Source organism: Vicia villosa, linkage group LG6, assembly GCF_029867415.1.
Source record: "Vicia villosa cultivar HV-30 ecotype Madison, WI linkage group LG6, Vvil1.0, whole genome shotgun sequence".
In the NCBI taxonomy this organism is placed as follows: Eukaryota; Viridiplantae; Streptophyta; class Magnoliopsida; order Fabales; family Fabaceae; genus Vicia; species Vicia villosa.
Window position 1 is genome coordinate 130,332,313 of NC_081185.1, and position 72,089 is coordinate 130,404,401.

The 72,089-nt window shown below is 34.0% G+C and overlaps 3 protein-coding genes across 3 annotated transcripts; all 3 read right to left on the bottom strand.

Moving 5' to 3' along the window:
- Positions 1–609: 609 nt before the first annotated feature.
- Positions 610–3,066, bottom strand: LOC131612381 (uncharacterized). The gene is made up of 2 exons (XM_058884178.1): positions 2,159–3,066; positions 610–2,074 (listed from the first exon to the last, which is right to left on the bottom strand). Exons 1-2 carry the CDS (start codon positions 3,064–3,066, stop codon positions 610–612), a joined length of 2,373 nt encoding a protein of 790 aa, XP_058740161.1.
- Positions 3,067–16,365: 13,299 nt separating this feature from the next.
- Positions 16,366–17,930, bottom strand: LOC131610005 (10 kDa chaperonin, mitochondrial-like). The gene is made up of 3 exons (XM_058881855.1): positions 17,747–17,930; positions 17,220–17,359; positions 16,366–16,766 (listed from the first exon to the last, which is right to left on the bottom strand). The coding sequence occupies exons 1-3, from the start codon at positions 17,849–17,851 to the stop codon at positions 16,718–16,720; spliced, it is 294 nt and encodes a 97-aa protein (XP_058737838.1). The 5' UTR covers positions 17,852–17,930; the 3' UTR covers positions 16,366–16,717.
- Positions 17,931–50,664: 32,734 nt separating this feature from the next.
- Positions 50,665–57,414, bottom strand: LOC131610006 (hydroxymethylglutaryl-CoA lyase, mitochondrial-like). Its single transcript, XM_058881856.1, has 8 exons — positions 57,080–57,414; positions 54,399–54,579; positions 53,894–54,073; positions 53,353–53,433; positions 53,106–53,269; positions 52,111–52,247; positions 51,668–51,783; positions 50,665–51,093 (listed from the first exon to the last, which is right to left on the bottom strand). The coding sequence occupies exons 1-8, from the start codon at positions 57,265–57,267 to the stop codon at positions 50,845–50,847; spliced, it is 1,296 nt and encodes a 431-aa protein (XP_058737839.1). The 5' UTR covers positions 57,268–57,414; the 3' UTR covers positions 50,665–50,844.
- Between the last annotated feature and the right edge of the window lie 14,675 nt (positions 57,415–72,089).

Below are 72,089 nucleotides of genomic sequence, written 5' to 3' on the forward strand. Positions count from 1 at the left end.
AGAAAAGATAATACTTAACCTTTTTTTTTGTAGTCAGATCCCAAAAATATTTTATTCACCCAAATTTAAATTTAATCAGGATAAATTACACTCACTTTCAATTAAATTTGATACTCTCTATAATGTAAAATTATACACTAAATTATATATTAATTTAGAGGTAACAAAACAGATATGATTTGTTGGATATATTCGTTAATCGTTTTGCTCACACTTTAATGTGGGGCGAGTCAAGAGTTTAGATTTGTATTTCCTAATGTGTCTGTCATGCTCCACCGCATTTTTTAGGTCTTTTGCGGGCAAAGACATTAACATAAATTTTATATTTTTAAACTTAAAAGTTGTAGTGCATGAGGATCCGCTCTATCCCGCCTTCACTTTTAATGCGGGGAAGGATAAAGTTTTATGTCCGCACCCTCAACTATGTTGCCCTGTCCCCAGTGGCGGAGCCAGAAAAATTATAAAGCCTGGGCAACAATTTAAATACCGCAAATTTATATTATATATAATATATAAATAGTCATCAATCAAAATAAAAGAGACTCATCAATTGGCCAACAAGAATATAGTTTAAAATAAAAGAGATAAACATAATCTTACAATAGCGGGTTAAATAAAATTCCGAGGCAAATGTCCTTTCCGAGACTTCTTTGCGGTGAATGTTCGAATAATATCAATATCATCAAGTGACTTGAATATCTCTCGCTCGGTGTAACATACCATCAAGTCATTGAACCACACATCGTTGATCTTATTGCGCAATTTAGACTTGATAATCTTCATTGCTGAAAAAGCTCTTTCAACGGATGCTGTCGACACCGGCAATATCAAAGCTATCTCAATAAGTTTATAAACCAATGGGAATACCAAATGTTTCTCAGTTTGAACCATCTTCATAGCCAAACTTTGAACATCTTCACAAGTGGAAAATGAAGCATTTCTTCTCACTTGAAGCACATAAGTTTCAAGTTGATCCCTAATCGTTCCTCGGTCATCATCAGAAAAGTCGGCATGATAAATATCAGCAAGACGAACAAGCTTATCAACATCAAACTTGGAGAAAGAGTTCTTGGGGTCAAGACATGAGAAGCAATCAAGTATAATGTTATTTCCTTCACTAAAGCGGTGATCCATCTCCACACATATTTTATCAATAGCAACATAAAAAATCTCTGCACGATAATGATGAAGATTAGTGATAGTCCTCCCTTCTGCTCTTGAACGACCCCGAACCGGTATTTCGTCATCCATATTTGGTACCGGAATACTTTTAGCAACACAAAATCCTTGGACATCGGCAAAAAAATTACTCCAACCACTCTCTCTCATTATGCCCAACCGAGCTTTGACAACATCAACTAATTTCATGGCATTCACAATATTAAGATCTTTTCTTTGCAATACATTTGAAAGCTCGTTAGTGATACCAAACAACTTTAACATTAACCTCAAAATAAAAGCAAATTTAAAGCTCTCCATTTTTTCTATCAAACCTGCTGCTTGAGATGGTCCACGTCCATCTTCATCAACCATACTAAGCACCTTTAACACGGAGGACCACATTTGATCCAAACGAAGCAATGTAGTATGATGTGAACCCCATCTAGTATCCCCGGGTCTAGTGAGACTAGATGATTGGTGCAAGCCCCTTCCTCTAGATATCTCACAACTCTCAAGTTTATTTAAAATATCTTGGTGTTGTGCCTCTGTCAAAGCATCCCTCCTCTTACAAGATGCACTTGTTGTATTCACAATCAAGGCAATGTACTCAAAGAAATCATGAATAGATGAGCAACTACTAGTAACAGACACAATAACCAATTGTAAACGGTGAGCATAACAATGGACATAGAAAGCATAAGGGTTTTCATCTAGAATTTTTCTTTGCAAACCATTAAATTCACCTCTCATATTTGAAGCTCCATCATATCCTTGCCCTCGTATCCTTGAAATTGATAACGTGTACTTATCAAGAATACCATAAAGAGCATCCTTTAATGACTTAGATGAAGTATCTGTGACATGATGTAGAGCAATAAATCGTTCAACAACATTCCCTTTGTCATTCACAAACCTAAAACAAATTCAACCAGTTTACTAGGCGGCATGGAGAATAATAGGTAAGGAAAATTAGAAATTGGAAAATTCAACTACTAACCTCAACATCACTGCCATTTGCTCTTTGACAGATATATCACGTGACTCGTCAATAAACACGGAGAATTGTCTATCACCAAGCTCTTCCATAATCACCTTGGTAACTTCATGTGCACAACACATTGCAAGCTCCTTTTGAATGTCTCCGCAAGTCATTGTACAATTTTTTCCACCACGGTCAAAAGCATCCCTCACTTGTTCATTCTGAGATTTTACCCAATCTACCATCTCTCTAAAATTTCCCTTATTTAGTGAAGTAGAGGATTCATCATGGCCACGGAAAGCCATTCCTTGTGTTATGAGATATCTTGAGCAATCTAAAGAACAAGTCAAACGAATCTTATACATTTCTTCTGATTCCTTGGTTGCTTTAGCAAACTTACTTGTCACACTTTGTCTTTGATTATTATAATCATCGTAGTGCTTGACACATGAGTTGTGCAAACTATTATGACTACCAACATGACCTTTTAAGCCTTGAGATGCATGCTTCCAATCTTTATATCCGCTTTTAGTGAAGACTTCAAAACCAAAGTGCTCGGCCCTCCCGGGTTGCTTAAATAGAAAACAATAAAAACAATAAGCTGCATCCTTTATCTCACTGTATTCTATCCATGTATAATTCTTATACCATGATTTACTAAAGGCTCTTTTAACACTTCCAAATTGAGTACGAGGAAAGCTTGACAAATCTGGTTGCATTGGACCCTTCAATATATATGCCCTCCTCACTTGGTCTTGAATATCTGGAGCATACTCACTAATTTGTTTCCTACAACCTGGATCACGCACAATCTCATTTGGATTAAACTCATTAACCACATTATTAAGCGGTGGTTCTAATTCGACTTCCGGTTGCACAACATTCACATTCTCCATATTTTCTCTATCAACCAAAAATCTCCTCATCTCTGAACAAAAGATAAAATAGTTAATAAATTTATTAATAACCTAAAAAATCTATAATAAAAAGGCATCAACAAATAAAACTAATTTAAACAATACACTAGGACTAATTTATGAAACTTAATGTACAAAAAAAACCCTTTTATGAAACTTAATTTACCAAAAACAATATTCCCATAAACTTACTTTAAGGAGATACACAATTCATCATTGTTTTATTTCCAACCATTAATATTGATACAAGTGAGAAGAAATCCAACCAAGAACTTGCTAGTAGTACAACAAAAACATATTTTTGTTTTGTTTTATTAAAGGCAATAAAATACAAACAAATCAATCAACTAGACTAGCCACTTGTTAAAGTAAATTACAGACTACAACCCATATCCACATGCATATTCATTATGTGGCAAAATAAAGATTCATATAGAATTGTACATTTCAAAGATGGGACCCATATATAGAATTTCACTACATCTCCATTGAAGAATATACTGCTACTTGAGGCAAGATCAAACAAGGAAAATTCTTGAGAGAAACAAAAAAAAAATGACAGAATACAAGACAACAAGAGTAAGTTTGTACTACTTTCTACAGCAATTTTTTTTTGTTACCACTGTTTTGTTTACAACTTACAAGACAGCAAGAGTAAGTTTGTAATTGCAAATTTGCAATCAAATTGAATACCTAAAATTTTCTTTCTGCAATTTCATAAACATTGTTATACCAGAAGATTTGATTTGCGATTACGACGGCGTCGGCAACGAAGTCGAAGAGACAGAGGGAGAGACAGGGCAGCGACGGAGGGAGGCGGCAGAAGGAGGAAGAAAGGCGGATGAGGGAGGGAGACGAGACGACGGAGGAAGGCGTTGTTATGGGGTTTCAAATTCTTTCTCTTCCCTTTTTGCGTTTCAGCAGTTTTCCTCTATGTGTTGTTTCATTTTCTTTCCCCTTTTTTCTTTTTTTTTCTAAATTTTTTAACTTTATTTTAATAATATAACTTTAAAAAAAAAATTGGGCCAGGTGGAGCCCGGGAAATGGCCCACCCTGGCCGTACGGTAAATCCGCCCATGCCTGTCCCGCTCTGTTTTTTGCAGGCTTTTGTTGGGCGGACCTAAACGGGACAGGCATGTTCGTTTGCCACCCTTACACTAACATCCTTTAAATAGGGATGTAAATGGATATCCATGAAGACGAATAGTATGATATTTGTGTCGTCCCGTTGGATAAATATGATATTCATATTCGTTCCATATTCGTGCGGATATCCACTAAATGGGCAATTTACGGGTTTTAAAGTATCCGCGGATATTTACAAATATTCATGGACATCACTATTTTTCTAAAATTATGTTTTGAAAAAAATATGTTCAGCTTCTTTTTAAGACACAAGACGTTATTTTCATATAACATGATCCAAAGCTCTCTTATTTTAACAACAAAATTTCGTCACATTAATTTCCTTCATTTTCACCAAAGCATATTATCCATACATTTAAATTTTTTAAAAAAAAATAATGATATTATGATTGTGAGTTATGTTGGAAGAGTGGACAGAGGAGTAGAAAGAATGACAATGGTTGGACGGGGAAAAAGCGGTATTGGTTAGTTGGACGGTGAAATTGTTGAAGTGACGTATGGAGTATAGAAGAAGCTTAAATATGAAATGACCAATATATGCGATGAGACTAGTTGTTTAGCTTTTTAGAAGATGAAAAGATAGAGTATAATAAACTAATAATATTTAAGTAATTTTTGTAATTTATTAACGGATACAGATATCTGCGGGCACGAATAACATTAAACTCGTATCCATATTAATAAACGGGTATTTAAATATCCATTTATTTTTTAGAGGATATCTATTAAACTATTCACCTCGTACGCGTGACAAATTTTATTCGCAGATATCCGCGGGTAAGGATATTTTTGCCATCCCCACCTCTAAACACACATGGGCTAAAGTTTCAATTCTTGAACTTGAGATAAAGGCTACAATGCAAGATCTTAATTTTGAGAGACAGGGATTAAAAGGTGTCAGGGAAAGGCTCTTGCTTCACTAAGGCTTGATTTGTTGTAAATTATAATTATGGGATGGGGTGTCTCTAATTGAAAGATATATATAGGTGAATCAACATGATTACATTATTTTCCAATATAAGACTGCACATACATGTTGACATAGAATATCAAAGAACATTGGCCCTGCTATTTTAGTGTAGTTACTTGATTTTTGGCATTATGGTATAAATAATTTAAATCTTCAATGGATACTACGGTTTTGTTAACATTACTTTCATGTATCACGGTGAAGTTTTTAACTGCTCTAAAAAATTGGGGCATAGAAACATTTATAAGAACAATATAGATGAAATTTTTATAGTATTTGTTGCTAGTAAACCCTTGTTTTACATATAACATCTTGCCTCGTGTACTAATTATTGAGTGTAATGTTGTATGGTGCTTTTTCTATGGGGTGTGTTCAAAACTAACTAATTGGAGGGCATTTTATCGGTTTCCAACTCATTGTTGGGACATTTTGGTTCGAATAGGATCAGTGGCGTCGTCTTTGGAAATCACAGTATACAAATTTCTATTTTCTTTCACGATAAGATGATGTTTCTAGTGGCACAGATGATCAAGGCAGTCAAAAAGAAAAAAAACCTTTTGTGAGGTAAGACAATATTGTTTTAGGTCCAAGTGCTTTCCTCCTATTGAGGTGGACATTGGATCGCTTCGAATATGCATCCTCTGTGGGAGAAAACGACAAATAACCTCCCCTTAGCTAGGAAAATCTATTGTTAAACAAAGTAAATGACCCCCTTTGATAATTTACATGCACCTTCCTAAGAGACTTGTTATATCCTCTCACAGGGAAGTGGACCCCTCAAAAAAACTTACACTAGTGAAAGACTCTGTTTTCTTTCTATGACTAAGAGCTAGTTAAGGGTTTCCCAAATAAATTGATACACATTATTATTATGGTGGAAATGGTTATTTGTGATGTTTAACCCATATTGGTGGATTAGGGAAGTTCATGTGATACTATATACACTAAGACAAATCGAAATCTGAGTTTACATCCCATCCTACAATTATACTATCGAGGAAATCTATAGTGCTTTGAATGGAAGATATCGATACCCCTAGAATACATAGAGATCCCAATTGCATTTAGAACCAGTTATAAGATGAGAATAATCAGGATAAAATTATTTATTATAGAATGTGATCCATCGACAATTATATCCTTGGGAGCCCTTCACTAGCAACCATAGGAGCGGTTTCCTCAATTTTTTACCTAAGAAACAAATACCACACTCTGGAGGACTAAATTATGATATTGGAAACCGACTTAGTTTTATCTCAGTCTTTCTTTCTAGCCTTTCCCACAAAGTTGATGAACCTTTAAGAGCTATATAACCCGAATGAAAAGGTTAAATTCATATTTGAGGCGAGATACAAAACATAGTTCTCTAACATAATATTGATGAGGAAAGCTTAAAAGAGGTGGTGTGTGTGTGTGTGTCGATTACTCGTGTTTAAATAAGGCATGCCCTAAATACTCGTATTCACTTCCCAAAATCGATAAGCTTGTTGACATCTCATTTCGATTCAAGCCATTATCCTTTATGGGTGCATACTCCGGGTATAATCAGATGCTAATAGACCCTTTCAACTGTAGCAAGATGACCTTCATAACAAATGAAGGGAATTTTAGCTACAATGTCATTTCATTTGGTTTAAAAAATGTTAGGGCAACATACAAGAGAATGATGGACAAAGTCTTTATAATTCATATAGGGGATATGATGGAGATTTACATGGATCGCATGATCGTCAAATCTAAAGAATAAAAGGACCACGCAGCCATGTGGAATATATATTTGGCAAATTTACAGAATAAAGGATGTATTTAAATCTTGAGAAATGATCCTTCAGATTAAGGTCTATGAAGTTCTTACTCTATTATATCACATAAATAGGGATAGAGGTAAGTCTGGTCAAATGTGGGACGGTGGTTAACATGGAACCCCTTAGTATCAAGAAAGGGATCCAAAAGTTAAATGGCATGTAAATCTCCTTATCTCGATTTATTTCTAGATCACCACATCACGTGCTACCATTTTACAAACTCTTAAAGAATGAAGTGATGTTTGAATGGACCGTTGAATGCGACATGGTATTCACAAAAATTAAAGAGGTATTGTCACTATCGTTTGTCCTTGTCGGCCTAAGGTAAAGCCAACCTCTTTTCGTCTACCTCTCTGTTTCCTCCGAAGTAATGGGAGCCATATTTGTAAGCGAAAATGACTCCTCACAAGACCTAGTTTATTCCATTTTGAAGGTTTTGTAAGGGCCTCAAGTATGTTACCAGAAGGTAGAAAAAATTTCCTTGACGCTCGTAATGATAACTAGAAAACAAAGACGTTGTTTCCTCCCCCATACTATAGTGGTGAGAACCGACTATCCCATCACACATATACTTTATAAGTGGATATATCAAGAAAATGATGACATGAGCGGTGGAACTATCAAAGTTTGATTTCTCTTATAAACCAAGAATAGCGCTCAATGCTCAAGTGTTCGCACACTTTGTGGCAAAGACCACCACTAAGAAATCAAATGTTTCAACCAGATGGGTTATGCTTGTAGGCGAATCATCTAATACAAAAGGGAAATGGTGCATGCCTCCTTATCAAAAATGGACACGGTCTCTGGCTTAAGGTTTCCATAAGGTTTGAATTCTCCACCTCAAACAAATTGGTTGAATATGAAACATGCTTGGCCGACTTACGATTAATGTGTGAGATGAGGGGTTGAAGAAGTAATAATCATATTAGATTCGCAATTAGTCACATTGTAGGTTTGAGGCGAGTACCATGCCAAAGACAACATCATACAACAATATTTAGGAATTGTAGAGTCCATCATGGAAAAATTCAAAGAGGCATGGATTCATCACATCCCAAGAGAAGAAAATGGTCAAGCGGACCTCGTGTCAAAGTTAGTAAGCTTCAAAGCACGAGCCAACAATAAAACGATCATAGATGAAATGTTAACAAATCCAACTATAAATGACGAAACCAACATTGTGGAAAAAGAATAGTCGACCTCAATCTGGATGATATGAATAATAAAGTACATAACAACCAGAAAACTCCTGGAGGATCAAAAAGAAGTTTAAAAGATCAAAATAAAGGTATGCTCATATTCATTGGTGATAGGATAACTTTATACGAGAGGCTTCACTAATACTTTGCTAAAATGTCTAATAAAAGATAGGGAAAAAGGCATTAGAAAAATTCACGAAGGATTGATAGTCTAACACCTATGAGGACTCGCCTTAGCAAAAGTGGCCTTCAAGGCTGGATATGTTTTTCTAACCATGAGGGAAGATTCCCGATTACACGTATATAAATACGATAAGTACCAAAGACATGGTGACATACATCTTTTCCCTCCGGCAGAGATGAGCAACTTATCTTCTTTTTTTTGCCTTATCTATGGTGTGTAATGAGCATATTAGGCATTTTCCATTAGCACTAGGACAACTTGAGTTTTTGGTCATGGTCGTCGACTATTTTACAAAATAGATCTAAGCGGATCCATTAGAAAAAATCAAGGGCTGCAACATATCACTCTTTTTCAAAAGAAGTACACTTATTTGGTTCAGCATCCCGTAGGCGGTGGTGACCGACAACAACACACAATTCATATATAAAAACGCCCATAAACTAACGATTAGGCTAAATCAGCAAACATGTCTTACTAAGGGGATTGCATAGGAGATCGAATAATTTCAAATGAAATTAGGCAGAGGAACTCCCATGCATTTTATGGGCTTACTGTACCACATCACATTATTCGATGAAGGAAACACAATTTTGGATCACGTACGGATCTGAAGTAATAATTCTTACAGAAATAAGAGAACTTAGTTAGAGAACTTCTCACTGACCCCCTGATAGGTCAACAAAGAAAACTCCAGAGAATACCTAGACCTCTTAGAAGAGCAAAGAGATTATGTCATCCTAAATGAGGGTGTGGTGAAGCAAAAAAAAACGACACCCAAGTATAACAGGGAAGACTTACCCAAATTTTTTACCCCGGGAGATGTTGTCCCAAGAAAATCAGACGTCAACTGCATAAATGCTTTGGAAGGAAAACTAACATCCAATTGGGAGGGACCTTACCAAGTCATTTCTAGTACGGGGAAATATGCCTACATTCTAAAAACCTTATTCAAAGATGTGACACCCCATGCATGGAATGCGGAAAAACTCAAATGATTTTATAATTAGTCAAAGATCATACATTATAATACTCGCAATCAAATATACAAGGTTCATTAGTCAAAATGTCTTTTTCCTTCATTTCCATTTTCCTTACTATATCAAAGAAAAAAAGAAAAAGACAATGTTTCACAAAGAAATAATGATGAAGGTTGAAAGCCACCACAATGGCAAATTATAGAGTCTCGCACAAATGGTTAGCCGCCACTAGAAAGAAAGGCTTATTCACAAACAATTTACCCTTCCAAGATTTTTTTAACCAGGAAGGGGTATAACAGAGGAATCCTCAGTTAGGAACAAAGAAAGGCTTATTCACATACAATTTACCCTTCCAAGATTTTTTTAACCAGGAAGGGGTATAACAAAGGAATCCTCGGTCAAGAACGCCCATGCGGGTAGATAAGTGAATTTTAGACAAATAATGGATGTAGTCAATTTATTTCAGTGACCACCTACATCAATTATCCATGTTATAACAAAAGGTCAGGACTAAATTTCCACATTGACAAAGAGAAATAAAAAAATCAATCATCGAGGGTGTCCGACCCGATGTCCATTAATGATCCACTTATCTAAACATATCCCTTCAAGGTTGACATTAACAACAAGGTTAAGAAAAATAATTTTTTTGATTGCTTTGTCATATCCTTGCTTGACCGAAGCATCAACTCATTAATTCAGTGAAAGCAACTTCAGTGAAAGCCTCAAACAATTTGGAAGAATGTTTGAAGTGAATTAAACCAAATGAAAGAAGAAAGTAAAATTGAAGGAAGCAACCTTACACGCTTTCCACTCTCTCTAAAGCTATTGTCACTTTACAAATTAAAAATAAAAACTTCAAAGGCGGTTGTAGAGAGTGTCGAAAGCAGTTTCAAAGGGTGAAAAAAGCGGTAACAGAGAGCGATGAAAATAGTTGAAGAGAACAATGAAGCAACAACAGAAGAAAGGAAAGAAGATGGATAAGACTCCAACAAAACTGCTTTTAAACCTTTAGCTACAGGAAGTGTCGCAAATTCAGACTCAGTTCCACCAAATTAGGCTTGGAGGGCAACTATTCCTACTTGGGTTAAGGTAGGAATAAAGCTGACCCATTAGCGTAACGAGTTATATGCTAAAATCATATATGGTCCTACTCAGTCTCGGCATCCAAGTTGGATCCAATGAGAAGGAGCCCGTTCAACCATTAAGCTCAAAAGGTATAAATATTACGACAAGAATAATGTCATGATAATGATGACTTAAGGAAAAATATCTATTTCGATATTAGTTGCTAAGCATAAGGTTCTTAGACCTATGGAGTATGCATGGATCTTTCCTAGAAAGCACTTGATCCAGACAGGGAATCAAGGCAGAACCATCAAATAGCAAAACGAATTATATATTGACATGTTGGTCTGGACAGTGTGATTGTAGCTGAGGGCAAAAGTCTTCTGAAACTCTAATAAGACCCCTATATAAGTGGTCACATATGTAAGATCAAAGTACACATTCTTAAAAACATAAAAACATTACTCCTTAATAGAGTACTAATAGAGTAGCAGTTTATATTCTGTCAATATTTTTCTATTATTTTAAGTTTCCCTTAAGATAGTATTGCTGAGCTGTCAGTTTGTTACTATTCTCTCTCCTTATATATAGAGAGCACTCCCTTGTATTATGATTTATGAAATACAATGAGAGTTTACATCATTCTTTCAATTCTCTCACTTCTAACCGACTCTATCATGGTATCTTGAGCTCTTTTTTTTTTCTCTCTCCTTTTTTTTCTCGATCCATGGAGCCTCTATTTCCGTCTTCTCAGGTGAAGCTTTCTCACCTTATCTCTGTGAAACTCGACGACAAAAATTTCAAACAATGGAAGCAACAGATCGACGGCGTTGTTCGCGGTCACCGTCTTCAACGTTTTGTTACTGTTCCGGTCATTCCGCCGCCGTCTCCTTCAGATCCTGCATCTCACAGTGCGTTTCTTGAATGGGAGCAACAAGATGCTCTGATTTGCACCTGGCTTCTCTCCACCATCTCCGATCCTCTGCTCCCAAAGCTTGTTGAGTGTAAACACGCGTGGCAAGTTTGGACGGAGGTTCACCGTTATTTCAACACTCTTCTCTCCACGAAAGCGCGTCAACTACGCTCGGAGCTTCGTCGTCTTCAGAAAGGCACGATGACAATTGAGGAGCTCATGGTTCGCACACGTGAGATCAGTGAATCTCTCGTTTCGATTGGGGATCCTGTTCCTCTTCGTAACCTAATTGAAATTGTACTTGATTCGCTTCCTGAGGAGTATGACTCCATTGTCGCCGCCGTTAACAGTAAGGAGGAATTGAATTCACTAGATGAATTGGAGTCGTCTCTTCTAGCTCATGAGTCGCGTCTGGAGAAACATCGGAAAGCAGTGGTTACGGAGCCGGCGACGGTAAATCTTACTCAAGCAGCACCACCGTCTGCGCCGGTCGCCACTGATCAGTCTGTTTCTGACGTGACCTTTCCTCGAGGAACGAGTCACGTGACGGCTAATGCTGAGAATCATTCCTATGGTTCAAGAGGTGGTCGTTCTGGCCGTGGAGGCGGTCGTTTTGGTCGCGGTGGAGGACGTTTTGGCAAAACGTCGTGTCAGATTTGTCACAAGGCTGGACATGATGCTTCAGTCTGCTACTATCGTTATTCCAATTCAAGTGGTGCTGGTTATCCACAACAGAGAGCTTCCTTCAATCCTTTTCTTGTAGCTCCTTGTGCTGTGTATCCTGTGCAGTTTGCTTATCCCTCTCCTAGAGCTGCTACTCCCAGATCCACTGCACCACAAGCTTTCTTTGCAGGTACTGAAGCTAGCTTCAACAATCAGTGGTGGTATCCTGATTCAGGAGCTTCTCATCATGTTACTCCTGATGCCTCTAATGTGTCTGATTCTGCTTCTTTGCCTGGTACTGAACAAGTGTTCATGGGGAATGGCCAAGGTTTGTCCATAAATTCTGTTGGTTCTATGTCTTTTTCTTCACCACACAAACCTAACATATCCCTTACACTTAGCAATCTCTTACTTGTCCCTCACATTACCAAAAATCTAATGAGTGTGAGCAAGTTTGCTCAGGATAATAATGTGTTTTTCGAATTTCACCCTAAGTTCTGTGTTGTCAAATCCCAGGCTTCTTCTGAAGTGTTACTTCATGGTCTTGTTGGAGCTGATGGCCTCTACAAGTTTTCCAATCCAGCTGCTTCTCAACTGTCCAAGTTCAAGCCCAGTCTTCATACTTGTAGTACTAGCTATAGTTCACCTAGTTCCTTTGCTATAAGCAAGTGTAATAGCTCTATTAATTCACACTGTAATACAGCTACAAGCAATTGTAACAATTCAAATTGTGTATCACACTGTCTGTCCAATCTTATGCCACATTGTAATGACTTTTTCAATATTAATAATACTAGTATTTCATCCAATTCTTCTCTAAATTCTGCTACTGCTAGTACTGCATTGTCTTCTTCACACTCTAATAGCCCAAATTCTATAGCCAATAATAAGTATGTTCTTTGGCATACTAGATTAGGCCATCCCAATCACCATGCTCTTGTTGAGGTTTTCAAACTGTGTCATCTTTCCATTCCTGCCAAGCCTCCTACAGATATGTGTCAAGCTTGTTGTGTTGGCAAATCTCAAAGGTTACCTTCCTCATTATCCACCACAGTTTATACTCATCCTTTTGAGTTGGTTGTCTGTGATCTTTGGGGGCCTGCTCCCATGAAATCTTCTAGTGGTTATACTTATTTCCTCACCTGTGTAGATGCCTACTCTAGGTTTGTTTGGGTCTTTCCTCTCGAGCTTAAATCTGACACCATACTTCAGTTCATTCAGTTTAAGAAAATGGTGGAACTGCAATTCAATTATCCCATTAAATGTGTTCAAACTGATGGGGGAGGAGAGTTTAGACCTCTCACCAAGTATCTCACTGAGTTAGGTATCATTCATAGACTTACTTGTCCCCATACACATCACCAAAATGGCCTTGTTGAACGCAAGCATAGGCATATTGTTGAGACTGGTTTGACTCTTCTTGCCCAATCCACTTTACCTTTAAAATTCTGGGATCATGCTTTTGTCACAGCTGCCTATCTCATCAATAGACTCCCCAGCCCTACCCTTTCCAATCATTCCCCTTACTTCAAGCTTCTCAACAAACCACCTGATTACTCTAACCTTAAAGTCTTTGGCTGTGCTTGTTATCCCTTTTTGCGTCCCTATAATACTCATAAGCTTGCCTATAGGTCTCAACAATGTATCTTTCTTGGCTATTCCACAGCACATAAAGGTTACAAATGTCTTGCTTCAGATGGTCACATCTACATCTCTAAGGATGTTGTGTTCCATGAATCTCTCTTTCCTTACTCAACCTTATTTCCCACTTCCCCCCAATCATCTTCTTCTGGTCCCAGTTCTAGTGTCCAGTCTGTCCCTCCTATATCCTTCTCTATTGCTGACAATCATTCAGCTTCTCCATCACCTTCATTACCTCCATCCCTCTCTCACTCTACTTCTTCTGCTAGTTCTAATTCTACTCCCAGTTCTGTCCATGCAAATTTGCAGCATTCTGCTTTCTCCAATCAACCCTCTCTTACATCAAGGCAGTAGTCTCCCTCCCCAATACCACAACCTATCACTGCTGTCCCTTTCTCACCCTCTCAATTTGATTCCCCAGCCTTTATTCATACTGACCCAGCTGAGGTCAGCACCATATCACCTTCATCCTCTCCAAATCTCTCACCTTCAGTTGCCCCTAATACTAGTTCTCCTCTTCCAAATCCTATTGTACCTTTTGTTCACCCTCAAAATGTGCACCCTATGCAAACTAGAGCTAAAAGAGGTATCACTCTTCCTAGACTTCACCCTACCCTTCTTTTAACCCACATGGAACCAACTTCTGTTGCTCAGGCCTTGGCTGCTCCTCACTGGTTTCAGGCAATGAAAGAAGAATATCAGACACTGATGAGAAATCAGACCTGGACATTGGTGAAAGCTACTGAATGCAGAAATCCTATTGGCTGTAAGTGGGTTTTCAGAACTAAGGAAAATCCTGATGGATCCATTAGCAGGTACAAGGCTAGATTAGTGGCTAAAGGGTTCCATCAAGAGGATGGAACTGATTTCCAGGAGACCTTCTCACCAGTCATCAAACCAGTTACTGTTAGAATTGTGTTAACTATTGCTGTCAGTAACAAGTGGACCATACAGCAAATAGATGTTAACAATGCCTTCCTCAATGGCACTCTTGAAGAGGAGGTATTTATGCAGCAGCCTCCTGGCTTTGAAGTAGCTGACAAGGCACTGGTTTGCAAATTAAATAGGGCTATTTATGGTTTAAAACAGGCTCCTAGGGCCTGGTTTGACAAACTTAAGAGTGCTCTATCTCAACTTGGGTTTAGGGCTAGCAGGTGTGATCCTAGTCTCTTTCTACTGAGTCAAGGGAAGCTTCAGATTATGATTCTAGTGTATGTTGATGATATAATCATCACAGGCAATTCTGTTCCTTTTATCACAACCTTAATCAAGCTACTTAATGACAGATTCTCACTGAAACAGTTGGGACAGCTTGATTACTTCTTGGGCATTGAAGTGTCTCATCTTCCCAATGGCTCACTGCTCCTATCTCAGACCAAATATATCACTGACCTACTGTCTAAATTGAATATGGTAAATGCTAATGGCATGCCTACTCCCATGGTTTCTAGTAGCAAGCTGTCCAAAGTGGGCTCAGCTGCTGTGGAAGATCCCACTCAGTTCAGATCTGTTGTTGGTGCCTTACAATATGCTACTCTTACTAGGCCTGAGATTTCTTTTTCTGTCAACAAGGTTTGTCAGTTCTTGTCCAACCCTTTAGAGGATCATTGGAAGGCTGTCAAGAGAATCTTAAGGTACCTAAGTGGCACTCTTCATCATGGTTTGCTCATCCAACCTGCTTCTGTTCAGCAGCCTATGCAATTGTTAGGTTTCTGTGATGCTGATTGGGCATCAGACCCTGATGATAGGAGGTCAACCTCTGGGGCCTGTATCTATCTTGGTCCTAATGTTGTGTCATGGTGGTCAAGGAAGCAGCCACTTGTAGCTAGATCCAGTGCTGAAGCAGAGTATCGTAGCATGGCTCAGTTAGCTGCTGAGCTCGTTTGGATTCAATCCTTACTCAAAGAACTTAACTGTCCATCTCAGGTTCCTAGAATTCTGTGTGACAACTTGAGCACTGTCACCCTTGCCCACAAACCTGTTCTCCACAACAGGACTAAGCATATGGAGCTTGACATTTTCTTTTTGCGAGAGAAAGTCCTCGGCAAGCACCTATCTGTTGCACATGTTCCAGCTCAAGACCAATGGGCTGACATACTAACCAAACCTTTGTCTGCTGCTAAGTTTGTTCCTCTGCGTGCCAAGCTGCGTGTGCTACACAAGACTGATCTCACAAGCCCACCAGCAGTTTCTAAGGGGGACTAATAGAGTAGCAGTTTATATTCTGTCAATATTTTTCTATTATTTTAAGTTTCCCTTAAGATAGTATTGTTGAGCTGTCAGTTTGTTACTATTCTCTCTCCTTATATATAGAGAGCACTCCCTTGTATTATGATTTATGAAATACAATGAGAGTTTACATCATTCTTTCAATTCTCTCACTTCTAACCGACTCTATCACTCCTTACCTTATTCATTCAATGCCTTAAGCTGTAGAGTGATTTGCAAGTATCAACCCATTTCTCCTCCAATCTAGAAAGGAACTCTCAAAGACAAATCATTACAAGACATTGTCCTATTATTAGTTTCCAACTCAATGTTGGGAGGTTTTCCAATCCACCAAATCACCAAACCAAAAAATAAATATTACATATTCCCTTGCTGAAATGTCAAGAGACAAAATCCAATGGTCTCTTCATTTTCTATGATGAACCATTTACCCCTGGCCAAAAACTAACACGGGAAAATGACCTCATGGTAATGTAATTAGATGACATGACTGTTCAGCAGGCAATGAATCAGAAGGAAATTAGATATAATTATCCTTACATGCTTTAGCTAGTTTACCCTCTTAAAAAAATAATGAATGTTGTTGGATAACACAACCAGAACACACTTTAAGTCCTACTAGACATGGAAGCACACATAACTGGGTTGCAAGTTGCGGCCAATACCCCCTTGATTGTTGGCCCAAATTTAAAAGAATTGTTTTGCATCATAACAAAATGTATATTGTAGACATTATACATAGAAACCATAACAGTACTAAACAACTCAAATGTATATAACAGAACACTTGGCATATAAATTGCTACAACAGGACTCAAATCCGCCGATGACTTTGACATCAATCATGCAGTGTTCCCAATTGACATCAATCATGAAGTGTTCCCAATATATCGTCATCTCTATACAGATAATACCTGCACAGCAAGCAATATGATCTAATTAGACAAGACTTAAAAAAACCACTTACTAGTATTTCAATTGAGATGAATAGCACACTACTTATTCCATCACATAGAGTTTATGCACATAGCAACCATATAGCATTATGATTATAAACTTAATCAAACAGAAGGACTGCACAAGAAAATATTGGAATTTATTTTGTAGCCAAGAGAGAATGCATTATGCTGTCAAAAACCTTCAATTCAATTTCTCTGATACATTTCCAGAACTAGCAAGATCCTCATACTACGAAAATATTTTTAAAAAACGGAATTCGCGTGAGCCTATAATGACAAATAAATTACAGTGCAACTAAGTTAAAACAACGAAATAAAATGTCTATCAAACCAGTCATAATGAAAAGACATTAAGAATGATTAAGTACGAGGAATGCACGAAAATAAGAAGAGAAAACATATACATACTCTTTGTGATCAAGCTTCACCTCAGTTCCTCCATATTCAGGCAAAAGAACAGTGTCACCTTCTTTTACAGCAACAGGAAGAAGTTTCCCATCCTTACCATGAATGCCAGAGCCAACAGCAACAACTTTTCCAGAATTCAGCTAAAGCAACATGAGAATAATCAATTACCAGTTCATCAATGTACTTCAACAAAGCACAAATGTAACATAAAATTGTATGGTTTCAGTAATAAACAAACTCCAATCAATCTAATGACAATGAAAACCTAGAAACATTCAAATTCAAAATTTAAATACTATGTTAATTTTACATCATATACCAACTGAAAATTGGATAGTCTAAATTCCTCTAGAAAACCTACAAAAATTGTTTTTTTGTTTTGTTTCGGGAAAGAGAAAAGGAACGGTGAAATTAGGGTTAGTAATATACATGAAAGTGAAATGTAAGCAAGATGCAATTTTGATATGAAAAAAGAGAAGAAGGAAATGAAATGGGCATGAATGTATTAGGAGGAGAGTAGAAAAAACCTTGGAGGATTTCTCAGGTAACAAGATACCAGCGCTGGTTTTTGATGGAGGAACGATTTTCTCAACCAAAACACGATTGAACAGTGGAATCAATCGCTTCGCCATTGGGATTGTAGCAAGCAGCGGAATACGGGGGTAGAAAACGAAGAAGAGTGCAATGTTCTGAATTAAGATCGCTTGCTAGGGTTTTACAAAGGGTTTATTCTTTTTTTTTTTTTTTTTTTATAATTCTTCTAAAATTTATTAAAATGATACCTACACTCTTTCAAATTATAAAATGTATATTATTATTATTTTTAAATGAACGGAGTAGAGTGAGATGGAGTAGGCCTGAGTGGGGCGGAACGAATATACCATTTTATTGTTTGGAAATTTTAAGACAGAACAGGTAAGTTGTTCATTCTGCTCAAACCAGAGGAGAATGAATATTAAACTGTTGTTGATTTTTTTAAAACACACAAAGCCTCTCTCCCTCTCTCTCAAATCAAACTTGAAGAACAAGTTTTTCTTGCTTTTATTTCGCGAGTTCTTGAGAATTTTATATGATATTGCATCTGAAATCATTCATCGTTAACCTCTAGTAAATCACCATTCTTATGTGTGGGATTATCAATTCTAAGGGAGTGTGAGATCTAGTGAGAGGAGGGTCATTAGATGCTAACTTTTTATGAAATTTGAGTTTTATATCGAAGAATCAAGTTGTGACTGTATAGTATTGCTAATCCAACAAAAGTAAAAATAAGGACTTTATTTTCCAAAAAAATCTTTGATAGGCCAAGTGAAGGTTATTGCAAATGAAGTTGGAGTTTTTGGATCCTTCAGTGAGATCAAAAGCTCGGATAAGGAACTTCTGGCAGGTTGAGTGAAAATTGTAGCAGATGAAGGCTTTGACAAAATATTTGCATATAAGAAGGTGAATTGATTCAAGGTTGAAGACCTTGTGGAATTCATCCTCGTGAGTTGTATACATAAGAAGAAGATTCAAATTGAAGTTGTTTATTTGTTGATTTAAGTTTTAACATTACCTGAGATAATCATATTGTATTGAAAGTAGGGTTGTAAAATTTTCATATAGTAAAAGACCTATGAATTTTCAATTGTTCTGCATTGGAGAATGAATTAGGTGCAAGTAAGGTCGAACGTGAGAAACCAATATAAATACTAGTGCACTTTCTATATCCCGTCTTTAAATTCTAGTATAGACTTGCATGATCTTAGGGTTTATCAGCCTTTTAACATTATGTGTACCTAGGTTTATCGTTTATAGTGATTTTGTGTAATAATTGTATGTCTGTGATTGGCTAAGTGTATTGAACAATCTTTATGTTGAGTATAATTATAAAACTTATAATATTTAGTTTTTTCATTCAATTAATAAAGTTTGGTTTATTCATCTAGTGTAAGTTTAATTATGTTAATTGACATTTTGGTTGTTTAGCGCCTTCATCTCTTGTATTTTTTTTATTATTGTGCAATTCGTAATATCTATCCAAACACATCTTTTATAAAATTTTGTTGCCCCACTTTTTGTAAAATTTTATTTTGAAGAAAACATTTTTGAAATTGGTTTTTGGGCAAAGGTTTGTTTAACCCCCCCTTCTAGACCCATATTCTATCCAAAAATTGGCCCTACAATCTGGTCTTTTGATTGGGACTTGAGACTTCAAAAATTGAAAATATGGATAAGGATGATCCATAGGATGCATATAATAGAGACTCCATATTCAAGGGAGAAAAATATAAGTATGGAAAAGATAACATATATGTTCATTTATGTCTGTTGATGAAACATTTTGGGTTGTTATCCTTTTGTCCCAAAAAGCATCTCCGACTGTTGAAACTATAAAACCCTTGAAGGTTTGGGAAGATGAAGAAACTAAAAAAGATTCTTATGACTTAAAAGTGAAAAATATATTGCCTTAAGAAATAATGTATATTACTCAATTTCAAATTTTAAGACAACTCAAACAATGTGGAACATACTTCAGATATTCTCAATGAAGGTATTGAAACTGTGAAGGATTCTAAGACTAATACGTTGGCAGAATAATATGAGCTTTTTCGTATGGAACCCGGAGAAACCTTGGAATCCACGTAGATGCATTTTATTATATAATCAACAATTTAGGAAATAATTTATCTAACCATAATTTTGCTAACAAAGCCTTAAGGTCTATGTGTAAGAAATGACAAACAAAAGTAACACACATTAAAAGTAACAAGCATTCATGCATTTCTTAACCTAATTCCTCGACTAATTGACTTGAATCATTTTTGTATCGACTTTTACCTAAGGGTTTGATTTATGCATACAAAATACGATTTATTAAATTGCAGTCAATTCCAAGATATGCACAAATATCTAACTTAGAGGATACTCAATTAATAAAATGATAAACGATATTGATAAATTAGACAAGCCACAAAATGAAAATCCTAGAAGAGTATATCAATTTCAGTTGTTCAAGACAACAGGCATCTCCTTTTTCTAATCTAAATTTCTTGCTTTTTCCTCAATACGAAGGCAGGTGATCAAACTTTCAAGAGATAAATCCTTAGTTTCGTTCGTAATAAGGTTCTTAAAGTTTTTCCAAGTAGAAGGAAATTCGTCAATGACAACAACCACTTGATACTTCTCATTTAAAGGCAAACCTATAGTGATGATCTCTTTGATAATTTTTTAATCTCGTAGAATTTTACCTCCATAGATTTGTCTTAAGTCATTGGTACTTGAGGTAGTGATCCACAACATACTTTTTAGTGCTAGCTATCATACTTGTTTAGAGCATGTCAAACTTGTTTTGTAGACTTACAAAGAATGCTATAGTCATAAAACTAATATATACTCTATGGGCAATTGAGTACCTAACTACAAGAGTACTCTTGATAGACTCACTTTTGTAAATATGAATGTGGGGGCCGATTCTTTTGGAATTCTATGAGAGAATCCTTGAGCATTCACTAAACTTGGATTGATGCATAGACCTTTAATGCACCATTTTTTTAAGAATACATCTAAGAAAAATGTTGTGTGTGTTTTGTTGTCATTAATAGAGTTAAAGACTACGAGTTACTCTAGAAAAATTTGAATCTTACATACTATGCAAACATTCATTAGAAACTTTTGCTTATGCATAATCTTATAAGAAACTTCTGAGTCATTTTTTTAAAATTCAAGTGGGGGACTGTTGGAACATTATGTGTGATAGTGCGTGAATTGAAAAAAATCTAAGTCTCACATTGTTTAGTTTAGACATGTTGGAACACTGTATGTGTTTGTGTGTGATTGGAAAAAAAATTAAGTCTCACGTTACTTAATTTACTCATTTTGGTTAGTCTTTAACATTATAAAATGAGTGCTCATATATCTTTCCAAAGTACTATAAAAAATGGTCTAAATTATCGAGCATTTTTCTCACTTCTCCCCCCAACACTATTGAGTTATCGAGAAATTATTTTCTTCTTTTCTTCTCTCCTTTTAGTTCCTTTGAAAGCTTTCATAATTAAAAGTGTCTTTTCACTTGCCCCTTTGTAAGTTGGATTAATTTTGAAGCATATTGAATAGTCAAACTGTAACACCCTTCTAACCTCCGCGACAATTATAATAATATTCAGAGTAAACATGAAACAAGGGTGCCACAATTTTAAAATAAAACCAAATCATAAGTCATATGTCATGCTTTAATGGGAACTAATCTCTAAAATAACAAAACTCATGTTCAACACAGCGGAATTATTTTGAACGGAATAACATAAACATCAATAATGCATAACCAGTAAAATGTAATCCAAAAACCAACAAAACATAGTACAATAATTAAACTCTAAGTCTAGCGTTCCCCAGTTTTACAAATCAGAGCAAGACATCGATGCTACACTAAAAGGACTAGCCTAAGCTATCCTCACCAAGCCAAAAGCCGCTACTCCTCAATCTGAAAAATGTCAACAGTAAGGGTGAGTCTCGTTCGCAATCAACAAATATTATGCATCATAAATAATAAAACGTCATAAGTATATCATCCACCCAATCGTAACATATTTAGACTTTCAGAATTGTTCATCAACAATACAAAATACAATAAACCACATCACCGAAAAATAACACTGGAATTCTTCCAATCATATTATAACAATATAAATGCAATGCACTAACACTATGCATGTGGTACCAATTTGTTATGGGATGAACCCATCTGACCTATCTAAACATCACCGAGATACGGCCCTACCGACACAAATTACACACAATAGGAATTATGCCATCCACTGATCCAAAACATCACCAGGATTCAGCCACCAAAATATTTATGAATGCATGCAACATATAACATACTTACCATCACCAATCACGGTGAATAACTCATCTCAACACCATATCACCGAATAAAGTATGTACATGTCTCAGCATCACTCAACTCATTCACACAATCTTTACAATAATCATAATAATAATCACAATCAATCCATCACCACATCAAATACATTGTCACACCTAACATCATATGCACATAATGTTTAATTTCGCTAAACTAATTAAATCTGGATTTTAAAATAAAATCGGGCTACTACCCATCTAACCATTTCATCTTATAAAATATTTAATCAGCTTTGCAACGCCCAAAACAGCACTCAAAATGGATACACAGATCAAATGATATGAATTTTAGAAAATAATTTATTTTTCCAAAAAGTTACAGCGTAACCGGTTACAGAAAAACCGGTTACGTCCACAAAATTATTAAAAAATTTCAGAAAACCTTAAGTGTAACCGACTACAAAAATAGCGTAACCGGTTACGCTTGACGTAACTCTATTCACTATTATTCTAAACAGGTTGTAACCGGTTACAGAAACAGTGTAACCGGTTACGAACTCGAAATTTTTAAATTTTGGAACGTAACACTCAGCGTAACTGGTCACGTAACCGATTACGGTCCCTCTTGCAACAACAACTGCGTTTTTGACAGCATTTCAGCTCTATTACTCAATCCAATTCGTACCAGTTCGATTATAACACCATTTTAGAGCTACTCTCAGAGAATTCATGCCAAATAATCATGCAACAAGTCTGCCTAACATCACCAATCAATTACAAACATTCAATTGCATACAATCTATGAATTTGAACCCTAACTTCAAAACCCCAACATCTAACATACATCCCAATTGAATCAAATAATATACAGATTCAATCCTATCATCTATAACCCAATAATAAATGATAATCGGAAGAGTCTCCCCTTACCTTAGCTTAGTTATTGGATTTTTCCCCTTTCTATGCTTCTGAAATTTCACGTTCTTGCTCTCTTCTCCTCTTTTGCTCCTTCTATTTTCAATTTTCCTCTTTTCCTTATTTTATGAAAAAATAACAATTAACTTTAGTAAAAGGCCTAATCTCTAACACCCCCTTTTTACTAAACACGACATTGGCCAAATTCTCTTATTTTCCATAATTCAATAAATAATTTAAATTTTAATTAAATTAAATAAGAAAAATATGGGATGTTACACAAACTACCATATTGACGGATATTTCTAGAACAAATACTAAAATGGTGTAGAAATATGTTATATTTATAATTGAGTTATTTAATCATAGAATCATCATGATTGATTGTCTGTCTTTGTATTTTTTTAGACAATACTATAAACCACCTTAAATAAAGTGATTTAGTCGGCGACTCATTCTAATAATTTTTTTAGAGACTGAAAATTTTTTTTATAAGTTTTTTTTAAAAAATTGTTCCAATACTTCATCAATTTAAAGAGAGATGTTAAATAAAATAATATATTAATGATAATTTAATCTTTTGATACTTGACTATTAATATTTTTATCTTTATATTATTTTGTATTGTAATATTTTAAATTTTAATCGTTTCTAAATATAAAATAGAAAAACTCTAACCATCTTATCTCCTCTCTTTCTATTAAGACTCCAATGTTAACACCAAGTTACTACAATCTTTGAAATGAAAATTACAATCTTTATATTCACAATTGAAAGAACAAGGCTGATTACTCCTAAGTCATATAGTACAATATAGTATTATGCTAAAACGTCAATTTTAACCAGGTATAAATATTTCAACCTTGTTATTATCTATTAGAACAAATAGTGTTTTGTAAATCTTAACAATGATTACCTTATTCAAAGTGCCTAATCAAGTGATCAAAAAGAAATCCAGAGAAAAGTTGAATTGAAATGAATAACAAACAGGTTGGCTATAATCATAATTAATTTGACCACCTCAAACCTAACTACAATATGTTTTCTTAATCTAATTGATATTTTGAGGATTCTCATCATATACCATCTGCCTCAATCATAATTGTTTCATATCTTTATGGTTTTTGCTTTATGTTATATACGCTTACATGTATAATCTGGTTGGAGTTTTCCTTTCTTAATATCAGTATTAGTTGAAAACACATGTGTTAGAAAAAAATTAGAAATGACAATAGGCGGGGCGGAAACGGTTTTTACCTTCCCCAAATTCAAATCTGAATTCTTAAATAATTTCCGTTTTCCACCTCAAATCCAAACGGAGATGGAGAGTTAAAACTTAAACCCGTTCCAAACGGGTTTGGGTTGGATTGGGATATCTCCGCCACCATCCATTTAGTAAAATTAATTTTTTTAATAAAAATATTTATTATTTTAAAAATTAAATTAAATTATAAATAATAAAATAAAACAATCTCAAAAAATTTCATACATACATTTCAAATATTTTAAAGAAATAAATATCACCCCCTGCCATATAGGCGAGATTCGCTTTACCCCTTTAATTTTTTTTGTTTGGATTATCCCTTTGAAATATAAAACTTTTATGCTTTTGCCCTCTATTACCCCTGTAAAATGTTTTTTTTTTTTTTTAATTTACTCCCTAGTTCTTACATGTTTAGGAGGTACCTAAAATTACAGAGGTAATCCAAAAAAATATATTAAATGAGATATCCCGAATCTTGCTTATATGACAGTGGGTAACGTATATTATTCCTATTTTAAATAATAAATACAAATCAAATTATCAAAACATTCATCACATATTTAATAATATAAATTATCAAATATAAATAATAATGTACATAATAAAATAAACGGGACAGATTCGGGGTGGCGGGTGGATACTAGTGTCCCCATTATCCGACCTGTCCTATATTTATAACCGGGGAAAACCCAAACTCAATTACAGCGAGTGTTTTCCGTCAATTTTGAGGCGGATTCGGATGAATATCCTCGAATATGAGTTTTATTGCCAAGCCTAAAAATCTATGGTAAAAGAAGAGATATATTTTGTTCTTAGTTACAACATAAATATTTAAATTTGAATTTCTTTTTTTTTAATTTCTTTTATACTCTAATGTTAAATTTACAATTAGATATTTATAATTAGAAGGATGCAATTAACTAAATAAATAATTAAATTTAAAGTACTGTAAATTGTAGTTTGAAATTCATTTTTTCACTGTAAAATGTAGTTAGATATTTATATTTATAGTGATTTAAAATATATTAAAATAAAATAATATAAGTCATGTAATGAAAATAATATATGTGGTTATATTACGTCATCTTCTGTTAGATCTTATTAACAATAATAATCAAAACTTTCTTGATGACCAAAATTTGTTAAAAAATTTTCAAAATATTAAAAAATAAAGTTTAAAATATTTCTACAAACCAAAATTTATAAAACATCAATGAGAAATATTTTGAAAAAGGGAGAGGCGAGGGGAATAGACCTAACCCCAAAAATAAATAAATAAAAGAAAAAAGAGAAAAATAAATACAGAAAAATAATTTAATCAAGTAAATTAAAACCAAAACTTTTTAAACACAAAGAAAAAAATCAAAGGTCATGCTAACTAATCAAATCATGCAAATTTGTAATTTGGCAAATAAAACATCTCCGAAAAGAACTCTTCTTTGATGAAATGTGAAAAAGTCTCCGGCAAATCAAATCGCTCCTTAAATAACTCTCTTCTTTGATAAATTGTGGAAGGGTCTCCAACAAATCAAATTTCTCTTTAAAGAACTTTTCTCATATGAAATGTGGAAGGCTCTCCCACCATAAGAAATCCATTGCGATATGTCTATGATTAATTAATATTAGAGTTTGACCCAACTCATCCTTACAAAATTGATTGGTAAGGTGAGGAGTGTCACTCTATATAAACTTTTTCAATGCTCTATCTCTAACCAATGTGAGACTTTAGGATCTTCCTAATACGCCCCCTCACGTTCAATATTCTTTTTTCTTGGGCTTGGTGCGTGGATATTAACCGTGGACGATACCATATTAGAATTTAACTTAACATATCCTTAAAAAACTGGTTGGTAAGGTGAGGAGTTTCACTCTATATAAACTCTTTCAATGGTCTATCTCCAACCAACGGTCTTTCAATGGTCTATCTTCTTAAAATAATTGAAACTAGTTCCACTTTCAAGACACTTACTTCTCAAAGGTTAACTGAGAATCCACCATGATGGTATCTCGCTATGGCTCATCCCGTTGTCTTACCAATTCAATGAGAAACATCTGTGATGAATTTCTTTTGCATAACCATCCGTTTCTTCCATATTACTGTTATTATTTTTATGCATTTCTAAATCTTCATCAATTTGGAGATTCTCGAGAATTTGAATTTCAAGAGTGTGATTTTCCATCCAACCTCTATACAACGAGGAGATAATGAGAGTCAAAATGTTTCTTAGAGCAGTCAGTATATGTGCTCGTTTTCTCCTAATTAAATCGCATCGCATTTCTAGCTAGTTAACTCTGGTGAATCATATTAGACAAAATTGAAATAATTGTATCTTTGACTTTAGTGTGACATCCATGATGGTATCTCGCTATGGCTCATCCCGTTGTCTTACCAACTCAATGAGAAACATCTGTGATGAATTTCTTTTGCATAACCATCCGTTTCTTCCATATTACTGTTATTATTTTTATGCATTTCTAAATCTTCATCAATTTGTAGATTCTCGAGAATTTGAATTTCAAGAGTGTGATTTTCCATCCAACCTCTATACAACGAGGAGATAATGAGAGTCAAAATGTTTCTTAGAGCAGTCAGTATATGTGCCCGTTTTCTCCTAATTAAATCGCATCGCATTTCTAGCTAGTTAACTCTGGTGAATCATATTAGACAAAATTGAAATAATTGTATCTTTGACTTTAGTGATGGAAGAACTAATATTCCTAATTTCCAAATGATCTCTTTACAAATGCTAATTGTTGAACAAGTGACTCCAAAGACAAAAGGGAGTGAAAATTGTGAAGTGAGAAAATCGTGATTAACTTAAAAAAAAGATTTGAAAAACAATTCATGTTAGTGCAGAGATAGAGCAACATAAAATATGAATAAATATTTAGAGAAGAAAGAAAATTAAACAACGAAAATTAAAGAGATATAGATAGAAAGACTACAACGAGATTTATAGAGGTTCGGCCTATCACTTGACTTACTTATTTCCTCAAAAATTTCTTCTTAAGAGTTCCAATAAAATAGTATCTTAACATTTTAAGAAAATGTCCACGGACCTTATTACAACAAATGAGAGATTTTATACAGGTTGATCCCCCAAACCAAAGGGAGCTTTTGACGGTTAATCTCATGAACCAAGCAAATATTTTACCGACTAATCTCAAGAACTAAACAGAGATTTTACCAAGACAATTTCAAGAACCAAACAAAGATTTTACTAGTACAACCTCAAAAACCAAAGATATCAAACAAGAAAAATGCAGTCATGATGAATATCACTTAAGCACGAACACCTAGGGGTGTTCAAAATTGAACTGATCCAATAAAAAATCGCAAACCAAACTGAAACAGCAAAAAACCGCATCTGGTTCGAATTTTTTTGAGTCATTTTTTAACAAAATTGCACAGTTTGGTTCGGTTTGCAGTTTATATTTGACAAATCGAACTAAACTGCATTATGTTACAACCCAAACTTCACTTATACCACATCCAATCCAAATTCAAATCTAGTATGCCTTATCCTTAGGATTACAAATGATTTTCTCTTCCTCACACTTAAGATTTCAATTTAAGTCTTCTCAAATCTCTCATATTGGTATCACGCCTTCTATTCATCTTCTTTTTGACGTCCACCTCAAATCTTCTTCTCTAGTCTCTCATCTCTTATGTTCTTTCTTTTTCATCTTCTTATTTTTATTCTACTGTTCTCCCGTTCAATTACATTTTTAATGCGCCTCATCTTCTCTGATCTCTCCTGTCTTATACTATTTATTTTTCACTTTCTCTAATCTTTCACCTCCTCTATTTTTTCTGTTTCATTATAATGTTTTTGATTTTTTTTATGCTACTATATTATGCTTTTTATTCCACTTTTCTCTAATCCTATTTTTGTATATTAACTGAAAAGTTACTGTCCATATATGATGAATTTTGTTGTTATTTGATAACGTATAAATGACTAAAGACAAAACTATATTGTTATATACATGTATATGTATGACTTAATAAAAAAATTTGTAAGAAATCGAACCAACCCTAAACGCATTTGTTTAGTTTGGTTTGGTTCTGTTTTATTTTTAAAAGCCAACCGAACCAAACCAAACCACACACTTTTTCTCTTGCGGTTCAGATGACTTTTTAAGTGAAAACCGTCCAAACTGCACCACGAACAGCCATACGAACACCAGTACAACCAAAAATTCTTAGAAGTATCTTTCACTCATAGGGTACTAAGTAAAATTTAAGAACATAAAAAGAATATAAAAGTGAGAGATAAATTTGACTGATTGGTCTTGTCTTATTTTTAAAACAGTGTCACCACCTCTCAAATTTATCTCTCACTTTTATATTTGTTAATCCTTCATATTTGATAGACAATTTTCATTATAAATATATTACTTTAAATAATATTATTTCTTATTTTTAATATAATTTAATTCATAATTTCTTTTATCGTTTAACACCAGTATCTAATATTTGGATCCGCCCTGGTGACGTCATCTTATGGCTAATTAGTTCATTATTCAACTTGACATGTGAGCAAAAGTAAACCTCAACTTAGTAACAATCTTTCTATAGTTGTATATTTGTGACAATCAATTATGTAATGCTTACCAAGCAACACCAAAAGAAAAAAAATCAAACCAAAGTTGTAGACACATAAAGTAAATAGACAAATTAGTAAAACTCAATCAATTAAGTTTCATTTTTGTTTTTTTATGAAAAGCATCTATGGCCTATTTAAGCATGATTAGTAATTAACAAAGAATGAGGTTGGGAATTTATTTAGCACATAATGAGAAGTTTCTATGTAGTAGCAGTTATGTTCCAATGATGGTAAGAGGGACAAAGTTTGACTGAATAGCAAAAATGTAACACCAAAAAGTGAGAAATTTTTGTTGCTTGCAGAGCAAAGAATTCTTTTCTCTAATCATATCGTTTGTACTCATAACGACATTCTCTATATTTGTTGATGACACTCAATAACATTCTTTTAGCTCCTCTTAGCTAGCACCAAAAGCATATTTTCTTGGTGCTTCTGAATAGTGTAAAAAGTAGAAAAAAATTAAAGATAATAATATACCTCTAGCTCAAAAAAAAAAATTATACTCATTCTATTGACTTTTTCTACCTCTTGTTTTAAATAATCTATTATCATTTCCACGTAAGTACACACGCATGGCATTATGGTATTTAATCATCTCATATCAACTTCTATTGGAAGTTTGTACAGAGTTATTATGAAAGATAGGAAAAAAATATTTGGTGGAAAATCTACATTCTTGGGGTTCATTTCATGCCATTATTCAAAGTTGAAAGGCTTTATGAAAAGAAAGTCAGAACAAATTATCTATATTGTTACCTTTTTGTTAAAATTTATCTAGAAAATTTTACAAAATAAATTAAAAAAAAGAAAAAAAGTAGGTGCCACACATAACATGATGGGATTTCTCATCAGCTTCTAATTGAAGCTGTACAATGTCATAATGGAATGGGGAAAAGATGTTTTCTTCCATATATATATATATATATATATATATATATATATATATATATATATATATATATATATATATATATATATATATATATATATATATATATATATATATATATATATATATATATATATATATATATATATATATAAAATAAATTTAAGAAATTATTAATGAATATATTTTAGGTGCAAAAAATTTCTCTACTTACCTAACGACTTTTATATATAAGATAAGATACCTTTAAATTGTCACATTTTAGTGACGGATTTTGTTTGTCGATACAAAATATATTTTGTAGTCGGTTTGCATTGTTTTAATTGTTATATTTTGAGACGTTTGACATGTGTTTATGGGTTAAATTTCCATAAACGGTGAAGTTGCGATTTTAAAGCGGATGTAGATCGACGATAGAATATAAAAGCATATTGAAGAAAGACATCAACTCTTTAACGAGAGTGGTGTAACTGTTGAGATATTATTGGGATTGATATATTACTGATATAATAATATAATCTAATATAATAATATCAAATATAATCCAAGTTGTGTAAGCTCAGGTCCAATCAGGGTTGTATATAAATAGTCATAGTCTGTACATTATTTGTAAAATTCAATTCAATAATATAATCCTTATTTCCTTTATTCTCTCTATTCTCTCCTCACTAAAAATGCCTCACGCACTAACAAATTGGTATCCAGAGTTTCTGGTTATTGTTCTTGAGAACTTCACGTCAGAGATCGTGTTTCTAGGGAACGTGAATCAATCGCTGCAAAGATGAACGGTACTAGCGGCATTCCGAATTCACTTCCAATGCTTGACGACAAGAATTGGATTCGATGGAGAAAACATATGCAATCTCTGTTTGGCTTTCATGAAACTCTAGAAGTGGTTACCGACGGCGTTCCTGCGCTGGCTGCAAATGCATCCGACGCACAAAAAACAACCCACAACGAAGCCAAAAAGAAGGGTTGCAAGGCTGCATATTGCATTCAAACAGCGGTTGATACTGCAAATTTTGACAGAATCTCTCATTCTGAATCAGCGAAGGAGGCATGGGATATTCTTGTCAAATATTATAAAGTGGGTGAGAAAGTCAAGGTTGTCAAGTTGCAGACCTTGCATCGACAATATGAATTGTTGTCAATGGGAGAAGACAAAAAGGTTGCAGAGTATGTGTCGAAGGTGGAGAAACTCGTCCATCTCATAAAGGGTTGTGGTGAAGCCCTAACTGATAAAATGATAGTTTAGAAGGTATTTTGTACGTTGACCTCTCACTTTTATCACGTTATCGTAGCTATTCAAGAATCCAATCAACTTGAAACCCTAAAACTGGAAGATTTGGTTGGTTCGTTGGAAGCGCATGAGATTAGGATTGTCGAAAGGAAATGAGTTCAAGATTCGATACAGTCTTTGCAGGCTATAGTTGCAGATAACCATGTCGAATCCAAGATCTGGTTCCTCGACTTAGGTTGCTCGAATCACATGACTGGTCAAAAGGCGTGGTTGGAAGATTTCAACGAATCGAAGAAGAGCAAGATAAAACTTGCTGATAATAGTTCGTTGCAAGCAAAAGGTGCTGACAACATAGTTTTTCACATGAGTAATGGAGGGAAAGCTATGATCAAAGATGTGCGCTATGTACCTGGTACAAAGTGCAACCTGCTATGTGTTGGACAACTAGTTGAAAAAGGTTTCTCAATTGTCATGAAATATGGAGTTTTAAAATTGTTTGACACCTAGAACAATTTGGTCTTGAAATCTCCTCTGTCGAAGAACAGGACGTTTAAGACCATGATCAGTTCGACTGAAGTACTATGTCTAAAAACTATTGTCGACCACAAGGATAGTTGGCTGTGGCATTTGAGGTTTAGACATTTGAACTTTTGATCACTCAATCAGTTGATTACTCAAGATATGGTTACTGGTATTCCAAGTCTTGAGATGCCTGACAAATTTTGTGAAGGTTTTTTTATTCGGAAAGCAATTTAGAAATTCTTTTGCTTCGACTATGTCAATGAGATCATCCTGCATACTCTAAGTGGTACACTCAGATGTATGTGATCCATTCGAAGAACATACCCTTGGTGGAAACAGATATTTTTTTTAGTTTGTTGATGAGTTTAGTCGAAAGTTGTGGCTCTATGTGATCAAGAGAAAGGACGAAGTATTTGACATTTTTAAGAGATTCAAGATACTTGTCGAAAACCAGAGTGAGAAGAAGATCAAAGTTCTGCGAACAGATGGAGGTGGAGAATACACATCCAAGATGTTCGAAGAATTCAGTGTCGAACATGGTGTTGATCATGAGGTAACTGCTCCTTATACTCCTCAACATAATGGAATTGCTGAAAGAAGGAACAAAACCATATTGGATATGGCGAGATGCATGCTAAAGATGAAGAATATGCCAAAGTCCTTATAGGGTGAAGCTATTTCGACTGCAGTTTATATCCTGAATAGATTCCCTACCAAGAAGTTGAAGAATAAGGTTCCTAAAGAAATATGGAGTGGAAAAAGACCATCATTGAGTCATCTGAAGGTGTTTGGGTCTATGTGTTACAAGCATGTTCCTTATGCAAGAAGAAGGAAGCTTGAAGACAAGAGTGAACCTATGATTCTGGTAGGATATCATCAGACTAGTGCATACAGGCTATTCAGTCCACTTAATGCGAAGATTATGTTGAGTCGATATATTGTGGTTGATGAAAATTCTTCCTGGGATTGGAATTCGAGTAATTCAATCAATAAGCTGTTGATGAGCTCTGATTTTGAAGAAGCAATTACTGAAGTTGAATTTGAAGCAATTTTCGAAACTCCAGTCAAAGTAGAAGTAGTTACCAACATTCCTGACACAGTCGAAGTTGAATAAGGTGTGACTGTTACAAGCCAAAGACCTCAAAGAACTCAAATTCTTCCAGCAAGACTTCAAGACTATGAAGTAGTTGGTGATGATGAAATCACACCAGATGGAAAATTAGTTCATTTTAATTTACTTGCAGGTGCTGAACCAATGAACTATAGAGAGGCTTTAAAGATTCAATAATGGAAGTTAGCTATAAAGATTCAATAATGGAAGTTAACTTTAAAGATTCACATGGAACTTAGTCGAAATGCCAGCACATGAAAAAGCTATCGACGTAAAGTGGGTGTTCAAACTGAAACATAATGCTGATGGGTCAATAGCAAGACATAAAGCAATATTAGTAGCTTGAGGATTTCTTCAAAGAGCAGGGCTCAACTACTCTGAAGTATTTTCTCAAGTAGCAAGATTGGAGGTTATTCGACTAGTTGTAGCATTGGCATGCAACCAAGGCTGGTCGACATTTCACTTAGATGTGAAGTCAGCATTTTCTGAATGGTGTTTTAGATGAAGAGATATATGTCGCACAACCTCCTGGTTTTGTGATTCAGAAGGAAGCGAGTAAAGTATATAAGTTGCACAAAGCACTCTCTGGTCTCAAGCAGGCACATAGGGCATGGAACAAGAAGATTGACTCATAGTTTGTCAAATTAGGATTTGCCAAATGCAAATCTGAGTATGGTGTCTATGTTTAGGTTATGGCACAAAATATAACAATCATCTACTTATATGTTGATGACTTGCTGGTAAGTGGAAATAGCTTGGAGAATTTATCAAAGTTCAAATAGCTAATAATGAAGGAATTTGAAATGTCAGATCTGGGAAAGTTGTCTTATTTCTTAGGCATGGTACTGCATCAAAGGAAGTATGTCAAAGAGATACTCAATAGATTCATAATGGATGATTCAAGCCCTACATCCTCACCTGTCGAAACAAACTTAAAGTTGGAGAAGCATGGAGAGGAAGACAAAGTCGATGTAACTTTGTTCAAGCAAACTATTGGATCTCCGAGACATGTGTGCAATAGTCAACCTGATATAGGTTTCGCAATCGGATTAGTGAGAAGATACATGAGTTAACCAAGAGTGTCACACATGAAGGCTGCAAGAAGAATTCTAAGATACCTAAAATGATTGATAGACTATGAAATTCTATTTCAACGAGACTCTGAAGGAGAATAAGCAAAAGTTACTTGCTTTTTAGATGCTGATTGGTGTGGAGATAAGGAAGATCGAAGAAGCACGACTGGATATTTCTTTCAAGTATTTGGTGCCCTAATTTTATGGTGTTCGAAGAAACAACCTGTGGTGGCATTATCATCGTGTGAAGCTGACTATATAGCAGGATCCTATGTTGCATACCAAGCAATTTGGATCATATCAGTACTTGAAGAAATGGAGGTCAAAGTGAAGAAACCTCTTGTGTTGTAAATCGACAACAAATCAGCCATAAATCTGGCAAAGAATCCAGTTCTGCATGGAAGGAGTAAACATATCGAAGCTAGATTTCACTCCTTGAGGGAAAAGGTAAATCGAGGTGAACTTGAAGTTAGGCATTGCTAAAGTGAAGCATAGTTGGACGACATTTTCACCACATGATTGAAGATCGATAGATTCCTAAATTTGAGAAAGAAATTAGGAATAGTTCAAATTGACTATTTTTAGAGTTATTCGACAACTTGGATTATATGGGGTATATTGAGATATGATTGGGATTGATATATTATTGATATAATAATATAATCTAATATAATAATATCAAATATAATCCAAGTTGTTTAAGCCCAAGCCCAATCAGGATTGTATATAAATAGTCATAGTTTGTATCCTTATTTGTACACTTCAATTCAATAATATAATCTTTATTTCCTTTATGCTCTTTATTCTCTCCTCACTAAAAGTATCTCACACACTAACAGTAACAACAACACTTTAATAATTAAGTGAGTTTGTGATCGAGGGTGTCAAAATTTTAGGGTTAGAAAATAGTGTTTCTTTAGCATGCACGAGTTGTCATTTTTTATATGTCAAATTCTAGGATTTTGAGGTAAAATGTGTTAAGTCTATTGAGCGGTATCCAACGTAGTTCTTAGATCAGTGTTTCATTGTCATCATGTGGCACAAACTACACCAATATACTCTGTAAGGTGTGTTACAAGTGCATTATTGTTGCGTGTTGTATGATGATCAAATATATTAGGCTCTATTTGTAAGTTAGAAGGGGATAAGAAATGAGTGTTTCTGGAAAATAATATTTGAAAAGAAAAAAACTTTAATATTTTTTGAAACAATGATTTTGTATTGAATGGTGTACTAATGTTTATTACTAATATATATATATATATATATATATATATATATATATATATATATATATATATATATATATATATATATATATATATATATATATATATATATATATATATATATATATATATATATATATATATATTAGAATATTATAATAATATAGATTATTATTGAAATTTTTCCAATATAATTTTTTAGTTCTCTAAATTAGAGGTGTTCGCGGGATGAGTTGGGTCAAATTTCATTAAATCCAATACCCGACCCAATCAATAGTCTTTGGTTTGCGTTGAGTGTTCAACCCATACTTCTAAGAATAAACCCGAACCAAATCAACCCGCTCATCAATGGGTTGGGTTGGGTTGGTTCGTAGGTCACCCACTAAATATAATTTTTTAATTCTAAATAAAATATCAATTTAATTAACACATTTATTTTACAAAAACATTAAAAAAATCATAAAATTTTGTATTTAATTTGAATAATATTTATCATTTAATACCTAAAAATTCTTTTACAATTCAGATCAAATCAAAAAAATATACAAATGGTGTAAAGTATAATTTAAAATGTAAGATACATCTCTTCGAATAAATAAATTTAATCTCTCAAATTTTATTTAGACTTAGACTTTTACAATTAATAAAAACTATAATTATATTTAAAACAATATATGCATGGTAAGAATTATGCTAGATAAATTATAAATAAAATAAAATAAAAATAGAGTTACATGTCAATGGGTGTTGGGTTTACAGGTTCGTGAGTTTAAAACTTCAAACCTGTTACCTGAACCAAATATTAATGTGTTTGAATGAGTTGGTTCGGATTGGACCTGTACATGATTGGGTTGGGTAAAAATATGGGTTGGATTGGGTAAGTGGGTTCGCGAGTTGGCTCGTATTCGAGAACACCCCTACTTTGAACTATGAGATTTTTTCATTATGAAATAAATTAAACCCCTTAAAACTCTCTCCACCTAAATCTCTCAATATTCTTCACTGCATTCTTCCCTTTTTTTCAAAGTCTTCTCACTTTTTCACTTTTTTGTTCACTGTTTCTCTTTTATGTGTGCGTATAATTTTAACAAGTGGTATATATAGCTTTAAGCTCTTGGATTCCTAAGTGTTCAATATTTTGTGTCCATTATAATATATCATTTCCTAAATTTTCGAAAATTAAGGAGGAAGTTTATGTTGAACAACATTGAGAATTATTTGTGAAAGATAAAACATATAAGGTCTTGAAGTTTAATGAGGATTTTTATAACCCAAAAAAAATTCAAGACCATGAAACAAGAAGATTGATGAGTTTCTAAAGTAGATTGACTATTTTAAGTGTACAACTCAACATATAATACATCTACTTAGCACAAGAATATATCACAACGAGATTGAAAATATTAAATTCAACATAATCACTTAATTTGGATTGGCTGCAATCATGAAAGGCCTGGTAATTCACCAAAAGAAGTATATCAGTGATATTTTGAAGAGGTTTAATATGTTGAACTACAATGCAAAAAGTACTCACATGGAAGCAAATTAAAAATTAAGAAAAAAATGAAGATGGCAAGGTTGTTGATAGCACTCTATACAAGCAAATGGTGGGTTACTCGAAGTACACTTGTAATTGTAGATTTGACATATGTCACAATGTAAATATAATGAGTATATTAATACAGGAACCTACATTGTAACATATGCAAGTAGTCAAGAGGATCATGAGATAAGATGTTGGTTTTTGTGACTCGGATTGACGTGGAAACATAATTGAAAGAATAATCACAATGAGATGTGTATTTAAGTTGTTTAGTTCTCCAATTGCTTGATGCTCTGAGAAGAAAACAATGGTGGCTCGGTCTTCTTGTGAATGTGAGTTTATCTCAGTCTGCAATGCAGCTTGACAATGAGTGTGGCTGCAATATCTACTTATTGAGATGAAGATATGCAAAGAGAAAGAAGTGAAACTAATAGTAAACAAATAATCAACAACTAACCTTGTAAAAAATCTCATAGTTCATGGAAGGAGTAAACAGATTAAAAATAAGTTTACCTTTCTTAGAGATCAAGTAAGAAGGGAAAGATAACTTTTAATAAACTGTAAAATAGGGAATCATGTATCAAATGTTCTAACCAATCCACTCAAGATTGAAAATTTCAAAGAGACGAGAAACATGTTCAATGTAATAAACGCAAAGACTTTTAAATAAAGGCAAGTGTTGACACTACTAAAAAAACACATCTAATATCGGACGCGAAATACGTTTGACCTCGGCTACGGAAGCGAGGTAACGAAGGGTGTCATGAAAAGCTACCCCTTATCACCTCGATTATTAAAACCCCGAGGGGTAAATCTAATTGCATGTGGGTTTGATTCCCAACATCAACATTTTTATTATTTTTAGAACTGGATGAAGAATAACAACACGAACAACAGTAAGGGAGAACAACAATAACAATAACAAAATTAACAAGAACAAGAATAACATCAATGACATAATTCATTAGGAACCAGAAAAACTACTATGTACACATCATTACATCAAATTATATGTAAGAAGGAGTGGAAGGAATACCAAAGAAGGAAAAATAAATTTGAAATAACAAAGAGATGTAATCATTCAACAGCTCAAGGTAGCTAGTCTACCAGAAGAGCTTTCCAAATTCCAAGATAAAAAAAATGTGGAGAATTATTAGAAGGAAACTTGACATACATAAAATCTTTTGGCTTTTAGACTTTTAAAGATCAGAGAAGAGGAAAAATCAAAAGAATCAATATAAAAGTGAAAAAACTTCATCCAAAAAAATCAGAGAAGAGAAAGAATCAAAATGAGTACTTCTGTTGAAACTTTATCCAAAGAAATCAAAGAAGAGGAAGTGCCAAATCAAAAACTGAGGACTTCATCCAATGCTGAGGGAACAGAAGCTGTTGTGGAGGTAGAGGTCCAAGTCGTTGAAAGAGACCCTGCTACCGAACTTTTGAGACCCAGAAGAGCTCTTAGGAAGAGGAGATCAAGAAGAAATGTGAAAAGTCAGTCATCATCGATTCTGATGATGATGATGAAGCATATTATACTTGGTCAAACTTTCTCTCAACCAGAGGTTCAGATATGATTAATAAAAAATGACCTTTTTGTAATTTTATTTAATGAAAGTTTTATTTTATGGTTTCTTATCTGTCAGCTTAACGTTACAACTAATGTAGAGGTTTCATTCTATGGTTTCATACACACTAATCTATTAGCTTTCATCCTATGGTTATATGCTACTAAATCTGAATAAAACCAAAACAAAAATTAAGGAAATGCTTTATACATAAAAACTAAAATTTACAGTAAATTATCTTGATGTCTTTCCCATATTCTTTGATTCTTGAGGCACTTTGTACGTTAACCATCCAAAACACCAAAACCAAAACTTAAAACAACTCAAAGTAATGCTTCTCAACAACAACAATAGTAATGGAGAACAACAGGAACAACAGAAATGGAGAACAACAACAACAACAAGAACAATAATAACATATGAGTGAGAGAGTTTTTTCGTTCTCTATGACTCATTGGAGAAGAAGTGTCCTTCGTTAGCTGGAGAATTAGTGTTCTTTCTTTAGGGCTCAAAAATTGATTTAGATAAACACTTAGGGAATTAAAAAGATAAAGAATATTTATCTCGGTTAATCTAAAAAACCGAGGTAACATAGCCGACTTAAAATAAAAAAAATAAAGGCACCTTTTTTGTTGCAAAAAGAATAAAAATTTAGGGAGCTTTTATCTCGGTTTTACTGAAAACCAAGGTAACATATCCGTTGTAAAATCTAAAAAAAATAAAGGCGCATTTTTATTCCATATAAAACATTAAATAAAATGAGTTGTGAATCGAACCTCAAATCCTGAGCATATATTCATGTCAGTTTTATTTAAATCTGAGATAACTGATTTATTATTATTATGGTTAATAGTAGTTCATCCCCTTTAATATGAGCGTGTTTTGGTTTACCCCCCCCCCCCCCCCCCCCACACACACACACACACACCGTTGCCAAAGGCAGACGGTTTTTTTGAAAAAACCGTTGCCAAAAGGTAGGGAGAGGGGAAAAACAAAATTCGCTAACATTACAGGGGGTGAATTACTATTAACCCTTGTTATTATTTAAATAAAACACGACACTCCGGTCACATGTAACCGTAGTTTTTTATCGTACATGGTGAAACCTTCATCATAAAAAATGTTATTTATTGTAGTGTGAAGTGTAATTCATGTTTAGAATATGTTAGTTAAGTTACTTATTAGGCAACTAACTACCTGTTGATTGTGTAATTTGGCCTTGTTAGTGTTTGTAAACCCAACTTGTATCGTATATAACCATCACTGATTCATTAGTGAATGTAGAACACAATTATCAGTAAATGTGAATGGGAAGTACAATACACACAAACTACTTATGCTTTCTCTCTTTCTTTTCTATGTATGTGTATAGTTCTAACAAGACTTACATAGTATTATTTAGGTCAAATTCTTCTTCCAGTCCGCTATGTTTGGCCTTTGTAATTATTTGGTCATTTTCTTCTATTGTTGTAAAATTTGGCCACCAACGCAATTTGATCTCATCTTCTTGTAATGACTAACATTTTTCCTAAAAAATAATATAATTTGAGGCGTGTGTGAACACCGTCCTTAAGAATTTATCCACCTCATAAACACAAATCTCGATGATTCAACATGTTCTTTTCAAATTCTCACTACGAATTTGAGGTATTAGAACAATAATAAATAATCTTTAAATTGACCGAGAGATGTAACAAGAAACAAAAATAATAAAGAAGATAATGAAGTATACAAAGGTTTTGTCGGACCAAATCCAAAAATAGGAGAGAAGATATATAAGAGAGAAATAGTGTTTAATGATTTGGATTAAGTCAAGTCAACATTATGATAAATAAATTATTGATCAAATTAATTTTTTTTATAAATTATAAATAAAATAAATAAACAATAATAATAATAATAATTTTTTAAAAATATTTTTTCATATTTGTCACGAAAAATCTATTTAAAACTTTTAAAATATATTCAAAATTTATAACCTATTTTCCAAACTGATATTTAAGTCGCAAATATATATATATATATATATATATATATATATATATATATATATATATATATATATATATATATATATATATTAAATATAGTCATTCTAATTAAATATTTATAATAAAAGAGTCGGCTGAAGCTCTTGGAATGATGAAACCTTGAAGTTGGAACTTGGAAGAATTGATTGACATTAAATTGACAATAAATGAACATAACTGTGAGCTAGAGTGTATATTGGTGAATTTGAAAAGATTAATTAAATCCCACATATGAGCTGGAGAGCACACTTTATTTGTGTTTATATAGTCCAAGTGGACAAAATGGATTGAGCCCCAAGAGGTACTTAATTTTGTGGATGAGTGAGAACACACAACCATGAAAAATAACACATGCGCGTCCGCTCTCGCTGCCGGCCGACCGACTTGGCTCGGTCCAGTCCGATCTTGAGGTTGGATCTTGACCATTTATTTTTGAGATCCGAATTGGTGAAAATTAATTATTATTAATTAGTTAATTCGGTGGAAATTAATTACTATTAGTTAATTAAAAATAGTGGAAATTAATTAATATTTAATAATAATTAGTTACGAAAATGGTGGCGTGTCCTCCACAAGAACCAAATCTTGACATAATTTTTGACTGGTTTGCTTGCCCTCCAAGAGTCAAACGTGTGACTTGCTGACCAAGTGAAAAACGGTTTGTTTTGACTGGGCCGATTTCACTCTCTCCCACGTTTTTCTCTCACGATTTTTGCTCCACTCAGTTGAATCTCTTGCTTATAAATAGAGTTCCTCAATTCATTTACAAACTGCTCCAAAATTCCATATTCGAGTTTCTCTCACGTTTTTCTTTTTTGTTTTTCGAGGGGCTTATCGCGCCATCAACGAGTGGTTTAAACACCATCTAAAGGTGTATCTCTTCGAACGATTAATTACAGTACAAGTGATAATCTTAACTTTGAACGAGTTATTTTATCCAAGAGACATCGTCGAAACTTGATTGTTTTGCATAAATTATTGACAGTACGACAAAATGTCTTAAAGAAAACGACCGAGACTCGTTCTAATAATTTTTTTTGGCAAATTTTTTAAAACTGAAAACAACATAGTCTTCTAAATATCAATCTTTTTTCTCAACAAAATACCTATAAAAAATTGTTACGTAACAGAAAAAAGACAATTAAGAAACAAAAATAATAAAAATGATCCGATATTACAAGTGTAAAAAATATAAAGTATTGTGGAAAGCATTTAATCCATTATTTATGGAGAAAATAAAAGGAAGACATGACATTTTTATGTAACAAAAACATAAAATTTCAATGAGAAAATTCAATTGATTTTCTCTAAAATTCCTTCCGACATCTTTGACCAAAACAGGTAAATATACTAATGCTTATGCACATAAGAACAAAGACTCAAATAGTAAAATGAATCAAATTCCATCATGCTGTAACTAATTAACACAAAAAAAAAAAAAGTAATTGCAGGGGCTGTAACATCATATTTTACTCATAGTAAAATGTTTATAAATTGAATCAACATGTTTTCCATAATCATATTCTGCATCTAGATGTAACAAATTGAATCATTAAATCTATATTCATGTTTCCACCATCAATGACAGCTATTGGACTAGTTACATTCAATTATTACAAAAAAAAAAAAAAGGATTTGCAACTATATATATATATTTTTCTTTTCTTTTTTATATTTATATATGGCCATACACACATCAAATAAGTAGAAAATAATCAAATTCATGTAAATATAAAATAGTTGATGAGCAAATAAAAAATCAATTTTGAATCCAGATTTTGCCTGCCATTGAGTAAGACCATAAATCATCTTTTTTCCTTTTTTGGCATATCTTGTTCTAGGGGACTAAACAATAGCGACTAAAAGACATTCTCAATCCAGAATGCACTGTTTCTTATGACATAAGAGTGCATATGAAAATGACAAAAAATTTATTAAAAAAAGTAAACAAACAAAATGATTCATTTTTTAAAAAACTTATTCATTTCATACTACTCTAGACCTAATTAAGGATCCTTGCTTAAAAAGCTTTCACTTTAGTAAGAAATTCAAAATAAAAATTGGCCACTAGAATATAAAGATAATTTTTATGATAAATACTAAAATGGTTAGGTTTAACTAGGGCGTGGTAGATCTCGATCTACCGCACATGTTGTTTTGTCTGTAATTTTTTTGTCGGAGAAAGGTTTTAGATTCATTTTCTCTAATATATCCATCCATCTCATTTTTTACGAGTTTTGCGGACGCGAGTATTTACAATTTTTTTTTATTATTTTTAGTCTTTAAAAGTGTAAGGTCTGCATATCCACCCCAACTTTTTGTATATCCGCCCCAACTTTTTTTATGGGATAGAACGAAATTTTAGACTCCCACTTTTAATTATGTTCGCTTCATTTTACCATTTTTTTTTAGGTTTTTACAAAATCGATATATATTTGTCACCCCTAGACAAAACACATTATTTTGAAATTTTATAATTGTTGCGTGAATTTTTAATAATAATAATTTTTTAACGATAATTTTTTGGCAAATATGTGTATATTTCAAAACCAAAATCCACTTCTCATTATGTCTTCCTTCTCCTATTACACATTTTCTCACTTTACATCAAACCATCTCTCTCTCTTTCTTTCACTTTGTTTTTGTTTTTGTTTTCTTCACTATTGCTAGTGTTTGTCTCCCAAGAGAGACTACAGCTTAGTTTATTTTTCCTCATCAAACAAAAAAACTTGGCTCTGAAATTTGTAGCAAACATTTTCTCTATACAAAGCATCAACTTCTATGCATTATTTTGGCCTCTCTCATCCCTCCATTGACTTTCTTCATTTCCCAATTCCCATGCTCTCCTAAACAAAAAGAAACTCAAAAAGTCTCTTCTCTTTTCTTGATTTCATAACCAAAACCAAAAGCCTTCAACTCCTTCCATCTCTCACAACCAACCACAAAGTCTAGAATTTTTCTTTCCATGCCATGATTAGTGTCAAGAGCAAGAACCAAAAAACATGTCTTGTTTTTCTTCTCCTCCTTCTTTTGATCCTTCTCTTACTATTAAGCAATGCTCCATGTGAAGCAAGTGGTGGTAACAAAGCAAGATTTGGCAGATTCAAAGATGAACCATTCAAATCAAAATATAAATTCCATGGTGACTTAAACTTTCAAGGGAAGAACAAAAATGAAGATCAAGTTTTTGGTGATGACAAGAGAAAAGTTTACACCGGTCCTAATCCTCTACATAACAGATAAGTTCATCATCTGAAGAGTCAAGAAATCCACATCTATTTCTCTAAATTTCTTTTTCATTTTGAAAGCACTTTTTGTGCTATATAAGTCTTTTTTGGCAAGTTTATAGATGTATATATGAAAGTTTAGGTTTGAGATTATATATTAATATTGATGATGAGAGAATGTAGTTTAACTACATATATTATATATATTTCATGATGAAATCTTATATTGTGTTATAACTCTTGATGCATTTACCTATTGAAATTCAAGGTTTTAGAAAATTGTGTCCGCCGGCGAATGCGACTGCAACAAAATAATTGGTAAGTGTGCGATCGCGACGGTGGTTAATTCACAACTTGACGAATACAATCAGTGTTGTAACATTTATTCTGATTGAAATTACGAAAGTCTTTACGCGATCGAAATTTTTTTTAAACTTTAGTGAAATTATTGTTTCTTTAATTTTCTGCAACAGAAAATTAAACATTCTGCATAAAGTGCTAAGATTTGTAGCAGAGCATACGTAAATGTTTGGTGGGGGACCATGATTGGTTCAAAATATAATATTTATTGATATTTATTTTTAAAATGTGTATATTTAAAGTGATTCTTATGATGAAATGAATTAATGGTGAGCCATGGATGAGTGTAAAATTTTTCAAAAAACATAACACTTTTAATCATGAAGCTGAGAATCAAATGTCCTTAGCAGTCTAGTCGTATTAATTTTTTCTTTGGTGATTATGATTTAGGTCCCACTTTAATTTCATACTATATGCCAGCCACATATCCATTATAGGGATGGAGTAAAAATTAAAATGTGTATCCATAGGCATGAGTATCACTTGATCACCAATTTTATGTGATATTTTTTTATTATATATGAATTAACCATGTTTATTCTAATTATAGTTTGGTTTTGCGTTGGAGCTAGATTTGCAACATTTATTTATCTCTATTCATAAATAGACAGTAAATAGAAAAATAGATCAATAAAATAATTAATTTGAGTTTGATTTCTTATAACAATAAATACAAACCTCTACATCAAAATCAAAATGAAAATTGTGCAGATGGCTTCAAAATTTTGTGTTTGATATATTTACTTTTGTATTGGTATATTTGTGAGGAGTTCATTGGAGACTACGGGAGTGACAGATCGTCTTGTCATAAAAGTCTCCTGATTGTTTATTCGTGAGATTGACCGCCAATTTATTCGATGTGTCGTTCTTTTATTAAATATGTCGTCTATTTCTGAAATGACCCGCCTAACATGAGAATGGAGAAGTGACATGTTCATAATCTGCTACGATATAGAAGATGTAGGGAAATTAATCACACTCCCTTGAATAAAACAATATTAACTATCCACTCCCACATTTTCTCATAAGTAGTTGCTATTCCTAAAGGGTATGGGATTCAGACCTGATGCGGCTATAAATATTCAATCCTGAAGTTGGGAGGGGGCAAGGAGAGAAATGGATTCGTTGGCTTTGATTTTCACTACCTTTGTAACTTTATTACCAGATGTTACTTTACTATTTATTTTCTTTTATTTAAATATTGTTTTAATCATATATTTAGCTTTTTAATTACACTAAAGGTACCATAAATGAAAGCTAGCAAATCCTAAGTCGAACAAAGAGATATTCATATAGACAAACATACACTGAGATTCTCACTCCGTTACGTGAGCTCACCTTAAATCCTATAAGAGACGCAAAAGCCTCTAGCACACCTTAATCGATATGGGTTGCTACATATTATGCTTTAAATAAGTAGAATTGGTGCCCACTATGGGCCTGTTAAAACTAACCTGGGCCACCATAAAAATACACTATCAGATTATTGTCCTCACGTTCAACCTCTCTAACCATCATGGTGAACAAAAAGACAACAACTCCAACTAGCGAAAAATATGAAGGTGAAGAAAGCACCATAGAAGAGATGTGCGCTGCTATATGGACGATCTATGTCGTCAAAACTAAACCTTGGAGGATAACGTCCTCCATATCTAACAGTGCCCATGAGATAGGCCCTACAGACGAGGTGGAGGTAATTGATTCCCAATCTCTCTATAGCGAGATATAGGAGCAGCCGTTTTGGAAAACTTTAAGTCACTTTCATTAGCTAAGTTCGATTGGTCCATCGACCCATATAAACATGTCGCTTCAAACAACACGCAGGTGGCCATCATTTTAGCCCATGACTTCTTCAAATGCAATATCCTCTATGGCATCTTTAGAGACACAACCCTGAGATGGTATATGAGTCTGCCTAGACTCTCCATCACATGCTATCAAGACTTAGTGAAGAAACTAGTTCACTAGTTTGCAAAAAGCAGATACAAGAGATGGCTACCTCGCTAGTATATTCAACATTCGCAAGGGCTCCTTTGAATCTCTAAGGGAGTACCTCGCCCGTTTCAATGAAGCAACAATCAAGGTAATTCATCCAAACCAGGAAATGTTTGTATGAGAATTTCATAACAGGCTCAGGGAAGGACACTTCAACAAATCTCTCGCCTAGAAGCTAGCGACATCCTTGGTTGAAGTAGAAACAATGGAGAAATGTTACATCAAGGGAGAAGAAAGCAATGCTAAAAAGAAGGCTCCATATGCAAAAGAGTGCACCTCTAACACAAACAAATCACAAAGGAATTAATATACATTGCCCGTCATAGATAGGACAACAATAAATCAAAATGGAAAACCCATCAAGAGCTTCACGTCTCTAAACACTCGTTGGGAGCAGATATAGCGAAAAGTCGGCGACATGCATAACATCCCCCAACCACCATATCCAAAGGCATACGTCATGGGGCATGAGCCTAGAAGTTTGTGTAAGTTCCATAAAGTCAAGGGACACCATACTGAGGACTACTATTAGTTCAAGAATAAGATAAAATGTGTGATCCGAGGGGGTGCCTAAAGAAGTATGTTAAGTCTAACTCCTCACAAGGATCAGGCATATCTATCTCTCACGGGTGACATGCCTCTAGGATTCTTGGATCTAAAAAAGGAAAATAACCAAGTGAAGACGACGATAGATTTGTCTGCCATACTCTTAAAACAATCGCAAGAGGGTTCGATGGGGGCAGAATGATCAGTTTCACTCGTAAAATACATGCTAACCATAGAATACCATAGAATGCTTGCCAATCAATTTTGATCTAAGGGAGTTAAAAGCTCCAAAAGTTGAGATAGCCTTTTGTGAAAAGGACGTTGCGAGAACCCACCCACATAATGACAATCCCATGGTTATAACCGTAAGATATGATGATTGGGAAATAAATAGGGTCTTGATTGATCAAGAAAGCTCTGCAAACATCCTCAACTAGAATGTGTTTTAGAGGCTTCACATGGACTTAGATGACCTCGAGCCTTTCCAAGGATCGTTGGTAGAATTTTCGAGCGAATAAGTGCATGTGAAAGGTTATCTAACATTGAAAACTACCTTTTAAAAATAAGAAAATGTTACGCAAATAAGGATAAGGTATCTTGATGTGAATTCCTTATATAACATGATTATAGAGTGGGCTGCCTTTAACCAGCTAGGAGCCACCCTATCTAAATTGTATCTATGTATGAAGTACGCACTCTCAAATGGGTGAGTCGGGGTTATCCAAAGAGATCAAGAGATCGCCTGAAATGCTATGTAGAGAAGCTGAAGTTTAACAAAGTCAAGACTGTGGGCATAAACGCCATTATTATGGAGTTTGGGGACAAGTCACTAAAGGAGTCTCTCATTATGATTATTTGCATGGAATTAAAGAGCAAAAATATATTATCTAGATCGACCTATGTAGTGATCACATATGTTGAAGCCTTATATTGGATTCCTTGTCTCCCCTCGAGGTGATTATACATGTTGAATCCTCATACATGAATCATTGTCTCCCCTCCAAGTGATTACACATGTTGGAACCTCATATAAGAATCATTCTGCCAGTAGAGGTGATTACACACATTGGATCCCCCCCCCCCCCCCGCGAAGGAATATTTTTTTGCCCCTTAAGGTGATCATAAATATTGGATCCCTATGAAGGAATCCATGTCTCCCTTGGAGCGATATTAGTACCCCTAGGAAAAAGCCCTTGCTCTCCAAAATAACAGCTAATGCCATGTTATGAAGTAATCCACGAAGATAAATTGGAATCATACAAATTCATCATTGATTTAAGACCTATAAAAGGAAAAGGAGTACATATTTGTTAAGGAAAGATGATTATATAACCTTGGGTGTTATTACAAAAGGGTCGCTAAAGGCACAAATAAATAAGCTCTAAATTCATTGATCCTCAAAAGCATCCAAAGAGTGAGCGATGTCTTTTTTCACTTGGGAGTCAGTAAAGGCGGTTTCTCCAATAGGAGGGACCTCCTCGTCAGCCATTAACTGACCACCACAAACCACCTTAAACATGTCCATCTGACTCAAATCCAACCTCAGATAGAAGATTGTTACTTGTTCTTTCGCTTGCTCAAAGTAAAACCATCTTTGACTTTCCTCAACTAACGTTTGATTTCCTTCAATTGATTGACTTTCAAAACCCCACAACTAATGTGTGAATCACATCACTGTCACTTGGAGACATGTCCTAGAGTCATCTCACGCATGAGGGACAAGCCTTACACGTGAGGGACTCACCCATGCATGAGGGACTCGCTTCATGCATGAGGGATTCACTCGTGTAAGTGGAGGAGGATGACAAGACTAAATCACTTTGTCATTTCCAAACTCTCGTAGTTTAGAGATTGTGTATTAGTATATTTGTAAGGGGTCCATGGGAGGCGACGACAGTGATGTGTCATCTTGCCATAAAGCCCTCTTAATCGCCTATTTATGATATTGATAGCCTATTTATTCGATGTGTCGCCCCTTTATTAAATATGTTGTCTATTTTCTGAAATCACCCGCCTAACATGGGAATGGGAAAGTGACGTGTCCATTATCTGCTAGGATGTAGAAGGAGTCGTATAGAAGTAAACCATGCTCCCTTGAATAACAGGAGATTAAGTATCCACTTCCATATTTTTTCAGAAGCAATTGTTATCCTCAAGGGGCATAGAATCCATACCCAATACGACTATAAATATCTCAATCCTAAAGTTGAGAGGGGACAAGGAAATATTCATACAAAAGCTACATATACAAAGTTTTCTATCCTCTTAAGTGAGCTAACTCTAAACCTTGTAACATACTCAAAAACCTCAAATAACCCTTAATCGCTAAAGTTTGTCATGTATTGTATATTTAGCAAGGACAATTTTTAAAAAATATAATAGCAACCGGAGTTTTTTATTAATGGATTTCCTTCTCTGGTGAAAAAAGGATTTCCTTACTACCATAAGAGAGGATGCAATAATTATTTTTGGGTGCAGAATATAGCATTATTTGGAGAGCAGATATTTCCTCCATCATCATTTAATTTGTGCAGTATGAACAATATATTCTATTTTATTTCAAATGCTTCACAATTATGGAGGACTCTCTACAAACAGCCAAATTTGAGAGTTAATGCACTGAAATGTATTCACTGTCAATTCCAACCAAAAAAATTATTGACATTACTTTTTAGCCTACAGGTTTTTTTTACATGCATGTATAACATGTGGTGTCTCAACATGACTTATTCATATTTATCAACGAGATTGACAAAATCACATAAGTTGTAGTAATTTTCCCATACTCAAATTTATACTTAAAAAAGCTAAAAATTCTAATTTTGAATTAAAAAAATTTCTGAAGCCAAAACAAATTTTAATCAAAAGCAAACAAACATGTCAAAATCAACTTTATACATTCAAAATCAATCATGACTACTCTCTTAAACATAGAAGTAGAACTAGAGATAGGCTAACATCAAAATTTTAAGAAAACAGGATGCAGCTGCAGTGTATGTTGTTTGACAGCAATTCTCTGTAGTATTACCTCAGATGTGACTGCAATTTTTAAAAAAAAAATCATGACAAAATATTATAGACTTCTCTCTCTTTCAGTACATGGATGTACAAATACACCAACCCTTGAAGAAGGTTAATGTTAATAACATGCATTTTAATACTTTCTTAAACACACCATTTATGATTTGGCATAGAACATCCTAAACTACAACTGTGGAAATAATAACATTTGGCATAGAACCGGGATCCTAAAATGGATGCATGGGACAAGAACAAGAGTTGAAAAGTTTATGTCGAAAAGAATCGACAATTTTGTTAATTGTTACCATCAAGTATAGTGTTTGGATAAAAGAAAGCAACACTCACAAAGGCAACAATATTATAGGATCACTTCACGAGCATGTCAAGTCATTTTCTAGGCAACAGAATATGTCACAGCAAACATAAATGTACACGACAAAGCTGTCATTTAAAGCAAGGTTCCTCACACACAGAGAGACCCCTTTGAGTATCTTTAATGAAATGAAGCATCCTGCATTAATAGCTCATTTGGAAAGGACAATAATTTCTATTTTTTCTATAACTGGTACTGAACTTCACTATTATTTTCTGATGGGGTAGTTGAGTAAAGGGATTCATGCTTCAATGACAATAATGACAAAGAAGAGCAAAGATTTGCAATGCTGGTAGGACTAGAATGGAGAAAGAATAGCCAATTTACCCAATGCAAAGACAGAGAGGAAATGAGAGTGGGGTCCATGTCTATGTCATAAATGTAGTAATGAAATCTTTAATTTCTTCTTATAACAGTTGCATGCTGGATTTGTGCTGTGAGCAGGAAAGTACTTGGACACAATATATAAAGAAGAAATTGTTCCTTATTACTAACTTTTTTTTAATAAAATAAGGGAAAGATGGTTGATTTGTGACATTAAGGTAAGTATAATGAAGTGAATTGCATTCAATATTAAAGTTAAAGATGGTTAAGTTCAAGTCAATATGATTTTTTAAAACTCATGTGCATTTGTCTTCGGTTCGATCACAGCCGATCTAAAAAAGACAAAAACATATGATAGTCAATTACAAAAATAAAATAAAATTATTTAAATGAGTGTCTTTAGTATGAGTTTGAGTTAAGTTAGGCTCAAATTCAAATTCGAACATAGGAAAAGGAAATTTGAATGGAAACCTCCTCTAATCTATTAACCAAAGGTTTCAGAAGAAACAAAATGGGAAAAGAATCAAACAATTAGTACGAGTTTGAATTCATGGTGACTGACAAAATCACTGTGATTTTGTCAAGCTCGCCGTGATTCCAAACATGCATTAGGAAGAACACGTCAATTTCTTGAACTACTTTTCATTATAAAAATGTGTCAAAGATGACAATGCTGTTGAACTTGAATGCATTATCCATTTTCATTGTTTCACTCCAGATTACATGTTCAACACATAATCAAAGCAACTCAATAGACTCAGAAAACTAGCAGAACTGAATAGCATTGCAGTACACTTGTATACAGGCAGGACACACCATAAGAGGAAACACCAGCATACATTTACTGTAAAGAAGTTACCAGTCTTAACATCTTATGAACAAAAGTAACAACTCAATGGGTAAACAATCTACCTCTCATGCAAATGCATGATCTAACTTTAGTAACTCACAGTTTAGAGGCACTATTTGTAACTTTACTCAATGCAGTTGCAACTTTTGAACCAGATGCTCGTCTTAAATGCTTGCAGATGAAATCCCCAGCAAGCATAAGTTTTCCAAGGTCCACATTAGTTTTAACTCCAAGTCCATTCAGCATATAAACAACATCTTCAGTGGCTACATTCCCAGTTGCACCCTTCGCATATGGACAGCCTCCAAGACCAGAGACAGATGAATCCACTGTGCTGATCCCCATCTTTAAAAATTAATGAACAATGTTAAGTAAATAGGAATAGTTTTTAGGGTAAAAAAAATATTATTTTAGCCCAATGGAAAAATCTGATTTTTAGCCCTATATAGTTTTTGTTTTTCTTTTACTTTTTAGAGTCTATATTCAACAAAAAATAATGTTTTTGTCCCTCATGAATCTCCTATCATCAGAAACTAAAACACATACTAAAAGAAATAAATTTTTGTAGGGATACAAGTTGAATTTTGTCAATTATATGGAGACAAAACATTCAATCATTGTTTTGCTATACAAACATACACAACATTTGTAAATTTTCATTCTTTCGGCAGACTATAACAAGATATACATTCACTTCCATTTTATTTAGATTGCAAAGACCATACATGTGAATATAAAATGAAAGACAAGGACAAATCCAAGTTATCTGTTTAATAGGAGCAAAACTAAAATATTACATATCTGATTAGTTTTAGCATTTGAAGGGGGAAAGCTACATCTGACATAAATTCCAAAAATATCTTATATAAAAGGGCTGTCCTAATAAGATATCAGCATATGAACAATAAAGAGTGTTTACCTGTAGTGAAATTAGAATATTTGAAAGTGCCTGACCATAAGTATCGTGAAAATGGACAGCAAGCTTGTCAATTGGAACAACATCAAGAACAGCTTCTAGCATAGGAATGACGCTACCTGTTAAGATGAGAAAGACCAACCAAATCAGAATATTTGATAATGCAATCACCTTAGACTTTTCATTGTATTCCACGTAAAATACCGTCTCAACAATGATCGTTAGCACCAAAACGTTATAATTTTTTAATAAAGGATCTTCTACATAAGTACGTATAATATAATTAATCATTTACAGAGCTAAGACAAGATCAGGTTTTGTTATATCAAGAAGTCAAATCAACAAGATAAAGATCAATAGCCTTTTAATGTGATAGACGAATACACCAACACAGTAACCAAGACCAAAAACACCTAAACATAAGCAACACATGAAAGAAACAATACCAGGTGTGCCAACACCAATTGTATCCCCTAATGAAATCTCCGAGATCCCCATCTCATAAAGTGATTTTGCAACGTATGCTACTTTTGCGGGAGCAATTTTTCCTTCCAAAGGACATCCCACAACACATGATATGTATCTGCAGTGTGTAATTTAGTCACACAATTGACTATATAATTGCTATGATGAATTTGAAAGGAAAAAAAAATAACAGTATACTGTTTTAAGATTGTTTAAATAATTTGAAAAAGTAAATATATTCGAGTAAGGATGATTGGGAGTCTGGCACAGATTCTACTATCTGAAAAACCATATTTTTAGCTAAATCTGGGAGAAAACTTTGTTTGCGACAGCTCTCTTGGGAAGCTAGTAAACATAACTTTGCTTTAAAATATGCTAATTCAAACACACTAAATCACCTTTCAAGCTACGCTCTCTTCCATTCAACAACTTGTATATCCAATACAGAAAGATTATGGTCGACAAAATTCCACTGATGAGTATACAATATTACCGCCAAATATAGTCATTGATGAAACAAATCAGTTTATGTTTCAACTTCTAATGAAACACAAATTAAAACCTTTCTTATACTTGATGTCAGAGCTAAATGAAACTGCCAATGTGGAAATAGGTACTTCAGCTCTGTTAAAGGGAAAGAAATTGAGAGAAAATGAAGTTCATCTTTCATGTATCTAATGAATATTTGTTACAATGAATGATTCAATTCAACTGAATCCAAGACTTTATAAGAGCTATTCTTCCTCTCAGATCTAAATCACCCACCCTTTAGACAGCTAAGCAAACCGACAAGTGATGTGTCAAGATTATTATGAAAATACTAAGTCCCTTGTGTTTTGAAATCAAGATGTGTCCAAAACAAGAATTGACCATACACATGATTAACCCATTTGTTTTAAATAGAAGGAACATATAAGTTTTTAGAAAATTCTCAAATTTATCCATCATTAAAAATGTAAGAATAAAAAAATCATACCCACGAACTGGGATCTTGAGGCTTCTAGAAGCTGAAGCAATATCACGGCAACGAGCAAGGTTATCCTCAATGCCACAATTGAGATTTGCTTTAGAGAATGATTCAGAAGCAGCAGGAAAAACAGCCACTTCCTTAGCTCCAGCAGCAACAGCTGCCTCAAAACCCTGGAAGAAAGGGGGTCAAATGATCATAGCCATCCACAAATTCTAAATCTAATACTACATTTACCATTAACTATAATTCTTACTTTGAGATTTGGAGTTAAGACGGGAAAGCTAGCACCTTCAACGTCTTGAATTGCTGTCAATACATCCTTTGCATCTGCCAACTGAAATCAGTTAATAAGATGTGAAATTGGTTGGTCAGAGGATCACAAGATTCATTAAACAGCGTACAGATGAACAACATTTCTGAAATATAACAGAAAACATGATAAACACTTCAACAAAAAGGAGGTATAGATAGTAGTAACATATGCACAAGAGACCCTGACCAAGTCTTGTAACAAGTAAAGAAAAGACACAATCACTATTCCTGATAACAGGCATGGAAATAGAACTTTTAAAAGAGAAATATAGGACTAGTAATTGAGATGAGAATCTCGGGACACATTGAACTGACAAATAAAAGCCTGCATGAGATCTAATGAAAATATCTTAGAGAAATAAGGTAGAAAATGAACTGTAAATAAATAATCATGAAAAATATATATATGAGAAGAGCATTTAGTTGTCTCTATAAAATCACAAATGATTATTTATCTCAAAGAAAATTAAACGTATTCTTACCTGTGGCACCCATTTTGGTGAGACAAAACTTGTAGCCTCAACAACAGACAACCCCGAAGAAACTAGCAGTTTTATCAATTCAATTTTCACATCAGTGGGAACAATAACCTTCTCATTTTGCAATCCATCCCTTGCACCAACCTCCACTATCCTTACAAAATCTGGAATATTTTTAAGATGCTGAAACATTGTATGTAGTATTAGTCATGAATTCTCCAACAAAAGAACAGTCCGAATAAAAGATGTTAATGATGCAGGCAATTGCTAAATTGGCAATAAGTCAAATAACTATCCAAACACCGTTACATCATTATCAAATGCACAACTTAGAGACATAAAATAAAAATAGACTCTTTCGTTTTAAAAAAATTATATATTTAAAATGGATGTTATGTAATCGGTAAAGCATGTATCAACTTAATTGTTCCTTGCTTAACAGCGTGTTTCTAGCTATATTAAAATACAAAACATTAGAGAGGAAAAGTATACATTAGATCAATTGCACCTTACTTGAGAACTCCTTTGTGCATTTGTCATTGTGATCGGCTGTAAAATGACGATTTACCACATAGCTGGCTGCATGATGATTATTAATTGCCCCCGAGGTCCAGTTCAGGCATCGAGACAAAACGTTTCTATTGTATTTGTCAAATGTGTTCCTAAGTTCTCTTGTGTTTGTAATTTCCCTGGTGCATTCATGATTTGGAAAGTAAAGAACGTGTGGTTTAAAGTAAAGGACAATATTTCCTTCAAAAAAACTACCTAACTCAATTTAAGAAAGCAATTAGTATAACCAAACAATATGTATATATTCCTCCTTCTACAGATATACATATCTTCTGCAAAGTTAGATCTTTATTATCCTCAGAGGTCCAAACAGCAACAGGGAAAAAAGTACCCATTCATGAACCTACAAAAGCTATCCATCTTCCCCATTTATCCATAGGCAATATCAATATGTATGCTACTCAGTAATCATAAATAAGAATGTCAAAATTGAGATCCTATATAGGGTGACAAGAATGAGAAAACACATTAAAAGAATGACAACACATATTTACCTGAAGAACAATATTACAATTAAACATACACATAAGAAATTATAACCAACAAATCACAACAAACATTTGATTAAACAAACATCAATCAAAATTTACAAGGTTGCATACAAAAACAACTCATGGCTCATATAACATAAGTTTTTGACAACAAATGTCATTAAAACACCAAAGGAAATAGTCCAACTCTAGTATCTAAGGACTTGTTTGATTGTGTTTTGGTTTTTAGTTTTTTAAAAGTAGTCTGTCCATCCCACAATAATCTACCTATTAGACATTTTCAAACAAATTAAAAAAAAGTGTGTATATGAAAGAGAGAGATAATCGTAATTTTTTATGTGTTTTGGACCCTCGTTCCATTTTGGGGTTAACTTTGATAACATTAAAGCACCTAGATGGACAAATTTAAGATAACACATCAGCAAAATTGTCTCTAAAATATGACCGACATTAAATTTGTCCATCTAAAGTCTAAACATTGTCATCACGTCAACAAAATTGACCCTAAAATGAGATGGGGACCGGGACCAAAACTCCAAAATATTAGAAATTAAGGGACCAAAAAACTGGTTTTTAAAATGTAGGGAACAAAACTATATTTTTTTGAAAATAGAAGGACCAAAATTGCATTTAAGCTTTCTTTTTACTAAATCACTCTTATCAATTATTGGTATACTCATCAATATTATAAATACAAAGCGAAAGATATTAACTTCAGAGTGATACAAGTGGCATTGATTAGATAGTACAACTGGGAAAAAATAATTAATATTGCCTTGAGAATTGAGAGTATCATTTATTTTGGATCTATTTTTTGTTAGAAATAGTCCAATTATTGTGGGATGGAGAGAGTTTCATATGTTTTAAATTTTAAAGTTTTCCTTGGTTTTAAAACTAAAAAAAAATCAAAATGTGAGGCTTAGATTCTTGTTTTCAAAATTATCTTGATAGATTCTTGTTTTCAGTATTATCTTGATAGGGAGGGCAGATGCAGGTGAGAGTGAAAGAGGGCAGATGTGTGTGAGAGTGAAAGATTGATTTTCTCACCCGCTACCACTAATTAGGTTCAACCCAGATAATATTCAACTCCAGTTCAATAAGAAATCAATTGAACAGGGAAAAATTATCACAGCACTGATTTGAAGACTTAACACATCAATTTGATAGAGGAATTGTAAATTATTTCCACGTAAACTTATCACAGCATATCAGAAAATTTGCAGATCTCACAATCGTACAATCCTCCCCGATGATCCTACATCTATTTGGCAGAGGAATTATCCATGATTCTTCCACCAAGAAGTATCCTCAAATCACTAAATAACTTCCAAATAACCATACAATAATGTAAATCAAAATGTACTATCTACAACACCAAATTCAGAAGGACTGTTGCATTGAGTATTCAGTATCCCCAAGTTCAACTTTTGAACCAAACAATGCATTTGCTCACCACTGTTAATTGAACATATGCATTGAACAAAAAACAGTTATAAATCAACTCAATTGGTCAAAAGACTAATAGAGATTAGAATAGTGAGTCCGTTAGTTGTTACACTTCAGTTATCACAGCTATGAAGTTAGTTAGCTGCTAACGCATCAGAACTCTATGGGCATTCAACTCATTGTAATTTACTGACTGATCCATTTTCACAAATTCAAACCATTGATACAAATAGTATTTTCTCTCTTCCTCCATTTCCTCTCTTAAAAAGACTAAAGGTGTGATAAATTGATTTACTTGAGTTTATCTACCGGTATAAGTATTTGTGAGATTGTTTGGGATATCTTGCGAAAAAAACTTATGATATATCTGTAAGTTCTTTTCAACTTATTTCCCTAAGCTCTTCAGCTTATAAAAACAGTTTATAGCTTATATGCAAACAGGTTACACATAAGAACTTATACAATAAGTGCTTACTCTCTAAGCACTTAACTAAGTTGTTTATTCAAATAATTCTAAACAAATAAAGCGAGGATTTAACAAATTCAAATAATGAGAACCTAAAAACTTCAACTATAATCACCGATACAGAAGCAATCGCAACATTAACCACCAACACAGAAACAATTTCAACTATAACCACAAATGATGAAACCAAAATGAAAGGGAATTTTTGGTGATTACCGCAAATCAAGAGATTCATTTCTGCGAGCTCCGTCGATGGCAGCATAAGTTGAAAACGTTGAATTTGTATCAATGGTAGCACGGTCTGAAAAGTTGGAAACAAGTTGCGATGGGTCCAAGTTTGAGTGTGTTAGAATTGGTGCGCGATTGCGATTCGAGAATCGCGCCCTTTGTACAATTTTGTGCATATTGTTTGTAATTTGGTGAGAAGGAAAATTAAACAGTTTAAACGAAAGAACGTTAGGAAGAAATAAATTCAATGTTTTCGCGATGTGATCAGGATTTTAATTTTCAAACAAATGTGATCATCATGGATAAGGACGACAACAACTACAACAATATAATAATCCTTCCCATATGGGAATAAAATAATCCCTCCCATTTGAGTAAAATGTTCTAAAATAATTGATTTATTTCGATTTTTAATATATTTTTTTTAATTTTATTTTTTATTTAATAAAAATTTATCTCTTTTACTTTTATATATTTTTCTTAATCAATGTCACTCATTGTGAAACGGATGGAGTAATAATAATATTAATAATAACACTTTTAACTTTTTTTTTAATTTTTTAATTTTGTTTCCTCTTTTATATAAGTGAGAGCGTGATAAAATAATAAAATAATAGAATATAGAGTTAAACATGTTTTTAGTCCTTATAAATATCTTTAAATTTAGTTTTAGTCCCTAAAACATTTTCGCTCAAACAATCGTTCTCGTAAAGTTTTTAGTCTCTATTTTTTGTCCCTGCCGTGTATTCCACTTGACGGAATCCTACGTTGACGTTGGTTAGGCAATTTTTTTTAATTTTTTGATAAAAGGTAACGCTGAATAATTAGATGTTACGTATTTATTACCCATTGGGCAACTTAAAAGACTGATATGTGCACTTAGAATAAAATTAGGAAAATATTTAGCATACAATGAGGATTTTCGTTCTTGGAGATAACCCTAACTGAGTCCATCACTTTTAACTCCAAGTGCTAAGTCTGGGCAGAAGGTTCGTTCCATACTCCATTCCTTTCTTCTTCAATAGAATTCTTACAGTTGGTTCAACATGGTCTTTGTAACATATTGTGTATTTTCGTTTTGGTAGCAGAAATTTGTTTCCATTATTATCGTGTTTGCTTTGTGGTCCCAGAATCATCTTGAAAGGTGCATGCTTGTGGTAGTACCTCTACATTGAATTTGAGGTAGGTCCACATGTTTAACTTTATATTCTATTCTATTGAAGTTTGGTCTAGGGTTTGTATTTTACTTGCAGTGTATTAAGTGAATAGGGTTTTTGTCAAAAAAAAAAAAGTGAATAGGGTTTACTGCATACAAGTGTTATATGTGGGTCCAATATTTACTGTTATTTTCCCTCTATTGTGTAGGCATGGGTGTATTTAAGATAGTATTTTACACAAAGGATTGTTTTATAAAAGACCCAATGTTAAAGTATAAGGGTGGGGAAGTTTACACATCTAATGGTCAAGATTTTGACTATTAGTCTTTTTTGAGGTGTGTGATTTAATTAAGGGAATGGATCATGGGTTTGAATAAAATAATGTTAGGATGTGGTGGAAACATGGTGATGGTAGTTTAGAAACTAGTCTAAAACCATTTAGGGATGATGGTGATGAATTTGAGTTAACTTGCTTTGTTCAAAAATACAAAGGTGAGGTTAAAATATACACTAAGCCCAAACCAACTAAAGGGGGTGCAACATTTATGGAGAATGCAAGAAAAAGGAACAAGGGGATAAAAGGTGAAGATGACATTGATTCATGTACTGGTGAGGGTTCTAATGATGAGTTTGTTAAGTATATTAAATTTGAAGATAGTGAACAAGAAAGGATAAATGGATTTGATGAGGGTTTTGATGAGGCTTTTGGTGGTCAACCCATAAACTTACCTGCTGCAGATGGTGCAGGCTCTAGTGAGGCAGTGAGACATAGTTTTATTACTCCAGAGATGAGTAAGAAACACGCAATTAAAGATGAGTATATGACTTATGAGCATGATAGAGGTGCTGAAGATGACAGTGGTGATGACATGCCAAATGTTGTTAGGTTCAATGAGGAAGATGGAATTACAAAGGATTTTAAGTTCAAGGTGGGAATGAAATTTTCATCATTAAGGCAATTCAAGAGTTCTATTTTGGAACATAATATATTGAATGAAAGGGATGCGAGATTTGAGAAAAATGATGTAGTGAGATGTAGGGTGGTTTGCAAGGAAAAAACAAAATGTAATTACACTGTGTTGTGTAGTAAAGTCTTAACATCAGCAACATTTAGAATCAAGATATTGTATGCTAAACATAAGTGTTGAAGTCAGTTTTTTAACAACAGTGCCAAAGCTGATTGAGTTGCAAATGTAATTGTTGATAGGATGAAGAACAATAACAAAATGAAGTTGAATGATGTAATTGCATATAATAGGGATAAGTATGCTACTGAAATCCCAGGTTGTAGGGCATTTAAGCCAAGACAGGTTGCCAAAAGGATAGTGGGGGAGACTCTAGCAAACAATACAGTCTATTATGGTCATATGGGGCTGAATTGAGGAGGGTTTCACTAGGAAATACTTTCAAGCTGAACAATCAAACTCAATGTCCAGGTTTACTACCAAGGTTTGAAAGATGTTATATGTGTTTTGATGGAACAAAGAAAGCTCTAAAATTGACTTATAGGCCATTTATTGGACTAGATGGATGTCATCTAAAACACAAGTATGGTGGTATATTATTAATAGCTATGTGAAGAGATCATAATGACCAGTATTTACCTATTGCATTTAGAGTGGTAGAAAATGAGTCAAAGGACACTTGGAGTTGGTTTATTTAGCTACTTCTTGAAGACATTGGTGAAAGAAGATGATGTTTCATATTTGACCAACAAAAGACATGTAAACCTCTCGTTCTGTTTGGTTTATTAGAAGTTATTTGAATTACATTTGAAATGAATTGTTTTACTTTTTTTTCAGGGTCTTGTACATGTGTTTGAGGAGCAATACCCAACACTTAAATATAAGTTTTACGTGAGACATTTGTATGCTAACTTTAAGAAGAGGTTTGGAGGTGGTACCTTCTTTAGGGATCTCATGATGGCTACAGCTAATGCAACATATCATGAGGCCCGTGAACAATTCATACAGAAAATTAAGGAGGTCAACAATGATGCTTTTGAATGGTTGGAGGCAATTCCAAAAGCAAAGTGGTGTAAGCATGCATTTCGTTTATATTATAAGTGTGATGTATGGATGAATAATTTAAGTGAATCCTTTAATGCAACTATCTTGCTTCAAAGGGACAAACTAATTATAACTATGTTTGAATGAATTAGGTCTTATATTATGGGTAGGTTTACAACCTTAAGAGAAAATGTTAATGGGTATAAGTAGAGCTGTCAATATGGGCTACCCGACCCTAAACGGGCCGGTAATGGCGGGCTCTAGACTTTTCAGGGCTGGGCCAAAAAGGCCATGTGTAATATGGGTTCGAGATTTACTACCCGAGCCCAGCCTTAGATGGGCTTCGGGCTACCCGGCTCTAAATGGACTTTCTTATTTTAAAAAAATAAAAATAAAAATTCTATAATATTTATTATAAATAAAATTAAAAATTATGTTATTTTAAACATAATACATTTTTAAGTAATGTATTATCTCTTATAAATACTATAATGTGTTTCTAAATACAATATATGTCTAAATTGTATAAAATAATACTTGAATATTTATTATAAGAGAAAAATTAATATAATACGATGAAAAAATGTTGATTATATTAATGTATAATATTTAAAAGAGAAAGATTGAATAAAATAGAGATAAAATTTAGTGAAGTGAGAAAAATCAATATGCTATTTTGGAGTAAGATAATATAAATATTAATATATTTTTTTAAAATTTTATAACTATGCGGGCCTAATGGGCTACCCACGACCCATATGGGCTAGCCCTAATAGGTAGCGGATTTTTCAGGGCTGGGCTAAAAAGGCCCTGAAAAATATGGGCTCTAATTTTAAGGCCTAAGCCCTATGATTCTTCGGGTCTGGCGGCCCGGGCCATAGGATCATGTCAAAACCACTTAAGAGATTAGATAGAGAGATTGAAAAGAGTCCAATTTGGACAACAACTTATGCAGGACAATTGATATTCCAAGTTACCCATGTCATGTTTACTGACAGTTTTGTGGTTAACTTGGCCAATCAAACATGTTCATGTAACTTTTAGAATCTCATTGGCATTCCATGTAGACATACAATTTGTGCAATCCATAGGAAAGTAGATGATCCCATTAATTATGCCCATAAGTGCTATCACAAGTCAACTTATGTCAAGTGTTATGAAGAATGTATCACTCCTTTGAATAGCCAAAATAAGTGGCCCAAAACCAATGATCCTATCATTTTCCCTCCTATGTTCAAAAGAGTCCCAGAGATGCCAAAAAAATTAGAAGACGGGAACCTGATGAATCAAATGCAACAAAGTGGCAAAGAACAAATACTACGAATAAGTCCAAGACATGTTTGGAGTATGGGCATAATATTAGGACATGTAAGAAGAACAAACTGATTGTTCTACACAACAACCAAAATATCAAAACATATTAACTACCTACACAAGCTAGCAAGTCAGGCTGGAAATGTTCAAAAGGCAATCTCAAAAAAGGTTAGTCTAGTGCTTTTGATTAATATTTGTATAATCATGTGAATAGTAATTATATTTTATTAGTATCTGTGTAATGCTTTTCAGGGGAGACCTAACGGTTCACTGAATAAGAAAGGTAAAAAGGCTCCAAGTAAGGCACCAAGTCTAGCTCCAGGGCAAGATGAGGCACCAAGTCAGGCTACAATGCAAGATGAGGCACCACCTCTAATCAGTGAGGCACCAAGTCCAGATATAGGAGGATACCTTAATGAAATAAATCCAGATATACTTGAAGCAATTCGCAATGATATCAACAATGAAGAGGATAATATTCTTAACATCCCACCACTTTAAGTTGACTTAAGCCCTATCAAATAATTTCCTGTTGTAAACCAAGGCCCTTCAAAGACATCTGGTGTAAGAACCTTCTATGGGACTTCAACAAAAGTTAAAACTCCAAAGTATTCAAACCTTCAATAAATGTCAAGGCAACTTGCAGTGATCCTGTAAGTTTGAATATGCATGCTAACATAATTTTCTTTTTTGTCATTTAATATTGATCATGGCTGTTAATTGACAATGTAGGTCAAGTTTATGGCTCCAAGAAAGAAACAAGTCCCCATTGTTGTGGAGCATACTAGAAAGAGAGAAAGAATTAGGACTATAAAAACAAAAAACATCAAGGGACCTGGAAGACACCCTGAAGATCCAGTTGTACTCATTGGTAACTCAAAACAACCAATCAAGAGAGGTATGAAAAGTTGGGATGAAATTCAAAAAGGCTTGACTCAATGAGGCTGGAATTTGAAGAATTCAAATTTTTGTTGTATTTTTTAGCAATGACTTGTAGTTTGCAAACTTTAAGTTGTATCCATAATGGAATATTGAAGAATTTGAATTACTATGTATTTTGGTTATGCTGCAATCTATGAGCAGTGACTTGTAATTTTGGTTAGGATACCATATAAGACTATGTATTGGATCATTTTGGGTATGCTAGCTAGTTTAATGAATCAATTTCATGTCATTTTGCTGTCATATTGCTTGTCAAATTGTATGGTATAATCTCTCTAATGAGGCAAACTATGAATACTGTCATATTTACCACAAATTGTTGTTTGTCAAATTAGGCAAAATATGTCAATGTTTTAGGCAAAACTATGCCAAAATTCAGGCAAACTATGCAAAAATTTAGGCCACCTATGTGAATGTTTTAGAAGTGACTATGCCAAAATTTGTCAATATTTAAGCAACAACCTGTTAATACAATTTCACACAATCTATAAAATTCAACATAATTCCATTAGAAACACAAGGATTACATTAGAAACACATATTACATTGCTCATACAACCTTACTTCAACAATTACATTTCATTACTAGGTACACATTAATCATAAGAGAAACTATAAAACAGAAAAACTTGATTTTTCCAGCCCATGCCTCTGATCTCAATTTTGCTTGCAACTTCATGTTCTTCTTCTTAGAATCTTCATACAACTCCCTCAGCAGTTCAACCGTCTCCAACTCCTTCAACATGTTGACATGTAGGTGTTCAACATCATTACCATTTTCTTCAACTAAATTTCCATCCCATATGAATAAATCACAAGTTTCTTCACTCTTCCAAAAAGGACATCTCCAGAAGAGTCTGCCTTTATTGCGACCATTCTTGTAGATGTACGAAACCAGACGAGCTTCACAACCGCAATTCCTTCCTCGACGACATCTCACAGAGGACGAAGACATGCTCATGGGTGCGAAGTAGTAGTTCTGGAATACGACATCAACCTTCCTTAATTTGATGATGAAGAATTAGGTTTACGAGTGAGGAAGCTTCAACTGCGACTGGTTACAAAGAAAGAGGAATTAGGGCACAAAGAGAACGAAGAGGAACATGGAACAACATCTGGTACCAAGATAATTGAACTTAATAATGACTTGTAATTTATTTACACACGTGAAACTTAATAATTCTCTAATTATTTTAAAAAAAATACCAAGTCATTGTCCACGTAGGCATCCGTTAAGTGGAATAGACGACATAGACGAAAAATAGGGACGAAAAACTTTATAAGGACGATTCTTTGGACGAAAAATGTTCTTGAAACTAAAACTAGATTGTGGGATATTTATATGGACCTGTAATATATTTAACCCTAGAATATATAATAACGATTAAGATAAAAATTTAAATAAAAGCATTACTTCATTTTATAACATTATTTAATAATAATATCACTTATTATGTTGAAAAATTAAAATAATCTAAATTAAATTATAATAATTTTTCAATAATTTATTTTTTTAAAGGAATGTTTTAAAAAATTAATCCTTAATATATTAAGACAAAATACAAGGTTTCCCTCCAAACTTCTCATTAAATTCTAAATTCATCAATATTCCGCTTAATTGCATTTAATTGTTCAAATCCTTATTTTTTTTCATACTAGAAACTCTTTGTATTCTTAATAAATAGTTAATTTCAAGAACTTCATTCCACTGATTAATTATTAAGAACTCCATTCCACTGATTAATTATTATTTGGCTTAAATGCAGTTTTGACCTCCCAAAATTTTCAATTGTTTGATTTTGGTCTCCCATATTTCAATTGCTTGATTTTGGTCCTCCAAATTTTTTAATTGTTTGATTTTGGTCCCTTAAATTTCAATTGTTTGATTTTGGCCTCAAATTTATCCCATTTTGCATTTGATAGTCCCTTAATTACATGTAGACTAAATTTCTCATTTTTTTTTTGCTTTTTCTCTTTTCTTTTTTTGATTTTCTTCTCTACAATTCTATATATATATATATATATATATATATATATATATATATATATATATATATATATATATATATATATATATATATATATATATATATAAACTAAGAAATTAATTCATTATAAAAATTGATCAATTCTACAAAATGAAATTTTAGTATAGGTGGGAATTGAACTTAACTTACCCTGATGGATACAGGATCATTAAGCTTGCCAACTGAGTTGCAACTGCATTTTGAAATTTTGCCCTAAGTGTTATATAAATTAATATTCTATAGAAGTTGTAGAAACTCAATTATTACAGCTTTCACGTTCACTACCAAAACAACTTGGTTACTTAACAAACCTTCTATATATTGATCTTTAAACCAATGCACTCACAGGTGAAATTCCATTTGAGTTCGTGAATCAACAATCTCAAGCTTTTCAATCTTTTCTTGAACAAGTTATATGGTTCTATACCTTACTACATTTCTGATTTTCCTGATTTAGACACACTTGGTTTATGGAAGAACAATTTCACAGGTGAAGTTCCATATACTACTACTCCATCTTCACCTTAATTTTTCCATTTTTGAACTATCATATCCTTTGTTTCTTCTACACAACATATATTATATACATACTTAATATGAGACAACACTCTCAAGGAACAAGAGATTTTATGGAAATTAAACTAATTACATATAGAAGAGATTTTATTTTTCTCAACCTTCTCTCTCATTTTCTTTTAAAAATTAAATTAAACTAATTAAACTAAAATTATTTATTCCCTCCATGATTCAAAGCATGTCTCTATAGTTCTAATTTCGTGGCTTTAAAAGTATGGTAATTGAGAGAAAATATCTCATTAAAAGTGACGAGAAATCATATTCTCTTATAGAGATTAGGCATCAACCTATGAAATATATCTTCCACTAATAATATGAGTAAATAATCAACACAACAATTTTTTTTTTTAAAAAAAGAATCAATGTATTAATAAAATGCTAAAACAAACACTACAAAGTCTTCTCTAAAAAAAATTATGAATAAATAAGCAAATTACATATCCAAATTGTGGGCATTTGTTACAGTCCTTTAAATATTTTAAACTGCCCTTTGAAATAAGTAAGTGCATTTCTAAACTTAACCAACAATATCTAACTTTTGATTTCAGTGACGAATCCCTACAAATTGAGAAATAATAATAGTTTAAAACCTTGAAAGGATATATGGGATATTTAAGATATTGTGGGGTGAAAGATAGTGTTATAGGGTGTTAAAGAAGAAAGGAAAACCTTTCTTCAGCTGACATGGTTAAGGGCCCACTTGTAAACCCATTTGATCAATTGTCCTTAACAGATTCCGCATTTCATGGATCTAAGTTTGGGCTTTTAACATTATTTCATTGAAAATTTTACTTTATACCCCTATAATTATACCAATACCCCTACACGAAAAAAATTTGGACCAAAATACCCTCTTATAAATAATACATATTTTAAAAATTTTCACTTTTTTCTTACATTTAAAAAAAAAAATTCAAAACATCCAAAAATATATAAACCGAAACACTTTTTCAAAGTCTTCCGATTTAAAAAAAATAGGGTTAAATAAGTTTTTGGTCCCTATAAATATTGCAGTTTCATTTTTAGTCCCTCCCTACCTTTAGGCAACGGTTTTAGCTGGTTTTGGCAACGGTTTTCTTGTAAAAACCGTTGCCTAAAGGCAGGGAGGGACTAAAAATGAAAACTGGAATATTTATAGGGACCAAAAACTTATTTAACCCAAAAAAATATACCGGAATACTTAGAAAAAGAGTTCCGGTAATTGTTTAAAATGGTGGTTGTAGCTACATTCCGGAACACTTATTTAAAGTGTTCCGGTGATTTAATTTTTTTAAAAAAATTCTGGTCTTTAGACCACGGTTATAAAGTGTTGCCTAAAGCTATTTGCCAACAGAGAAAAAGTGTTGCCTAAAGTGATTTTTAAATCCTGACGCTACACTTTTTAAAAACTATACTTTAGGCAACGGTTTTACTTATTTTCCATTCAGTTTAGGCAACATTTTTAAACCGTTGCGTAAAGTCTAGAATTATTTTTAAAAAACAACCACCGGAACACTTTAAATAAGTATTCCGGTATGCAACTTCAAACAACTTGAAAACTACCGGAACTCTTTTTCTAAGTGTTCCGGTATATTTTTTTCTAAACCGGAAGACTTTGGAAAAGTGTTCCGGTTTATATATTTTTGGGTGTTTCAAATTTTTTTCTGAAATGTGAGGAAAAAATGAATATTTTTAAAATATGTATTATTTATACAAGGGTATTTGGGTCCAAATTTTTTTCATGTAGGGGTATGGGTATAATTGTAGGGGTACAAAGTAAAAAAATTTATTTCATAGTGAGACAAGAAACTTGCCAAACAAACATAAGAATAAAAATAGAGAATTCTCTGTACTCATATAAGGTGAAATAAATCTTGAAAACTCCAAAATGTTTTTCGGATATATATATTCGAAGGCACTCTTTTCACACTTTCAAATATTTTAATATGCATATCCGCAAATACCATGCACCAGTTTCAAATATGCATATCCGAAATGTGCTTCGAGCCTTTCATTTTTAAAAACAACAAAATATAATGGAAATAAAAAAATACCTCATATTATCCTATAAAATATAATGGAAATAAAAAATACTTAGACTAGAATAAAATATCGATATCGTAATATAGAAATAGTTGTTTGGATAAATGTAAAATATCGAAATATTACAACACCAAAAAAAAATCATAAATAAAACATAGACTACTACTATTGAGTATATCTAATGCGAACTCCCTGCAACCTCCTCTGTCGCCTATACACCGCCGCACCGGACGCCTCACTGACCATCCTCTGCACTATGGCAACTGTCTCTAGACCGCTCTCCTCAATGATCCCTCTATCCAATGCCTCCTGTCCAATTAACTATATCCGTTGGCATATTGGCAAAAGATCAGTGGCATGGTCATCCTCGGCCTGTTGGTTCTCCAAGAGCTCCTTGTGCGCTGACCTAGATAGACGCCCAGGAGCATCGGGTGTCATGATAGGATGTGACACTTGGAAAAACCATGTCATGTACCCATTTACATAGTGCCAGCTCTAGGGGGCCTGCATACACCGATACTCCTTTGGGACTAAATGACGTGTCCAATCCTTAAAGATAGCAGTGAGCTGTCGGTAGGTAACGTTGTCGGGAGCAGCCTCAAATGGCAATCCCTGTATCATCTGCACACGTCCAAACTGTCGCATGCACCGCTTCGGCAGATATATGACCATGGTGTTAGTCCCACATACCAACCATCCGGAATATAATGCGATGTAGTTGAATGGGACAACATCATTGTAATTATTGAAAGGCGTCCAATTGATGACATCATGAGCAGTGCGGTCGAGGTATACCCGATAAGGCGCCACTTTCTCATTCCCTCTTTAGAGGACGTATCGTGCAGTCCTAGGCATGGAGTCAATGTACAAGGGATCAAGATTGAAGCCATGAATGCGGTGGAAGTAAGAGATGATCCAGCTCTGAAAAACAAATATGAAAATATTTTAGTACAACTTGACAAATAACAGATTAAATGTTATATAACTAAAAGGAATTATACCGTGAGGAGTGTGCAAGAGCCACTCAATTGTTTGGTCCTCCAATTGCATGCTTCATTCAACTTCTGGTAGAGGTATACCAGAATGACGGCCCCCCAGTTCCACTCGTGAATTGTACTCAAATCCATAAAGTACCAGAGGTATGTCACGTCCACGTATGTTGCACTTTTGTCCACAAAGAGGGATGTGTCAACCAAGAACATGAACCAACACCGCAACACACAAGCTCGGTGGTACTCAACAAAAACAGCATCCTCCTCATCCTCGGCCCCAGCTGCTGCCACCAAGTGGTGCTCATAAATCTACTTCAGGGTGGAGAATCGAACATGCGCCCGATTCGTCATCCAGCACTCATAATCGACCATGTACGGGTTCATTTCAAATATTTGTAAGTAAACCGTTTAAATTTAAAAGGGCAATAAAAAACAACCTCACCGTCCCAAATATATCAAGTGGCATGGTCATGATAGTATATCAAGACGGACGTGTCTGAAGGCCCTTTCGGATAGCCGCTATCTTGTGCGTCCTGAGCATCGTCCTGGGCATCATCGTCGTGCTCAGGGTGAACCTTGGGTACCTCCTCTTCCTCATGTACCTCATCCTCATCCTTGCGACTAACCTCAGAGGAAGACGCCCGAGACAGCTGACTCCTCGGTGCAGATGAGGATCTTATAGGCGCCTCATCAATTTGGACTTGGACTCGGACTCGACCTCGTCCCCGAGTCACAGCTTGTTGTGCGGCTCTTTCGCGCCGAGCTGAGGCCGTCTGGGTTGGCCTCCCTTGTCTAAGTCGATTGGTCGGTGCCTGGTTGTTAACCATTTTCTTGAAAACAAAGCCACTAGTAAGAGTATGAAACAAATTTGAAAATTAAAAAAAAAATCTGAGGACATTTCAGAAGTGCATATCCGAAACGGGTTTTAGGGGATTTCCTATATGCACTTCTGAAATAACATGCGAACATCCATTGTTGTTCAAATTCTATTTCTTACCCTAACTCATCCACAATCCAATTTTTTTATCTAAACACTAACATTGAACATCATCAACATTAACCTACACATTAAATGCTCTAATGTTATTAACTGACACTGAGGTTTTATCAATTGGTATATTAGAGATACTTTTGGACATTAAGTTAGTAGTGTTAACTTAAAGATATTTTTTCTTATATTCTTCACTTTGCTTTTCTTCTTCATTATTCTTCTTCAAAGACAAAGTTAGAGAGAAGAGTAGAGAGAAGGAAGAGCAAGAGGAGCAAAGAGGAAAAGCTTGGATCTTCATCATTTCTCCGCCGAATCAACTCATCTTCGACATCAACGACTCGTAATCGAGGTGGGTTCTAGTTAGAAACTTGTAGTTTTGATTTATGGATGAAAATCATAAGTTTTGCATTTGGGGTTTTTATAGAAAACCTAGGTTTTTGAATCAAATCTTGAATAATCATGGTTGAGTGTTATAAATCATAAGTATACTATAGATATGTTGTTTCTATACTTTAGTATGATCTGGAACAGGTTGGGATGTGGAAATGGTTGGATTGAACCATGGGAGAAGCAAGAAAACAGAACTGGAAATTCTGTTTTCGCGCGCTTCGCGGCGCGAACGAGGGGTGGCGGCGCGAACCTTGCAGATAAATTCTGGGGTTTTGGTTCTGCCATCAGTACGCGGCGCGTACGAGGGTTCGCGGCGCGAACACTCTGAGAATTTTGTGAGGTTTGCTTCTGCCAGAGGGTTCGCGGCGCGACCTAGCTGTTGCGCGGCGCGAACTGAAGCTTTCTTAACCAAATTCTTTAGCTTAATGAGATAAACCGTTTAGACCATAACTTTTGAACCGTAACTCTGTTTTAATCGCCGTTCGAAGCAGTAGTAGGCTAGAAGCGTGTACTTTCTAGTAGTGTAGGTTTTGGGAACAAAGGAGAATTATTTAATCGAGAGTCGGGAATTTGCTTGATTACTTGGATTGGTTATCGTTCGGAATCATGTGAACGCTATGCTTTTGGTATGATGCTTGTGTACTCTATAATTGTGATAAATTACCTTTGTTATATATATATTATATCAAAGAGGGTTGAATAACTTCATTGTTATGTGAATAAAGGTTATGTTAGGAAACTAGGAATTGTTAGGTTATGTAGCTTAACAAAGAAACCTAGGATGAGACATTATATGGAACATACGTGTTTGGAATCTTATGAGGAAAGGCTAACAGGCCTAGTGGTTTGCGTGAGCGATCACCATTGTATGATGTATTAATCGGAACCGTTGTATTTCTTTATTTTTCTTTTGAATGCTAACAGGCATTCTTCGTGCAGAGAGGCACTGTGCAGAGAGGCACACATAATCTTGGCAGGTTTGATTCCCGCTTTTGTGTACGAATGGAACCTACGGGTAGAGACTTGTGATGGTGTACGGGCCATGTGAAGTGACGATTCATGGGGAAAGGCTCATGAGTCCGAATCCATTTTGTATGTCAAGATTTTCCAAAGGATCCATGACTCGTGCCACCTCCTAGACGTAGAAGGGGACGGGAATATGGGGATGCCTTGGTATTGGTTTCCGATTAGTAATCTTGTGTTTGAGTTGTTGAACTCTAAGTATGATTCCATATAATGTTAGTATGAGAACTCAAGGTCTAGTTCCCTTTATGACTTGAGACTTATAGGTTAGAACCTTGTAAAGCCGAGAGGATCCATAGGATAGGGAACTCACTGAGATTTTGTATCTCACCCCATTATATATTGATTTCAGGTACTACAGGTTCCACGAAGGGTAAGGAAAAAGCAGTTTGATTTCCTTATTCCTTATGCTTATTTTGGACATGGCGAAGCTTCCGTTGTGGATTTTATTTTGTGATCATTGTTGATCTAGTTCTTAGTATTTACTTTTGAACATCTTGTATGTATTATGCCGTTGTTAGAACTTTGTATTTTGGGCATTAATATGTATAATGTGTTGACTAGGAACTTATAAGTATTTTCAGTACCAAATACTTGGATTCATGTATATGTATATGCTTTGATGTATGTATTTATATATGGGTGTTACAGGGAATGTAGGAGTGCTTCAATGGAACTTGTAGAGTAGGCTTGCTTGAATGGAACTTGATAAAAATGGGATTGAAGTGAAATTTTGGTGTTTGAATAGAAAATTCCGCGTTTGTAAACAAAGGGGGTGGTTGTTTGCATTTTGTGAAATCACCCAAGCTATTTCGGATATGCATATCTGAATTCACTTTTTTGTTTTTAAAAAAGGTGACTTCGGATGTGCACATGCGAAGTCACCCTTTTTTTGAAAAAAAGTGAATTCGGATATGCATATCCGAAATAAAGGGGTATTTTAGGGTTTTCACTGCGGATATGTGAGAAGGTTTATGGGTGCAATGATAAATTCTCTAAAAATAAAAATTGTGGGGGTGATTAGTGGTTAGGGATAAGAAACGGTCCTGGTAGACATTGTTGATGGGTCACTCACTTATCAGTCTTTAAAACGGGTTTCATGAGTTCTTCGAAATATAAATTATTTTGAAAATTTTTTATCTGAAAAAATTATATGAAAATTCAAAATTGTCCCTCAAATTTCGAAAATGTATTTTCAAATGAACTTTTATTCACTAAACGTTAAGAATAGGTACAGAGATGCATATCGAGATTAATTCTATGTATACACCATGAATCACTCTTTAAAACACCCCTTTTTGCCATAGATTGTTTCGCAGATGCATCTCCGTACTCTCACCGGACAGAATTCAGAGATGCATCTTTTATAAATTACTTTGCCCAATTTGCAAGTTTAAAATCTAATGGGCCAGAACCTTTGATATTTGTTGGATTTAGATCATGACACAATCCACGGCCTTTCAAGCACAAAAACCTTTAAGAAAAAATTGGTTAAGACAAGATATAACGACCTACATCTCCTATAGCATAAAACATGTAAGAGCGGAGTGGAAAG

What these genes read in the sequence shown, in the direction of transcription:
- LOC131612381 (XM_058884178.1), bottom strand. Translation starts at nt 3,066, where the DNA reads ATGAGGAGATTTTTGGTTGATAGAGAAAATATGGAGAATGTGAATGTT. An exon ending in CAAATGGCAGTGATGTTGAG is followed by an intron (nt 2,075 to 2,158) that starts GTTAGTAGTTGA and finishes AATTTGTTTTAG; the next exon opens with GTTTGTGAATGACAAAGGGA.
- LOC131610005 (XM_058881855.1), bottom strand. Translation starts at nt 17,851, where the DNA reads ATGGCGAAGCGATTGATTCCACTGTTCAATCGTGTTTTGGTTGAGAAA. An exon ending in TACCTGAGAAATCCTCCAAG is followed by an intron (nt 17,360 to 17,746) that starts GTTTTTTCTACT and finishes ATGTTGCTTTAG; the next exon opens with CTGAATTCTGGAAAAGTTGT. An exon ending in GTGAAGCTTGATCACAAAGA is followed by an intron (nt 16,767 to 17,219) that starts GTATGTATATGT and finishes CTTGCTGTGCAG; the next exon opens with GTATTATCTGTATAGAGATG.
- LOC131610006 (XM_058881856.1), bottom strand. Translation starts at nt 57,267, where the DNA reads ATGCACAAAATTGTACAAAGGGCGCGATTCTCGAATCGCAATCGCGCA. An exon ending in AATGAATCTCTTGATTTGCG is followed by an intron (nt 54,580 to 57,079) that starts GTAATCACCAAA and finishes TGAATGCACCAG; the next exon opens with GGAAATTACAAACACAAGAG. An exon ending in CTCAAGATCCCAGTTCGTGG is followed by an intron (nt 52,248 to 53,105) that starts GTATGATTTTTT and finishes TACACACTGCAG; the next exon opens with ATACATATCATGTGTTGTGG.